Source organism: Jatropha curcas, chromosome 2 (genome assembly GCF_041381405.1).
Source record: "Jatropha curcas cultivar XTBG-Jc1 chromosome 2, XTBG_Jcur_1.0, whole genome shotgun sequence".
NCBI lineage: Eukaryota > Viridiplantae > Streptophyta > Magnoliopsida > Malpighiales > Euphorbiaceae > Jatropha > Jatropha curcas.
The window spans coordinates 21,369,240-21,441,328 of record NC_143152.1 but is presented as its reverse complement, the minus strand read 5'-3'; the positions used below and the strand labels follow the sequence as shown (position 1 = coordinate 21,441,328).

At 35.8% G+C, this 72,089-nt stretch overlaps 1 protein-coding gene and 1 pseudogene across 2 annotated transcripts; both read right to left on the bottom strand.

The window, feature by feature from the left end:
- Positions 1-20,144: 20,144 nt before the first annotated feature.
- Positions 20,145-22,973, bottom strand: LOC149498381 (putative protein phosphatase 2C 72; annotated as a pseudogene).
- A 30,357-nt stretch (positions 22,974-53,330) lies between these two features.
- LOC105634437 (uncharacterized) lies at positions 53,331-65,981 on the bottom strand. Of its 2 annotated transcripts, XM_089717916.1 has the most exons (18): positions 65,737-65,981; positions 65,059-65,131; positions 64,369-64,412; positions 62,407-62,449; positions 62,023-62,247; positions 61,791-61,907; positions 60,910-60,981; positions 59,479-59,523; positions 59,299-59,378; positions 59,091-59,155; positions 58,939-59,005; positions 58,705-58,818; positions 56,851-56,924; positions 55,125-55,222; positions 54,993-55,049; positions 54,807-54,875; positions 54,662-54,715; positions 53,331-53,746 (listed from the first exon to the last, which is right to left on the bottom strand). In XM_089717916.1, exons 1-18 carry the CDS (start codon positions 65,838-65,840, stop codon positions 53,678-53,680), a joined length of 1,470 nt encoding a protein of 489 aa, XP_089574042.1. In that variant the 5' UTR covers positions 65,841-65,981; the 3' UTR covers positions 53,331-53,677. The 2 variants fall into 2 exon arrangements, with proteins under 2 accessions (XP_089574042.1, XP_089574043.1); XM_089717917.1 differs by lacking the exons at positions 62,407-62,449; positions 65,737-65,981.
- Positions 65,982-72,089: the final 6,108 nt, after the last annotated feature.

The following is a 72,089-nucleotide window of genomic DNA, read 5'->3' as shown; positions in this document are numbered from 1 at the left end:
CACTTGATTCACATACGTCAGTGAAGCGCTCTTAGAATAGATATAATGTACAATGATCTTGTACAACCATTTCATGCTCTCTGTCAAGTTGGAGCATTCTATTGAACCTTGTTTGTCTGCAGACACCTTTTTCATTATCTTTTTCACAAAGTCTTCCTTCTTGTAATCACTAACCCTAGATACGTCTTTGATTTTGGTTACTCTGGACCCAGCATTAGGTACATTAAAAATTCTCCCAAAATCATTATACGAAATCTCCCTAGTCTCACCCTGAATTTTGACAGAAATCGATTTTGTCCCATTTACCTTCAACGAACCATAGAATTCCTTAACTAGGTTCTCATAACATAACACATTTAAAGACAGAAACTTCATCCAGTCTTGGAACTCAAAAAGTTCCTTAAAGTTAAACTCATCACCACCAAAAAATTTCCAGTCAATCATATAGGAGCGCATAAGAGGGTAAGTTGAGAGAACCGACTTACCTTTGTCAAGAATTTTCGCCCCCTGTTTCTGTGAAGTACCTGTTTCGACTTTTCTTTTCTTGGTTTTCTCTTCAGCCTTTTTCTCCTTCGACTCCTTCTGTTCGTATTTCTTTGAGAGCTTCTTCAGAAGTTGAAGCTCTTGCTCGGTAAGAGAGTCTGAAGATGAGTTTGAACTTGATTCGGCCATTGTTGTAGTTTTCGAAACTCAAAAGCAACTTAGGGTTTTAGTTTTGCAAAGAGAAGATAAAGAGTATGCTAAGCAGTTAACACAAAATAGAGATGCTTAAGTGGCGGAAGAAAGAATTAAAGAACAGTTTTTAAATGGAATTCAAAACGGCAAATAAGACAAAAGAAACAAAATAAATAAAGGAAATAAAACAAAACAAAATAAATAAAAATAAAACCCTAAAACCGCCAAAGTACTAAAGACAAAAACAAAATAAAACAAACACAATAAAATAACTGTTTTTGTCTAAAGTGAGATTCTGATAGTGACTTTAGAAAGTCATATCAGAGCAATGTGCGTTTTTAGACAAAAATCGATTTTTACACAGAATAAAAAATTAGAACATAGCAAATCTTCTAATCTTGAAATTAGAAAGCAGTTTAGAACATACTTACAGAGTTCTAAAGTTACGAGTTTAGAACTAACATACCAAGTTCTCTTCTAATTGCGCAGAATTGACTTTCATTCAAAGGTTTTGTAAAAATATCTGCCAATTGCTTTTCTGTGGGAATGAACTCAATCACGATATCACCTTTTTGTACATGATCACGTATGAAATGATGTCTGAGTTCTATATGCTTGGTTCTAGAGTGCTGAACTGGATTCTTGGATAAATTGATGGCGCTTATGTTATCACATTTGATAGGCACTGTTTCTAATTTCAGTCCATAGTCTGCCAACTGTTGTTTGATCCATAGAACTTGTGCAACACAACTTCCAGCAGCAACATATTCTGCTTCAGCAGTAGAAAGAGCAACTAATGTCTGTTTCTTGCTAAACCAAGATACAAGGGCGCTACCCAGAAATTGACAAGTTCTGGACGTGCTTTTTCTATCTATTCTGCTTCCTGCAAAATCAGAATCACTATACCCAACAAGATCAAATGTATCATCTTTAGAATACCACAGACCCAGATTAGAAGTTCCACAAAGATATCTTAGTATTCTCTTCACAGCCATTAAATGAGATTCTTTGGGACACGATTGAAATCTAGCACAAAGACAAACACTAAAGTGTATGTCTGGTCTGCTTGCCATTAGATATAGCAAAGAACCAATCATACTTCTAAACAGCTTGATATCCACGTCTTTGCCTTTTTCATCTTTTTCTAATTTTGACGATGGACTCATTGGAGTACTACATACCTTGGCATTTTCCATTTTGAATCGTTTCAACAACTCTTTAGTATATTTTGCTTGATTAATGAAAATTCCATTCTCACATTGTTTAATTTGAAGCCCTAGGAAGAAATTTAATTCTCCCATCATACTCATTTCGAACTCACCCTGCATAATCTTAGAAAATTCCTTACAAAGAAGGTCATTAGTAGAACCAAAGATTATGTCATCAACATATATTTGTACAACTAGAATATCATGTGCTTTGTTTTTAATAAATAGTGTTGTATCAACCTTTCCTCTTGAAAAACCATTTTCTAATAGAAACTTACTCAATCTTTCATACCAAGCTCTAGGAGCTTCTTTTAAACCATAAAGAGATTTAGTAAGTTTGTAAACATGATTAGGTTTATCAAAAATTTCAAAGCCCGGAGGTTGTTCTACATACACCTCTTCATTTAGAAAACCGTTTAGAAAAGCACTTTTCACATCCATTTGATACAACATGAAGTTTTTAAAACATGCAAATGCACAAAGCATTCTTATGGCCTCAAGTCTAGCAACCGGAGCAAAGGTTTCATCAAAATCGATGCCTTCTTCTTGGTTGTACCCTTGAGCCACTAATCTTGCTTTATTTCTCACAACATTACCTTGTTCATCAAGCTTATTTCTAAACACCCATTTTGTTCCAATAACAGAATGGTTTTTAGGTCTAGAAACAAGTTTCCAAACTTGGTTTATCTCAAATTGATTCAGCTCTTCTTGCATAGCAAGAATCCAACTTTCATCATTTTGAGCATCTTCTAAGTTTTTAGGTTCTAATTGAGAAACGAAAGCAACATTACCGAAATATCTTCTATGTTGAGCTCTAGTCATCATCCTTTCTGAGGGATTATCCATTATGTCTTCTTGGGGATGATACTTGTGAAATCGCCATTCTTTTGGTAATTGAGAATCTTCATTTTCTGTTTCTGGCGTTTGGCTTTCAACTGTGTTCTGATCTTCATGTTCTAATTCTGGTTCAGCCTGATTATTGATGTTCTGATCGCTTTCTGGCTGTTCTAGTTGTTTTGATTGCTCATTCTGCTTCTCAGGATTAAAATCTACAACATCATCATTTTCTAATGTTCTAGAAGTAGAGTCAGTTTCATCAAACACAACATGTATTGATTCTTCTACAACTAGAGTTCTTTTATTAAAAACTCTATATGCTTTACTATTATTAGAATATCCCAGAAAAATCCCTTCATAAGATTTTGCATCAAATTTAGCAAGATGATTTTTCTTGTTATCTAGAATAAAGCATTTGCACCCGAAAATATGAAAATAACCAATATTTGGTTTTCTTCCTTTGTATAGCTCATATGGAGTCTTTTTAAGTTTAGATCTTACCAAAGCCCTATTTAGAATACAACAGGCAGTGTTGACTGCTTCTGCCCAGAAATACTTTGGTAGTTTAGAATCACTTAGCATGGTTCTGGCCATCTCTTGAAGTGTTCTATTCTTGCGTTCTACCACTCCATTTTGTTGTGGTGTTCTAGGTGCTGAGAAGTTATGGAAGATTCCTGTTTTGTTGCAAAAAGCATTGAATTTCTGATTTTCAAATTCTCCTCTATGATCACTTCTAATTGCCGTGATGTTGTATCCTTTCTCATTTTGTATTCTCTTGCACAGATGAACAAACATGTCATATGACTCATCCTTATTTCTAAGAAAGAGTGTCCAGGTGAATCTTGAGTAATCATCTACAATAACAAATGCATAGAATTTTCCTCCAAGACTAGAAGGAGTAATTGGACCAAATAAATCAAGGAGCAGCAATTCTAAAGGTCTAGAAGTAGAAACCATGCCCTTAGATTTAAAAGAAGTTCTGGTTTGTTTGCCCATTTGACAAGCATCACAAATGTGATCTTTTTCAAATTTCAACTTTGGCAAACCACGAACCAAATCTTTCTTAGACAATTTAAAAATAAGGTGCATGCTTGCATGTCCAAGTCTTCTATGCCATAACCAACTAGAATTATCAATAGAAACTAAACATATATCCTGGTTATGCATATCGGAGAGATCTACTAGGTATATATTTCCAAACCTTTTTCCAGTGAATAAGGTCGTATTATCATGCATGTTCTGAACTTCACAATGAGAAGGTTCAAAGATCACTCTTCTATTTTTATCACAAATCTGACTCACACTTAACAAGTTATAATGTAATCCTTCTACTAAGGATACATCTTCTATTGAAGGATTAGAACCTACCACACCAATACCAACGATCTTACCTTTTGCTTTGTCTCCAAAGCTTACCGTACCTCCCTTTTTCTTTTCTAATCTGGTGAATCTCTTTTTGTCACCAGTCATATGCCTAGAGCAAGCGCTGTCCATGTACCACATCTTTGTTTTTAGCTCGCTCCTTAGGCACACCTGAAAAGATCAAGCAAATTTAGGTACCCAACTCATATTGGGTCCTGGAGGGTTTGTGGTAACAGGTGCACTATGATTCTTCTTTTTGAAACTTTGATGTTCTAAAGTCACAACATTAGAAACAACATTTTTCTGATTAGAAACACGATTCAGTTTAGAAATGCTATTAGAACTTGTTTTCTCTTTAGAAAATGATTCTGAAATTGACTTTAGAATTCTAATCTCAGCTTTCAAGGATTCATTTTCAGAATTCAGATTTTTGCATTTTTCTTCAAGATGTGTCAGATTTTCAGAAAATCGATTATTACAACTTTTAAGATCTTTGATTTCTATAATAAGATCTTTGCATGTAACTTCTTGATAAAAAGCATCTTTTAAATGGTTACTTTCAGATTTTAATTTTCTGAAATCTTTCTTTAGAACTTTATGCTTTCTAACAAGTTTTTCAAACTCATTGCAAAGATTATTGTAAGTATTTAGAAGATCACTTTCTGATTCTGGTTCAGAAATACTTACAGTGCTTTCATCATTCTCATGGATTGTTGCATTTGTCTCGTTGATTCCAGCTTTCTGTGTTGAAGTCAGAGTGCTAATTTCTTTAGATTCAGAGTCGATAGTAGCCATCAGACAAATATTAGCAATTTCTTCCTGATCATCGTGGCTTTCAGGATTAGAATCATCTGAATCACTCCAAGCAGCTACGAGAGCCTGCTTCAGCTTCTCTTTCGTTGATTTCTTTTTCAATTTAGGACAGTTTGGCTTAATATGTCCAAGTTTGTTGCATTCATAACAAACCACTTCAGAAGGTTCTTTCTTGGGCAAGTTATTATTTTTACATGGAAAGTTCTTTTTATTGAACTTTTCTGTGGCCTTCCACCTTTTCGATAAAAATGTTTAAATCTCTTAGCAACAAGTGCTAAATCATCACTGTTAAGATCAGAAGAACTTTCTTCACTAGAGTCTACCCTCAAAGCTAGTCCTTTCTTTTTCTTATCTTTCGTTGTTAAGGAAGATTTCATTTCTTCTGAGATAAGAGCTCCTATTAGATAATCATACGTGACGGGAGTCTCTTTGTAATTCATAACAGTTCCTATAGAATCCCATTTTCTAGGTAGAATTCTAAGGATTTTCTTAACAAGCTCATCTTCTGAAATTTCCTTTCCGAGAGTTCTCAAAGGATTAACTATATTAGTAAATCTAGAATTTAGTTCTGCAATAGTTTCTCCTTCTTTCATACTAAACATTTCATATTCTCTCCAAAGGATATTTATTCTGGATTCTTTTACCCTGTCTGTACCCTCATAGGTTACTTTAAGTTTTTCCCATACCTCTGTTGCAGATTTGCATCCAGACACTTTGTTATACTCAGTTGCATCTAGAGCACAATGAAGAATATTAATTGCCTTTGCATTTATAGCAATATCATTCCAGTCACCATCGGTATATTCTTCTTCAGTTTTTCTAACTAGCTCATCTCCTACAGTTTTCATGGGAATGCGAGGACCAGTTATAACATTTCTCCAACAATTTATATCAACTGATTTCATAAAATTCTCCATTCTAGTTTTCTAGTAAGAGTAATTAGAGCCATTGAACAAAGGAGGTCTAGAAACAGATTGTCCTTCTAGAGTAGAAAGAGGAAGTGGGGTTGCCATGGGATCTTATCTCTTAAGCGATTAAGCTTCGGTAAGTCAAGAGCCAAGGCTCTGATACCAGATTGTGGGTCCCGAGTGTGTATGGCACAACCCAAGAGGGGGGGTGAATTGGGTTTTCAAAAAAAAAAACTGAAATAAATTTTAGAAATTCTAAACAAGAATTAGAATTCTAAGTGCAGCGGAAAAACACACAGAACTTTGTGAGAGTAGAATATGGATTAGAATCTCCTCACAATGTTCTAATTTCAGATATAGAAAGTCTGTGCAAAGTGCAGCTATTGATTAGAACAGCTTCACACTGACTTGTACAATATCAGAGCTTCTTTATGAAGGAAAGTTATTGAACTCAGAACTTCCTCATAAAGTTTGCAAAACCATATAACTGTAACATCCCTTCCCGGTCCACCCGTAAACCCGAATGAACCGAACCAAAACGTTACAAACTGGTTGACTTTATGTCTTGTCATGCTGAAGTCATAATGTATATTGAATATAATAGCATGCTGATGTTGTATACAAAAATAATGTAATTTATATTTACAAGACATGATACTAGTGTCAAAATGAAATGGGCCCAACTGTGTGCCCTGTACATGCCATGAAAAGGATAGACAAAAGATACACATTAAAATGAGTAGCTACCCTGAAGACTGAGTCTTCTACAGATGAACTGCAGCAGTTGTAAGCTGACTCTCTACGGTCCAAACTCAGAGCCTGCGAGTTAAACAGGTAACTCGCTGAGCAAATAAAGCTCAGTGGATATCTCAATAGATAAAGAAACAATTAAACACATACATGTATAGAAAGAACCATGTAAACACATATGGCACATATAAGCACACACATCATGATACTTTCATGATACCTTGATTATCTTTTGTACTGTTTATAATACTGTATAATTCATGAAATGTTATGTCAAGATATCTGTATGGCTCCATAAGGTTATAGTGAAACCGAAGTGATAAGAAAAACTGTATGAAACTGGATGAATACTGTATGCTTGGCTGCTATGGCCCATATATAATCATATCCAATCAACGGCCTGTAGCCGGAGTATCAAACTGTATGAGGTGCAGATCTGCTATCCTATGTCGCGACATAGCCTTATCTACATGGTTTCTACCTAACCTCAATGGAGCATAATGTTGGTATTGTAAATAATATAACACAACATCATATTAATAGTTCATAACTTCATAATTCATAATGTTTATTTGATTTCACATCATTGCATGCTTGCATGTTGTTTTGATACATGTTCTAATGTTGTATTTTGGTGTTAAAATGATTGGAGGCATATAAGTGAAGCAAAGGAATACAATTGCATTGAAAAAGAAGTCCAAAAGTGCATGAAAACACAAGTCGCGAGCGCGTACTTGAAAGTCACGAGCGCGTAAAGCACCAAATGAGAGACAGTGAGTTCCCAGGCCAAATTTGCGAGTGCGCGATGAAGGTCGCGAGCGCTTACAGGCCAAGGGCCAAGTCGCGAGCGCGAGAAGTGCCAAATGAGAGTCAGAGAGTTTGCGAGCACAAGTCGCGAGCGCGCACTTGAAAGTCGCGAGCGCGAGATGTGCCAAATAAGAGTCAGAGAGTTTTAGGTGAAAGTCACGAGCGCGCATTTGAAAATCGCGAGCGCGAGAAGGCAACGCGAGCTCGTCATGCGATTCGCGTTTTCCAGCCTGCACAGTCTGTACTCTTTTGGTCATATCTCTCAATATACAACTTCGATTTGGATGATTCAAAAACCCATGTAAAGCTAACACATAGAGGAACAAATAACCCTTCTATGACACTTCCTAATTCCATCATTAAATGGGGTCAAAAGCAAGATGAAGTTACTGGTAAAATTTCTAGCAAGCCCTGTTTCAGCATAAACTCACTATTTACTTCATTTATTCAATACCTCCCCTGTTCTCCCCTGTTTCTCACCATTACCAGACCTCCCACTCAACATGAAGCAATATTGTCTCATTAACAACACACCACACAAATTCTCATGCAAAGAAAATGGTAAATGAAAAGAGATATCAAACCTTTACTCCAAAAAGCTTGAGCTCTTCTTTAACTTCTTTTTTCTACACTCTTTGAACTCCCTTCACCTATAAATAAGAATTCTTATGAATTCTAAAATAATAGCACCAAATGATTCAATTATGAACTTCAAGAAGGTTTACTTACTTGGATAGAAGAAAAATTGAAGTTAAGGCTTATCTACCATCAAAATTGAAAGGAAGGTGGAAGAGGAAAGGAAGAAAATGAAGAAGATGAAGATAAAGATGAAAAATGGGAAAGTGAAGTGATAATCACGGGTAGGCCATCAAAAATCAAAGGAGTTTATGTAAAACTTCCTAACTGGTACCTCAATTGTTAACAGGTTACTACTTAAGACCCAAGCTTGATCTTTTAATGCAAATAAATCCTCACCCATATGCTTTGATCTTTTTCTCTCAATCAAGTAAGTCCACTTAAAATCCCATTCTACCCCAACCGGGTTTGGTTCAACTCGACTTAACTCGACTACTCAACTCTATGCTAAGACTCGACTCGGTAGGATGTCACAATTCTCCCCTCCTAAATAAAAACTTCGTCCTGAAGTTTACCTGTTGTGAACAACTGCGGATACTGTTGTCGCATGGTGTCTTCAGATTCCCAAGTTGCTTCTTCTGTCTTATGATTCCTCCAAAGAACTTTTACCAATGCTATTTTCTTGTTCCGCAATTCCTTAATTTCTCTGGCTAAGATCTGAACTGGTTCTTCTTCATAGGTGAGATCCGGCTGAATTTCAATCTCTTCTGCTGATAACACGTGTGATGGGTCTGATCGATACCTCCTTAACATTGATACGTGAAAGACATTATGAATTCGATATAAGGTTGAAGGTAACGCTAGGCGATAGGCTAATGGTCCTACACGTTCAACAATCTCGTATGGACCAATGAACCTAGGGCTAAGCTTACCCTTTCGTCCAAACCTTAGGATCTTTTTCCATGGTGAAACTTTCAGAAATACCTTATCATCGACCGAGTACTCCATATCCTTTCTCTTTAAATCAGCATAAGACTTCTGTCGATCACTTGCTTCTTTCAGCTGTTTTCTGATGATTTCCACTTTCTCTTCTGTTTCTCTAACCAAATCTAGAGCCAAAATCTTCTTCTCACTCAGTTCTGTCCAACACACAGGTGTCCTACATGGTCGACCATACAATGCTTCATATGGTGCCATTTTAATGCTTGATTGGTAGCTGTTGTTGTAGGCAAACTCCATGAGAGGTACATATCTGTCCCAACTGCCTTCAAATTCTATAACACATGATCTCATCATGTCTTCTAGAATTTGAATGACTCTCTCTGATTGGCCATCTGTTTGAGGATGAAATGCAGTGCTGAAATGCAATTTCGTTCCTAATGCTTCCTGCAGTTTACCCTAAAATTTCGATGTAAACCTTGGATCACGATCAAATATAATGGATGATGGAACTCCATATAGTCGAACTATTTCGCTAACATAAATGTCTGCTAACTTGTCCAGAGAATAGTCCATCCGAACTGGTAGAAAGTGTGCGGACTTAGTTAATCTGTCCATGATCACCCATACTGCATCGTGCTTCCGCTGCGTCTGAGGTAATTCAGTAATAAAATCCATCGTGATCTGATCCCACTTCCATGTTGGCACTGTTATTGGATGAAGTAACCCAGCTGGCAGTTGATGTTCTGCTTTTACTTGTTGACATGTTAAACATCTTGTTACAACATTTCCGATATCTTTCTTCATGCCCGGACACCAATAGCCTTTCTTCAAATCTTGATACATCTTGGTACTACCTGGATGCATTGTATATGGACTGTTATGAGCTTCATGCAGAATCTTTTGTCTAAGCTCCCCTATCTGTGGTACAACAACTCTGTCTTCATAGAATAAGATTCCACTGTTATCCAATCTGAATTTCCCACCATGATCTTCCTGTACTTGTTTCACCCATAGTGCTGTTTGTGCATCTTTCTTCTGTGCCTCTGCAACTTCCTAAACCCAAGATGGCTGTACTTGCATCTGTGCTAGAATAACTCCCTGCTGTTGCAACTCCATGCTAATTCTCATTGCTCTCAAAGCAAACAATGATTTGCGGCTAAGGGCATCAGCTACCACATTAGCTTTGCCCGGATGGTAATTAATGACATAATCATAATTAGCCAAAATCTACATCCACTTCCGTTGTCTTGAATTCAAGTCCTTTTGTGTCGGTAAATACTTTAAACTCTGATGATCTGTGTAAATGTAACACTTTTCACCATACAGATAATGCCGCCATACTTTGAATGCTAGAACAATGGCTGCCAATTCTAAATCATGGGTTGGATAATTCAATTCATGTGGCTTCAACTGTCTGGAGACATAAGCTACCACTTTTCTGTCTTGCATGAGTACACACCCTAACCCAATATGAGAGGCATCACTGTAAATCTCAAAGTCTTTACCTGACACTGGCTGAGTCAACACTGGTGCTTCAGTCAACTTTTTCTTCAAAGTGTTAAAACTCTGCTGACATCTATTATCCCATTGGAATACAACTGCTTTCTTCAATAATCTTGTTAAAGGTGATGCAATGATGGAGAATCCCTTTACGAACCTTCTGTAATAGCCAGCTAAACCCAGAAAACTTTGAACTTCTGTGACATTTCTGGGTGGTCTCCAATCAACAATAGCTTCAATCTTATGAGGATCCACTCTGATACCCTCCGATGACACCACATGTCCTAAGAAAGAAACTTCTTCCAGCCAAAACTCACACTTACTGAGCTTGGCATACAGCTGTTTATCCCTCAGTGTCTGAAGTACAATCCGCAAATGTTTATCATGTTCGACCTTATCTTTGGAGTAGATCAAAATGTCATCTATAAACACCACCACAAACTGATCCAGATATGAATGAAACACGCGGTTCATGAGATCCATGAAAACCGCTGGTGCATTTGTGAGACCGAATGGCATGACTAAAAATTCATAGTGACCATATCGGGTCCTGAATGCAGTCTTAGCGATATCTTCTTCCTTTATCCGCAACTGATGGTATCCCGACCTAAGGTCGATCTTAGAAAACATACCTGCACCTTTTAGCTGATCAAACAAATCATCGATTCGAGGCAATGGATACTTATTCTTGATTGTCAGTTTGTTCAGTTGTCTGTAGTCAATGCACAATCTGAATGATCCATCTTTCTTCTTTACAAATAATACCGGTGCTCCCCAAGGTGATGCACTGGGTCTGATAAAGCCTTTACTCAATAACTCCTGTAGCTGAATCTTTAACTCTTTTAGCTCTGCTGGTGCCATTCTGTAAGGTGCAATTGATACTGGTGCTGCTCCAGGATAGACATCTATGGTAAACTCCACTTCCCTCCTTGGTGGTAACCCTGGTAACTCTTCTGGAAATACATCTGGATAATCACACACTGTTGGTATGTCTTGCACTTCTGACTGTTCTTTCTCTGCTTGTAATGCACATACCAAGTATGCTTCACAACCCTTCTGAATTAATCTCTTTGCTGCCATGGCTGATATCACATTACCCAGAAAATCTCGCCGTTTCCCGACTACTGTAATCTCTTCCCCTGCTGTTGTATATAATGTCACCCTTTTCTTTGCACAATCAACTATAGCCTGATGTCTGGATAGCCAATCCATACCCAGAATAACATCAAATTCTCTAAATGGCAACTCCATAAATCTCCTGGAAACTCTTTTCCATGAATAACAATTGGACATCCTTCGACCACTGTATGAGTTTTTACTACATCTCCTAATGGATTTGTAACCAACATACCCTGACTCACATATGCAACTTCTAAAACTTTAACCCAAGGTTTAGGTACACTAATGTATGAATGAGATGAGCCAGGATCAATTAAAGCATAAACTGTATGATCACATAAGGAAAACTCACCAACTATTACATCTGGAGCTTCCTCATCTTCTCCGCATCGCATAGACCCTGGCTGGACCTCTAGTATCAGGTCTGTCCACAGTCTCTGACTGCTGTCTCTGCCCTCCGGAGCTCTCACCTCTACCTCTGCCTGCTATGAACTGTATAGGAACTTTTGCCCTCTTCGGACAATCCTTCTTCTGATGGTCTGATGCTCCGCATATCCAACATTTACCAGTCACCAACCAACAATCTCCACCATGCCGTCTGCCACAATGCTCACAAGGTGGAAAAATATAACCGGCTGACTCTGCACCTCTACTGGTGCCTCTACCAATTCCTCTGCCTGAACCTCGACTACCTCCAGCAGAACTAGCCACAACTGATACCGCTGGCGCGTTAGCACCCCTAGCTGAGCCTTGGCTAAAGGAAGGTCTAGAACCAGCTGAACTACTAGCACCTCTGAATCTCTTGCTTTCTGACTGATATGCACTGGGTGCACTCTGAGTTTGGTCTCTCCTCTGCTGAGACCGCTGGCGTCTGGTACGCTGACTGGCCTGAATTCGCTCTATCTCCTGAGCTGCCTCTACCAAAGCTGAGAACTCTCTGAATCTGGAAGCTACCACTCCCATTTGAATCTCATCGTTCAGGCCTTCCTGAAACGTTTTACACCTTCCGGCCTCTATAGTCACTATCCCCTTACCATACCTGCTGAGCCTAGTGAATTCTCGCTCATATTCGGCAAATGACATTCTGTTCTGCCTCAAGTATAAGAATTCTTTCCTTCTCGCATCTAAGTAAGCCTCTGTGATGAACTTTTTCTTGAATTCATCCAAGAAGAATTGCCATGTAAATTGGGTTTTCAAAAAAAAAAAAAACTGAAATAAATTTTAGAAATTCTAAACAAGAATTAGAATTCTAAGTGCAGCGAAAAAACACACAGAACTTTGTGAGAGTAGAATATGGATTAGAATCTCCTCACAATGTTCTAATTTCAGATATAGAAAGTCTGTGCAAAGTGCAGCTATTGATTAGAACAGCTTCACACTGACTTGTACAATATTAGAGCTTCTTTATGAAGGAAAGTTATTGAACTCAGAACTTCCTCATAAAGTTTGCAAAACCATATAACTGTAACATCCCTTCCCGGTCCACCCGTAAACCCGAATGAACCGAACCGAGACGTTACAAACTGGTTGACTTTATGTCTTGTCATGCTGAAGTCATAATGTATATTGAATATAATAGCATGCTGATGTTGTATACAAAAATAATGTAATTTATATTTACAAGACATGATACTAGTGTCAAAATGAAATGGGCCCAACTGTGTGCCCTGTACATGCCATGAAAAGGATAGACAAAAGATACACATTAAAATGAGTAGCTACCCTGAAGACTGAGTCTTCTACAGATGAACTGCAGCAGTTGTAAGCTGACTCTCTACGGTCCAAACTCAGAGCCTGCGAGTTAAACAGGTAACTCGCTGAGCAAATAAAGCTCAGTGGATATCTCAACAGATAAAGAACAATTAAACACATACATGTATAGAAAGAACCATGTAAACACATATGGCACATATAAGCACACACATCATGATACTTTCATGATACCTTGATTATCTTTTGTACTGTTTATAATACTATATAATTCATGAAATGTTATGTCAAGATATCTGTATGGCTCCATAAGGTTATAGTGAAACCGAAGTGATAAGAAAAACTGTATGAAACTGGATGAATACTGTATGCTTGGCTGCTATGGCCCATATATAATCATATCCAATCAACGGCCTGTAGCCGGAGTATCAAACTGTATGAGGTGCAGATCTGCTATCCTATGTCGCGACATAGCCTTATCTACATGGTTTCTACCTAACCTCAATGGAGCATAATGTTGGTATTGTAAATAATATAACACAACATCATATTAATAGTTCATAACTTCATAATTCATAATGTTTATTTGATTTCACATCATTGCATGCTTGCATGTTGTTTTGATACATGTTCTAATGTTGTATTTTGGTGTTAAAATGATTGGAGGCATATAAGTGAAGCAAAGGAATACAATTGCATTGAAAAAGAAGTCCAAAAGTGCATGAAAACACAAGTCGCGAGCGCGTACTTGAAAGTCGCGAGCGCGTAAAGCACCAAATGAGAGACAGTGAGTTCCCAGGCCAAATTTGCGAGTGCGCGATGAAGGTCGCGAGCGCTTACAGGCCAAGGGCCAAGTCGCGAGCGCGTACTTGAAAGTCGCGAGCGCGAGAAGTGCCAAATGAGAGTCAGAGAGTTTGCGAGCACAAGTCGCGAGCGCGCACTTGAAAGTCGCGAGCGCGAGATGTGCCAAATAAGAGTCAGAGAGTTTTAGGTGAAAGTCGCGAGCGCGCATTTGAAAATCGCGAGCGCGAGAAGGCAATGCGAGCTCGTCATGCGATTCGCGTTTTCTAGCCTGCACAGTCTGTACTCTTTTGGTCATATCTCTCAATATACAACTCCGATTTGGATGATTCAAAAACCCATGTAAAGATAACACATAGAGGAACAAATAACTCTTCTATGACACTTCCTAATTCCATCATTAAATGGGGTCAAAATCAAGATGAAGTTACTGGTAAAATTTCTAGCAAGCCCTGTTTCAGCATAAACTCACTATTTACTTCATTTATTCAATACCTCCCCTGTTCTCCCCTGTTTCTCACCATTACCAGACCTCCCACTCAACATGAAGCAATATTGTCTCATTAACAACACACCACACAAATTCTCATGCAAAGAAAATGGTAAATGAAAAGAGATATCAAACCTTTACTCCAAAAAGCTTGAGCTCTTCTTTAACTTCTTTTTTCTACACTCTTTGAACTCCCTTCACCTATAAATAAGAATTCTTATGAATTCTAAAATAATAGCACCAAATGATTCAATTATGAACTTCAAGAAGGTTTACTTACTTGGATAGAAGAAAAATTGAAGTTAAGGCTTAACTACCATCAAAATTGAAAGGAAGGTGGAAGAGGAAAGGAAGAAAATGAAGAAGATGAAGATAAAGATGAAAAATGGGAAAGTGAAGTGATAATCACGGGTAGGCCATCAAAAATCAAAGGAGTTTATGTAAAACTTCCTAACTGGTACCTCAATTGTCAACAGGTTACTACTTAAGACCCAAGCTTGATCTTTTAATGCAAATAAATCCTCACCCATATGCTTTGATCTTTTTCTCTCAATCAAGTAAGTCCACTTAAAATCCCATTCTACCCCAACCGGATTTGGTTCAACTCGACTCAACTCGACTACTCAACTCTATGCTAAGACTCGACTCGGTAGGATGTCACAATAACACTATGTGAAAGATAGTTATTAGAACTTCTTCACAGAGTCTTAATCAAATGTTAAAGTAACTTTATGATGAAGAGTTATCAGGATTAGAACATCCTCATAAAGTTTAGAAAACAAAATAGAAACCCAAACAGTGAATTATACTGGAAATAGAACAACAGTTAGAACATTGTATATTCACTATATTAGAATACCAGAGTTCTAACGTTTAGAATAGATGAAACTTATTGTCGTTTTAGAACATCTGAATATTAACAATTTCAGCGTTTCTAAAAATTAAACAAGAGTGTGAAAGAGACAGTATCAACCAAACTTCAGAAATAAAGAGATCAACACCGAGAGTTATAGTGGTTCAGCACTAACTTGCCTACATCCACTCCCCAAGACGCATCTTGAGATCCTCCACTAAGTTATCTCTTTTAAAGGGTAAGAGACAAACCAACAGTACAAGGCAAATAGATCAACAACCTAGATCTACCCTTTTTGTCCCACTAGATTTTCCAAAGGTTCTAGTTAACCTCAACCCTTTCTGTTTTTGGTAGAGTACAGAAAACTCAATTCAAGACATTGCTATCCCACACATGGAGAAGGTCGCTTGATAACCTCTATCTCAATAGCTTCTAACCTAAGCTATTACACTCAAAAGTTTAACAAATAAAGAGCCTGTCTACTGTAGAATACAGATTCTAAATAGACATAAAGAAACGCCTATATAAGCACAGGAAAAACAATTTTATCAGATTAGAAAATCGATTAGAACACAGAATTGTTTTTCAAAAAGAAATTGTAAAAATTCTTTTCACTTTAAATATTGAAAACGTTAAGTGTAGAGATGAAAAGAAAATGGGGGTAGAGTAAGTTTTGAGAGAAAAAGATTCGTTCAATGAGAGAGAGTGCTCTTAAAACAATTACTCTTACTTCACCAAATGTTTAAGGCGTGAATGTTCCTTTATATATAGGAAACAAGGAAGCTGTCACTTTTGGAAAGAGATTGAAAATAGAATATCTTCTTTCCTTATTTTTAGAAGATGTGAAAATCTTTGTTACCAAAAATTATTTCATCCTTTTTGGTAAGAGAATAAAACCCGATTTTCACTTTCCTTTAGAAAAGATTTTTAACAGCATTTATTTTGGAAAGAATTATTTGCGGATAGATGCATTTACCAAAACCGAAAAAGATTTTCCTTTATTTTTAAGGTAAGAGAATAATTTTAAAATACTTTAGATCTTTCAAAGAAAATATTTTCGAAAAAGTGAATGATTTTATTACCAAAAACTTTAGAGAAGAAATCTCTTTAGTTTTAGGAAAATAAATCTTTTCGATTTAAAGGAATAATTTTTGAAAATTAAAATAAAGGAATTTATTAAAAAAATAATTTCCGAAAATACTTTTGAGAGAGAAAAAGATCTTTGTGCTCATATATAACCTTTCTCTCTATCCTACAAAGTTTCCTAAATGCCTAGATTACTAGGATCTTCGAAATCTTCACTCTCAATGTAGGACTTGCCTTGTATGTTTTCTTTCCAAAGAAATTCTGCATAAAATAAAATTAGCACAAATAATATAATTTAAATTTATTTGTTTTGTATTAATCATCAAAATCCGAGATTTGACCCTTCAGCCAACAATGTCAAGACTGCTTTCTTACATGGAGAGCTCGAGGAGCAGATTTATATGCAACAACCAGAAGGACTTGTTGTTCCTGAAAAAGAAGACTACGTTTGTCACTTGAAGAAGTCTCTTTATGGACTAAAACAGTCTCCGAGACAATGGTACAAAAGGTTTGAGCATGGGTATTATCGTAGTCAATATGATAATTGTGTTTATCACAAGAAGTTTTCAGATGGATCTTTTGTCTACTTATTGTTATATGTTGATGACATGCTAATTGCTGCTCGTGATAAGTCACTAATCAAAGAATTGAAAGATCAGTTGAGCAGTGAATTTGAGATGAAAGATCTTGGTGCTGCAAAGAAAATTCTTGGTATGGAGATTCATAGAGACCGATCAGCTGGAAAATTGTATTTATCTCAAAGAAATTACATTGAGAAGGTTCTTGAGAGATTCAACATGAATAACTCAAAACCTGTGAGTACTCCTCTTGCAGCTCATTTTAAATTATCATCTGATTTTTGCCCTCAGTCCAATGAAGAGAAAGAGCAATTGTCACATGTGCCCTATTCTAGTGCAGTTGGTAGTCTTATGTATGCTATGGTATGCACTAGACCTGATCTTCATAGGCAGTCAGTGTTGTGAGCAAGTACATGAGTAATCCAGGTAAAGAACATTGGCAAGTAGTTAAATGGATATTCCGCTACTTGAAAGGTTCTTTGGATACTGGTTTGGTTTTTGATAGGAATAAGGTGCACCGAATATTGTTGTTGGATATGTTGACTCTGATTATGCAGGTGATCTTGATAAGAGAATGTCTTTGTCAGGTTATGTATTTACTTTATGCATTCTGCCATTAGCTGGAAAGCTAGCCTCCAGTCCATTGTGGCACTGTCAACTACGGAGGCAGAATATATTGCAATCACTGAAGGAGTCAAAGAAGCAATCTGGTTAAGATGTTTGGTTACTGATCTTGGTTTAACCCAAGATGTTGTTACTGTATTTTGTAATAGTCAAAGTGCTATTCATTTAACTAAAAATCAGATGTATCATGAAAGGACCAAGCACATTGATGTGAGGCAGTATTTTATTTGGGATGTTGTGGCAGATGGGAAGATCATCGTGAACAAAATTGTTACAACTCATAATCCTGCGGATATGCTCACGAAACCAGTTCCAAATCACAAGTTCAAGCATTGCTTGGACTTGATCGGTGTTCACCAATTCTCAAGGCCCTTTGGGGCATGGTGAGAAAGAAATATGCACATCATTTTGTAAGGAGATCATCTTAGAATTTAAGTCAAGGTGGAGATTGTTAAAATTGCCTTAAAATTCTAAGATTCACACTTCAAGTCTATATTGGTTGGCCACATGTTTTTCATAGGGTTATACTAGTCTTTTGGTGGCTAAGAAAATTCAATGTTGGTTGGCAATGTTGGTGAGCTAACTTGGACTAGGATGGCACATCTTCAATAATGAACGGAAGACTTGAAGTTTGTTCTCATTGTGATACACCTCTATATAAGGCAACCTTGCTTGAAGCAAATTCATTCCATCCAACCAAGAGAAATTCATCCAAGAGAGAAATCCTTCAAGAGCATTTCTCTAAACTATCCACTCTCTTCATATACCACCTTTTCATATATATCCACACTCTTGTCATATTCATTGAGTGTAGTAAGGTGTTATCTTGAGCGTATTTTTTGTGTGGGTGTAAAATCATTTGTATCTCCATATTTTTCATAGTGCATTTGCTCCTCTCTCGCCCCGTGGTTTTTTTCCCTCTACATTGGAGGGTTTCCACGTAAATCTTGTGTCTCTTCTATTTATTATTTTACTTCTCATTTCATCATCAATTACCGAAACTAAATATTTATCCATTATCACGCTAAATTCCGCAACACTTCGAATAGAAGCTTCCCTGCAAATGTAATTCAAATTTAACCCAAAAGTGAAAATGCATAATTTAGCTTAACATACCCATATCACAGTTTTGTCAATCCAATCCTGCTTTGCATAACTCCTAAACAAACTGAGAAACTGAAAGTTTAGGTGATCAATCTAGAGCAAATTTAGTATGAAAAGAGGAATTGAATTATTTCTATCTCGTATGTTAGAAACAAAAAAGGCAAAAGAGAAGAGAAACACTAAAAATTATCAAATGTAATTTAACTGGTTTTGTGCGTATCCAAAATTGCTCAAAATGAAGTGTAGTAAAAGAAATATTGTAAAAGCAAGAATAACAAAGATAAAATTCAAATAAAACCAAACTCAAACAAAAGCCTACTCATGTTCCTTCCACTTGGCGTTACTTAAGTCAAAAAAATAAATCAATTTTTCAAGAAATACATTAGAAAAAAAAAATCTATAAAAACAGAGAGCAATATTTTCCTTACCAATCTTTTTCCTCAGAATGGAGAAGCTTCTAGCTCGAGTATAAAACACCTTATTCTTTTCAATGTTTTCTCCTTTAAACCTTGGATGATTATTCTGAAATAAGACAATGTAAGTAATTAGTTACCTAGTATGTTTACTCAAATGTCAACAAATAATGTAGGTTACATTCAAAAATTCATAAAACAGAAGCAATAAATCAAAGACCCATCACCATAAAACAACAAATAAAAATGAAAAATGAAAAAAAAAATCAAAGAACAAACCATTAAAAAAGGATGATGCTAATGTATTTCTACACAAAATGAACCAACATAAATGAAGGTTGAAACAAAATAAATAAAGACTTATCTACTATAAAAGCAATACCCAAGAAAAATAAACAACCAAAATTTGGCCTTAAAAGGACCTACTTCGAGCTTAAAGTGCTAATAATTTCAAGTCTCTATTTTCATTTAGACAACCACCATTAGAAATTTTAGACTAAGAACTAAAACTAAATATTAGAATATTTTCAGTGAAATTTACAAATCGGTATACCTAAAGCTCAACGGAAGGGTAATTATAACCAAATGCATTCTAATTAGATTTGCAGTATCATATTTTAGAAGCAGAAACTCTTTTTGCTTTTGAGTTGGACTTGAAATCGTACTTTTGAGTTCCTCCTACAATGCAATACCTAAAGAAAATCCAAAAAAAGCATAGTAGACCCAAAATAGAACACAAATATTGCAGTTCATCTAATAAAGTTCCCACTAAACTTAATAAACATCGTGCTACTATTCTACTCTCAAGACCTTATAATTATTAGCACACTTTGTGTTATTAGCTAAAGTTCCCAGTTCATCCAAGTATATTTAGCATAAATCTATAAATATTCTCAGCCACATTAGTTCATTAAATTTATGTAGGACTTTGGAGTTGGAGGTGTTAAATTAGTTTTCAACTTTGCTAGAAACCAGTAATCTCTTCTAATTAATTAGAGAGACATTTCTTATTTGGTACATTGGGCTTCAAATCTGAGATTAATTGAACAGGCATGATTTTATTCTTATTCATTGTACCCAACACTGCTCTCAAGTCTCTACGATTAGCTATGATAAGATTCTTCACCCTGTTAAAAAAAATTAAAAACCAACAAAGAAAAGATAGAAATGACATAAACATAAGTTTAACATAAATTGCACAAATTTTTTTTCCAAATCTTGATGATTACCTGTCTCATAACAACTGCTGTGGTTCCACTACAAAGAGCGGACGTAAGTTCTCTTAAAGCTTGACTTCCTCGTCCATAACCTTGAAAGCAATAATACAAGCCTCTTTCCAGATATAAAAATTTTTGCTTGGTATTAAATCATCTTCAACTTTCTCATTTTTGGCATCTTCAATTGTCTGTCTTAGCCAAGACATTCTTTTGATTTAGTAATAGTGATGACAATTTGTTTCTTACAATCATGCTCACTATATGACCATTCTTTCCATGACCATCACAAACTCCACGCAACGCTTCATCTTCTACTTCATAATCCTTTTTTTAAAAGAATAAAAGAAAAAGACAAAGAAGTTTCAATTAGTAAAACTTCAAGAAGAGAAAGATAAGACAACATGTTAAGTACTAACTAACCTGATGAAGAAAAGCATAATCTTGGTTTAACCCTTTGCTTCCTTTGTTAGCCTCCTTTGTTGAAAACAAAAAGAAAAAAAAAATATAAAATTTAGTTTTACTCAATCCCACATCGGGGAGAAGAGCATGTGAGGGTGGTGGATTGGCTATAAAAAGAAGCCAAGGTTTAGGTTTCTAAACACACAAAAAACACTTGAATGTGTTTTATATTAGGGATTTAAAGCAAGTCTTTTGGAGTCTCTTAGAGTATAAAATATTTGGTGTGTTTTGAGGGTGTCGAGTAGAAAAATATTTTGTAATTGTGGTTGTAACAATTTGCCGCATAGTGAATATTTTTCTTGGTTGTCGTTTGGCAACAGCCGTGGTTTTTCTCCACTTGGGGAGTTTTCCACATTAAATTATCGTGTTATTTATTCTCTTTAATTTCTCAGTCATTATTTTCTCATTTGTTCCTGCTTGAAGTCGATCTGAAGGGCGGGAAAATAGCGATTTTCCCAACAAGTGGTATCAGAGCCTAGTTGTTAGGCGGAGCTTTTAGTGTTAAAATAATTTCTTGTAATTTAAATTATAAGTATGCACTGTGGTTGCAGCTTAGTCTGATCTTCCACATCAGAAATACTATTGTTAGAAATTATTTTATTTTAAAAGCAGGTGGAGTTTTGGAAGTCTTGAAGCGGGTGGAGCTTTGCTTTGGTGTGCTTGTACCTGTGGTGAAGGTCCTGACGATAATTATTGAAGTTATTCTGTTAAGGAAGTTCTGATAATATACCGTGCACGTAACTTCTGTCTCGAAGGCCGGATTTTAAGTGGGACCGCTTGTGACCCCTCCGCCCAACTGAGATTTTACGTGGAATGGTAATACTGTCTAGGAGATCATTGTGGTCTTTCCTTTGTATTACCGAATCGGTTTACTTCACTAATTATTGGGTTCACTGTCATAAGAACAAGTAAGCATGTCGGCTATGAGATGTGAGATTGAGAAATTTCACGGGAGAATGAATTTTGCACTGTGGCAAGTGCAATTCAAAGACGTGTTGATTCAGTCTGGACTGCATAAGGTTTTGCAGGGTAAACCAGTCAAAGGAAAGAATTCAGGAAAAGACAGTGGCAGTAGAGACTCAGAAAGGATTGCCCGAACGGTGGAGCTGATTCAGCTAGAAGCTCTAACGTTGTTGCTGCCAATTTGATCTCCTGTGGCGAAGGAGATGATGTGTTCTCTCTGTAATTGAGAGATATGTGTCCTTATGGCATGATTGCTACCCGTTGAAATGCCATGAAAGAGGACGGATTATTGGTAGCTGGTCCACGGAAATGCGCACGGCATTGGTTGACAGTTGATGCAAAGTGTGTGGTGGAAAAAAATATGTCGATGGCTAATGAACTCTCGGAAAAGTCAACAGGAGGGTTGCACCATAAACTATTAGCGGGATCCGATATGGCCGATGGAAAATTCTTGGAGTCGGTAAAGTGGTTCCAAATGGCGATACCCTTTTATGGTGGAGTATGATAATTCTTGACGATAACAATTATAATTGTCGGTAGCAGACAATGTTGTGTTTTTTTAAAATTTTATTTTCAAGGTGGAGATTGTTAGCCTCCTTTGTTGAAAACAAAAAGAAAAAAAAAATATAAAATTTAGTTTTGCTCAATCCCACATCGGGGAGAAGAGCATGTGAGGGTGGTGGATTGACTATAAAAAGAAGCCAAGGTTTAGGTTTCTAAACACACCAAAAACACTTGAATGTGTTTTATATTAGGGATTTAAAGCAAGTCTTTTGGAGTCCCTTGGAGTATAAAATATTTAGGGTGTTTTGAGGGTGTCGAGTAGAAAAATATTTTGTAATTGTGGTTGTAACAATTTGCCGCATAGTGAATATTTTTCTTGGTTGTCGTTTGGCAACAGCCGTGGTTTTTCTCGATTTGGGAAGTTTTCCACGTTAAATTATCGTGTTATTTATTTTCTTTAATTTCTCAGTCATTATTTTCTCATTTGTTCTTGCTTGAAGCCAGTCCGAAGGGCGGGAAAATAGCGATTTTCCCAACATCCTTCTTTAGAGTAAAGAGAACCAAGTCCTTAAATCATTACAAGCAATATTTTCTTCTATGCATAGAGTAACCCTTTCAAGGCTATCTTCTGCGTGGTGTATCTCTGAAGATGCAAAGGATATGTAGATTCTCATCTCAACATTACAAGTTTCCTTATTTCTCAACCAACTTATGAACTCTAATGACCAATGAATTAGTCTTCTTAATCTCGAATTTAAGGACCCCCAAATCATCAGGCTTTGCAACAAATACTGCCAGAAACTGCTCAAACTCGCCGGAATTCATGGCTGCCATGGTAACCATGAAACATGACCTTAGGTGTGATAAATGAATAGCCAGGATAAATTCCTATATGTAAAAGGGTGTCTTGATGCATAAGGTTTTGGGCATTCTGAAACCAAAATGGGGAAAAAAAATAGCAGAATTTAACAATAATGCCCTTTTTATTTTTTATAAATCATAATGACATTTTTATTTTTTATAAATCATAATGACATTTACATGACAAAGGAGTGATTCATACCTTTGGAAGTGCATCCAAGAAAGATTTAGGGACTTCTATATTAGCTAAAGCAATGCTATTGACAGTCATTGCAACTTTTAATATTTTGTTTGTGTGATCGCGTTTATGCTGTAATTGTTTTCTTGAATTTTCACAGAGGCCATAAGAAGGGACCCGAGACACTGGTAGCCATCACTACTCTTCTTGGCTGAAAGGTTCTTCTAAAAGATGAGAACCCATTAGCATTTGGGGCTAGGATTTCGTGGTCAACATACCGAGACTTTGTATTATCAAAGCTATCTAATATATCCTATAAAAAATTGTTGCGTTAGGAACTACTTTATGGTAATATTAGCATTTGTTGGACTTGAGCAGTATCGGCAAAACCTACAAAAAGCATATTATCTAATTTGCACAGAGCTGCGAGATTTATGTAGAGATCTTACCATGGTCTGGATGTATGACTAGTAAAAATAAGGATAAATGATAAATTTAGTGTCTCAACTTTTGAATTTTTGTCAATTTAAAAATCTTCATAACTAGCAATATACCTGTGCTATGCACGATTTAGAAAAAGTAAAATAACGTAAAATTGAGAGAATATATATTATATATATATATATATATATATAATTTATAGATTCTTGAATGAAATTTCTTTTATTATGCTATTAAAAAAATATTATAAAGATATATCAATAGTAAAAAAAAAATATAGCGTGATTTTTTTATTATTAAAGTAAAAGTTAGTAGATAGACATGCATTCAAGAATATAGATTAAAAATATTAAAATTTATAGAGATAAATAAAAAAAAGTAAAATGAAAGGTGGTAAAATTCATTAATTTATTTTATTTTAAATTAATGTAAATAATAATTAACTCGTTATTCATTAAAATTCATGAATAAATAATTTATTTTAAATAATTAAGAGTCGTATAAATCTTCAACTTATCATATTATTAATATTATAATTAATCAATTATATTTAACATAATTTAATACGAAAATTTTTAATTTTTAATATAAAATAATAACTGCCCATATCATTAAAATTGATAAATTATGTAATTTATTTATTTCATTAAAAGTTATGTAAATTGTTACTTAACACACTATTAATTCTCTAACGTTATACTATTAATCAATTACATTTAAAACGGTTTAATTCAATCATAAATTAATTTATTTTTAGATAAATATAAAAACAAACAATTAAGTCATACACATATCATTAATTTGGAATCCTACGTGGCAATATCAAGGAAAATTCTACCTACTTACCTCTATTTTTTTTTTTCGTATTTAATAAGCTCCTATCCTAGTCAAATGAACTTCGTGCAAGTCAAATTCCCTTCCCTGGCAAAAATGTAATGACATGTCAGAGAGAGAGAAATCCATCATATGCCACATCAGATTAGATAGTTTCTTTCCCTCCAATGTAGACTTTCAATTTTTTTTTTTTTTGTTTTTATCTGCAACTAATGCATTAACACAGAAGGAATCTTGGAAAAAACAAATCCCTAAACTAAATCAGTTGTGAAGAGCGAAAGAAAGAGAGATATATGTTTTTGTAGCCATTATGAGAGAAGCTACTAAATAGCAACTGGACCTATTGCATTTGGTGTGAAACGGCTCAAGGTGAAGGACAATCAATGCTCTTCTTTACAATCCATAAAGGTGCAATATTGGGTTAGATTAAGTGTTTGAGCTTTGGCTTTTAGGAGTTTTGCATGATTTGCATAGAATTATTGATATTTGAAAATGTTTTGCATTTGAATAATGGGCAACATCACAGTTTGGTTTTGTTGAAATTGATTAAAAGAGTTAGGATTTTTAAGGGCTTTTACATGCAATAGATATTTCTAAATTGGCATTTTTTAAAATAATGAAATTCTTACTTAAAATGTGTGTGCCTTGTATTTGGGCGATTTGCTAGAAAGCATTTGAGTTAAATGTTCCATTTTTGCGCACTGTAATTCAGGATGGCTGAGAAGAAGATAAATATTTTATGGGTTCATGAGGGGCATTTTGAACATATACCCCAAACAATATACATTGGTGGTATCAGAATCGTAGAAACATCTATTGACCTTGACAGATGCTCTTACATTGAGAGTTGTGCTAAAGCTCTTGAGCTAGGGTATAGTAATATGATAAGGTTCTACCATAGATGGCTAGTGGCAAATGAGACTGAGGTATTGGAGATTGATAAAGACCTACTATTGGCATTGGATTTCATCTCAGATGGAGGATATTGGAGATTTATTTTGAGCATACAATTGATGTTGTTGAAGTTATAAAGGAAGGTACAGCTTTATTAGAGGATATTAATGAAGGGAGTGAAAATGGGGAGTGCGTGAAAGGAGTGAAAATAAGGCAGGGGATAACATGTAAAATGCTTTTAATGAAAGTGTCAACCTGTCAGGGGGTAATGTGCAAGCCAGTAAGGGGTGGGGTAAATGTAGAAGATTTAAGTAGGGATGGGGCAAATGTGGAAGAGTGTACTTTTAGGTGGTGGTGGGACCAATGTGCTAGGGTTGGAGGTACCACAAACTAATATTATAGGGACAATAATGAGAAGTCTTCTGTAGCATCTAAAGAAGGGGATACTTCTACAAGACATGATATTAGCTCCAATGGGGAAAGTGAGGAGGAAAATAACATTGGTGAGAGTGAGGAAGATTCTTCTGCTAATGAGGATTATGAGGGTGATGACAGAGATGGAAGTGATGTGAATTACGAGTTTATATCCACAAGAGGAAGAGTTAGAAGTTTTAAAAGGGGATCCAAGGCTCCAGGGGGTGATGAGGTTGAAGATGTGCCTCTTGATGAGGCTGGAGATGATTTTGGCTTTAGAGGTGAAGACCATTTAAATGACAGATATAAGAGGAAGACATGGGGTGATGAGCCTTACTATGATAGCTTAGATCCAAACAATAGGGAAGTTAGTGATGATGATGAAACTGAGGAGGGTATAGAAGGTACCTCAGGTAAGAAGAAAACAAGAAACTTACACTATGATCCCAACACTGATGTGCCTTATTTTGAATTAGGTCTGATAGTTGATAGTGTAGTAGAATTTAGAAGGGCATTAAGTAAATATGCAGTGGCTAGAGTTATATTACTATGAGACATAATTATAGGACTAGAATGAGAGTGAAATGTAGAAAGGGTTGTCCATGGCTATTATTTGCTAGCATTGAGTCTGAGACAAATAATTTTATTGTAGAGACTTACAAACCTCATCATAGGTGTTATAGAACCAATAAGATCAAGCAGTCAGTTCAAGTTTATTGCTAGGAGATTTCAAAAAAGGATTTTGTCTCAACCTGGAATTAAAGTTAGAGACATTCAAGACCTGTGTAAGGATTAATTGGGCATTTATATAGGTAAGATAGTAGCTAGAAGGGCCAAGAATAAGGTATTAATGACTATCATAGGGATTATAGGGTTGAAATTGCAAAATTGCATGACTATGCATATGAGATTAAAAGAACCAATCCTGGTTCAAATTGTTTTGCGAGATGCAAAACGAGAGATGATGCAATGCAAGATTTTAAAAGATTTTGTATGTTCTTAAATACTTGTAAGCAAGGGTGTTTAAATGGTTGTAAGCAAATTTTGAGGTTTGGTGGGTGTTTTTTGAAGGGTCCAATAGGTGTGCAACAACTTGTTTATGCATTTAAAGATGGGAAAAAACCAAATGTTCCCCACTGCTTGGGCTATCGTGGACATTGAGAATACTAAGAATTGGACTTAGTTCAAATCAACCCTAAAGCAGAATCTAGGCATTTCTATTGGACTAGGCTGGAAGGTAGTGACTAATATGCAAAAAGTAAGGCCCTAACTTGTTTTTGTTTTTTTATTCATTATAACATTGACTGACTTGTTTTTGAATATAAATTGAATGTAGGGTTTGGATAAGGCAATCATTCAAGAATTGCCTAGAGTGGAGCATAGGATGTGTGCAAGACACGTATGGACTAATTGAGCAAAAAAATGGAGAGGAGAGGAAAAGAGGAAGAAATTCTTTGAGATTGCTAGGTCACCCTTTGAGGTAATGTGTAAGGATAAACGTAAGAGATGAACACATTAGGTAAGGGAATTATGGATGACTTGCTTTACTATAATCATGAAACATGGTGTAGGGCATTTTTTAATACCAACACAAAGTGTGATGTTGTAGAAAATAACATGTGTGAAACCTTTAATGGTTGGATATTGAGTGCTAAGTTAAAATCTATTATCACAATGTTGGAAGAAATAGCGTGCAAAGTAATATAGAGGATTAAGAATATGAGGATTTTTTTCAAAACTTGGATTTGTGATATTTCTCCAAAGGCAATGGAGAAGCTTTGCACAAAATCTTAGCAATGAAGTGCACTCCTAAATGGAATGGTGAATCTGGATATTAGATAATTGAGGGAGAGTAGCAACATATAATGGATTTAAGGTTATTAACTTGTACTTGTAAAAGTTAGGATTTGAAAGGAATACCTTGCAAATATGCTATTTGTGCAATGTATCATAAGAAGATGAACCCTGAGGATTATGTGAGTCATTGGTACAGAATCGACACTTATAATAAATCCTATGAACACTGTATCCAACCAGTGAGAAGGATGAAACTATGGTCTGAGTCTCAGAATCCAATCATTTTATCACTTGGACCTAAACAAAGCAAGCTTGGAAGAAAGAAAATAGCTAGGAGGAGAGATAAGGATGAGCCAAAGAAGATAAAAGTAGGAAAGTTATCAAGAAAGGGTATCCAAATTACATATTAAATGTGCAAAGGGGCAGTTCATAATAAGAGGGGATGTCTATAGAAGAGAAATGATGGAGTTCAGATACCGAGACAAATTCTGCAGTACAAGTTGGATCACCTTTCACTCCAACTCCTGCTTCAAGATCAACTATTAGCATAACACAAACTCAACATGAGGGTAAAAATTTAATAATGAGGTTTTTTCAATGTAATGTGATATATATATATATATATATATATATATATATATATATATATATATATATTAGGTTGTTTTGAATTGTTTATGTGATAAATGATGGAGTATTGTATTAAGACACAATTGGAAAGGGTACACATACTATTTCTGGTGTTACTGCAACTATTGGTGGAAGGGGTAGGGGTCAAGGTTCTGGTGGAAGTGATAAAGGTCAAAGTAATGATGTTAACGTGGGATCCGCTGGAAGAGGTAGGGGGTGAAGGTTCTGCTACAAATGTATCTACTGCTGGAAGAGATATAGGTCAAGGTTTTGCTACAAATGTAGTAAGCTACTAGAAAGGGTAAGGGTGCATTTTCTACTATTGGAAGGGGGTAGAGGTGCTGCAAATAAGCACCCATTGAAGAGGAGTTATGCCAGTCCTATATTTGCTTCACAAGCAAAGTGACACGTGGGTCCTCAGGGCATGGGAGTGTTCATTAATGAAAGGACAGAGGAGAGTACATATCAGGTAATCTTAAAAAAATTAAGTTCAAACTTTGATTTTTCATTAGGGCATTCTCTAAATCCTCTAATCTTGGTCCAATTTGGGCAATATTTTATATAGCAATCTTTGAATTTGCCATCAAGAATAGCCAAGTAATATCAAATCCTCAGTTGTGGTAACAGGAGGCATTGGTTTCAAGCCACCAGGTCTTAAATGGAAAAGCAAAAATGCAACAACAGCAAGGCAATTAACTCAAAAAAGGGTAACCACACAATTCATGATGCAACAATCAAGAGAGGCATCAATATTTGCTGGGTATACAAGTCAGAGTAGTCAAGCATCACAAACCAGCAATACTCCCACACAAGGCAATGGAAATGCATAAAAAAATTAATCTGCTTTTAATCACATTTTCTTAATTTAGGATATTATGAATGTTGCTGATAATGATAATACAATTGTAACCAATTACCTTTTTTGTTGTGTTCTATTTTGTAGCACTTGGAAATGTTTTTTGTTAAGTTGAGATTTACTTCTTTTCTCAGCATATTAGGACCAAAGTATGTAATAAACTTTTAGGTCCAAATGAATCTCAAATTCTTATTGTTGCATATTGTCTCAATTTCTTATTATCAATGTCTAAATCTAATTCAATTATGCAAATATTAATATACTGAGAATCAAATAACAGGAAACATGGACCAAATTTTCATTCCACTAAATCACCAAGTTACAAAAGATAAATGTTTCTGAAACCTATTCACCTCCAGCACCTACATTACAATTTGCAATCACTTAATATAATTTGCAATCACCTACATTACAGTTGTGACTATTGTAACTAACTGATAAGCCCTAAACCATTCCCCAATCATCCTAAATAAAAAAAAATCCTCCTTATAGAGTACTGAGGACGCGATATTTTTTCCATAAAAATGAAGAAAGAATCGAACGGAACGGACTTAGTTGATTTTATTTAATAAATCGGTTTTATTTAACCCATTTGTTAATCCTCAGGAAAAAGTTCTCTTACTTTGTAAGAGTTTTATTTCAGGAGTCGCCACCCTTTTTAGGAAAAATTCTTAAATTAATTGATTCTTTGAAATCGACTAACTTGGTTTTAAACCAGAGATAGGATCTAGGAGTTAGGTACGATATGAAAAGGTACTAGGTGCCCATATCGCCTGTTAAACCCGCCTCCTCATTGTCCATTAGTTCACAATTACCCAATAATACCATTAACTAAAACAATGAGATGTAAATGCATTTTTATGCAATTTTAAAAAACATGTCAATCATACAAATTAAAGACACATACAACGTAAAATCAAACATCCAAAGAAGGGGGGTGAGGAGAAAAGAATACAAATCAAACCTAAAATACATTCTACCCTTTACCCTCCAAATTTTCCAAATCCCATTAATTAATTACAAACAAGCAATAAATGAGACCCATTAAGGTCTCTTACATTTTGCCATTACATAACATTAAAGCAAAGCAAAATAAAAACATTCATACCATACAAACACAATATAAACATCATTCACAGAATCAATATCATACATCCACAAACATTACACATTCATTCATACACTAAATGATTAAATGATGCATGTTCATAATACAAGATTAATGAATAAAGGGTCAGTGCAATAATAATCATAATACATTAAATTAAAAACGCATAAATTTAAAGGATAGAATAATAAAAGTGCTTAAAATTAAAGAACATAAATTAAAAGAAAACAATTTAAAGGTTTAGCAAGGTTAGAATTCATGGCGATGACCTTGATGTTCATTATGAATGATGAATAAATACACCAATCACTATTCTCAACCTTGTTTATTGATTTTATTTGATCCATTTGTGGATAAGAACGCATCCCAGACCACTTAAGGTTGGATCTTTGCCGCTGGATATTCAAATCGGGGCCATTTTATTGATTATTGATGTTCTAAACCTCTAAATTGAAGGGCCTAGCGCCACATGAGTCGGGCGTGCGCCACACGTAGTGGCACCAAGCCCTTCCCTGACCAGGAAGGTTACAGATCAAGAACAGAGTCAAATAGAGGCATTCTGGGATGAAGTGGCGCAAGCCATTGGCTTGTGGCACACGCCACACGTAGTGGCTTACGCCATTACCATTGGTCGTGCGCCATAGAGGCAGAGAGACCCTCTCTTGGTTGATCCCGGATTTTCCTCATAACCAGACTCAAAGAATGTGCTTAAACACCAAAAAGAAAAGGAAAAAGATGAAGAAACGAAGTAAGGCTCTCAGGTATTACCTTTTTTATATTTTCTCAAAGTTTTGTGCAAGAATGGATAAAGAGACCCAAAGGTTTGAGTTCTAGATCCAATAATTTGAGATTGAGATTTAATATATGTGTTTCTAGGATTTCTAATGGATCCTTTATGGTTTTTGTGATTGAAAATCAATGAATCGCAACTTAGAACAAAGAGAAACACTAGTTTTCTTTAATTTCTAAGTTGAGTTTTCAAATGGCAAGAGTTTGCCTAAGTGTTTAAAAAATCCTCCACTTGCACACTCTCAAATGTCCTATTTATAGGCAAATGGGAGTGTGTGGCCCTATTTTAGGGCTGACGTGGCAAAATTCCACTGGTGGACTCCAAAATAGGGGCGGGCCCATTTTTAGTAAATCGAACCGGGTGACACGCAAAATGAGGTGGTGCATCAAAAAGTGTATCGGGTAGGCTCGGCGCACTTCTTAGGCTCGATTTCATCGCGAAACGCCCGGTGATCCAAAAAGTAAAAATGATTAAACATAGGTATTATCTCGACCATAGACCATTGGTCCGAATACCAGGACGATCGAAAATCCCGATCCAAACTTATGTAAAAAATGGTTTATCATCACTCAGCCTTTAGGGGCAAAATTTGAGCGTCTATAAGTACCCTTAAACAAAACCATACAACCAATACAAACACATAAAACACAAATAGCCAGCATAAGCTTCTTCATTTTTTTCCTTTCACTTTTTACTATCTTCCTCATAGTCCTTAATCCTCTTCAACAATTTAAGAATTACATATTGTATATGCTCTGGAATTGGGGGACCTAGCCATTGAAAAAATTGCAAGCTCCCCTTTTCTGAAATTTACCGAAAAATGATAAAATAAAAAAAACCATCAATAACCCCATTCAAATAGTCGGTTGTAAATCATCAAAAAATTCCAAAAATAACTCAATAGTTGGAATATACCTGCCCCATACTGTCTACAATTGAAAAACCTCTTCCCTGGGTTCGCTTCAGTGAAAGAGACCTTCAACACCGGCATTAGACCACAGTAGCAACTTAGGATGATGAAATCAAGTGAGCTATCCATTTCAATTTCCTTCAAATCGCATAAATCCTAATTTTTTATAAACCTTAAAATGGAGAGCTGAGAGGAAACAACCAAACAACATTTTTATTAAAGGAGTGAGAAGGAGTGGGAGGACTATCCAGACTTTAATGACATCAAACGGAACTACATCACTCTTTTCTACGTGCCAACTTGACAATTAAAAAAGCTTTTACTCTCTTCACACTCGCGTGGATACTCACACGAGTGAGAAGGAGTGGGAGGACTTCCAACGTGGCAACTCACGCACCACTTCCAGCGTAGCAAGGTACCTATTAAATATGAAAAATATAAATAGAGATACCTTATAGGACCCCAGCAAAGTACAAGGGGTCACAGGATTTTTTTTTGAAAAAGTATAGGGTCCAAAATATGCACTTAGCCTATTATATTTGCAAGCCAAATCAATCAAAACAAGTATCCAAACAATATTTAAATGACAGATATCATAATTTCGTACTGGACTAAAATAATTATGCAATTATAATTAAAATTATAACTATATATATATATATATATATGAAAGATGAAACAAAGAGAAAGAATTAAGGTTCTTTTTTGTTTAGCATTCTATGTCTCTTTTTTCAGAAACTTTTAAAACTTTTTTTTATTTCTCTACATTGTTATTTGACAACTTATATATTTTAATTTATATTTTACTTATAGATTATCCATATTGAATTATTTAAATTATTAAACACTATCTATATATAACAATCTATCATAAAACACAGTATTTGAATTGTTTAAATTATACGCTACTAAAAATTTAGCCACCATAACTTGAATTTTTAAATCAAAACACAAATTATAGTTTCTATATAATAACTATACACCTTCCAATGGTTATCCTTGGTAGCGATTAACGCTAATTCGATACTTCAACATTTTTTATTTCTTCTCCGTTATATACATATGAAAGATAAAACAAAGAGAAATAATTAAAGCTCTTCTTTGTTCAGCATTCTATTTCTCTTTTTTCAGAAACTTTTGAAACTTTTTTTTATTTCTCTATATTGTGATTGGACAACTTATATATTTTAATTTATATTTTACTTATGGATTATCCATATTGAATTATTTAAATTATTAAACACTATCTATGTATAACTATCTATCATAAAACACAGTATTTGAATTGTTTAAATTATACACTACCAAAAATTTAGCCACCATAATTTGAAGTCTTAAATCAAAACACAAATTATAGTTTCTATATAATAACTATACACCTTCCAATGGTTATCCTTAGAAGTGGTTCACGCTACTTCGATACTGCGACATTTTTTATTTCTTCTCCGTTCAAAGCTGCTCCAGAAAGGTTCTCGCCACACTCTTAATCACTTGATCCTTTTTTTTAATTTACCATTGTTAATACACAAATTTTGCTTTCCGTTTCCTATAGGTACTGTGGTATCGTTCTCTTCTTCGAACAAAGCTTCTCCAAAGACTTAAGAAAAAGTGTGAATCTACTAGCTTCCCTACAGTATCTGCTTTTAACGAGTCTTTATGAAAAACTATTGGTCAGGTAATTAGTTGTTGTTTGTAGTACTAATAATAACACTCAGTTTTTGCTCTTACTGTTTAGCTATTAAACTAAATATTTAATTAATGCAGGATGTTTCAACTAATATTTCCAGAAGCAATTTATGTAATCTAAGTGTATGGTAATAGCACCATACATCTTTACTAAAGTGTGCAGAATACCTTCTCTCCTTAATTTCTGCGGAGAGATATCTAAAAGCTGAAATTATCATAAATTAATTGATTTCACTAATGCTTTTTGTAGAAATTTTGTGGGCACTGCAGCAATGTTGGTTAAAATATTTTTCTGCAATTTCTTTTTCAACCTCCATTAGAGAACATATCAAATATAATGCTTTTATAGATAGTAAACTATTTTTATAATACATGGGTTTAAGGCTGTAGATGACAATGATTTTTCGCAAGTGTACAAAATCGTGACAAGCAATATAGAATGAGTAGAGTATCGTTCCCACGAAGATTGTATACCAAGTACCAAAATTATGTTAACCTACTATTATTTAAATGGCAATAAGGGGAATTATCTTAAGAAATTAACTTCAGTAAATAAGAAATCAAGCAAGGCAATTTTTGATAAGAAGAAATCAAGGATTAAAAGCTACTAGAGATTTTGACTTCATTTAATTCTATCCAATTTATTTTATTAGTTTGATAATCAATTTTAATTGTTCAAGTAGGGAAAACAACCCTAAAATCACTAAAAAAAGCTCTCCGATGTATTGTTAGCTATTTTAACCCGATCTAATTACTTATCTTCCAATAGTGAAATCAAATATGAATTAAATCATTAAGTTTTATGGTTTGTTTTGTGAATTTATAACCTAAGGTCATTAACTTAAGAACCCTCCATGAGTCAAACCATATAGCTTCCACATCAAGTTATTATTCTCATGTAATTTATTATCTTTTTCATATCAAAAACTCTTCTCCTGATAGTGATTAATGAAATAAATCAATTCAAGGGAGAAACTCTGCCTGGAAGCATTAAGTTCAATAATGAATTATACTTTGAACAAAGAAAAGCAAATCTAATATTATAAATTGGAAAAGAAATTAAGCTACATCAAATCCTTAGTATGAGAATTTAGTTCGACATAGTAATTAAATAAAACTCAATTAAACTTGAAAATAATTTCATAATGAATGTGAATAATGAAAAGTAAAAACAAGATTAAGAGTTTAGATATAGAACTAGTCAACAAATAATGTGGACGGCTTCCTTGTGTTTTCGCCCTAATTGGAGATCCCCAAACCCCGGAAGGGACCTCGGAAAACTTCTTTTTGGATTTTTTTGGTTTGTTTATTACTATTGGAAAATGGTGATAAAACCTTTTGGGAATGCGACGCCGATAAATCGGTCTTATAAAATATTTGAGTCGCCACCCATTATTTTGGCAATGGGACCGTTTCCAATTTTATTTTATAAAAGTGACTTCATTTAACCCAATTTTTATTTAAGGCCAATTATTTGAAAAACTGGTCAGGCGCACCGTGTACGGTTCTAGGTAAGGGAATTGGGTACGTCGGCCCGTTGGAAGCCGACGCTAGGAAAATCGGCCTCTTTTACCTACAATTTCTAATTTATTTTTATTTTAGAAAAGCTAATTTACTTAATTAAACCCAACCCGAATAAATCGAACTGAGTTCCTATGTGGAAAATTAATTAATCGTCCCAAATAGGTTCATTCATTGCATTCATAGCCATTCGTAATCACATCCATCATCCACCCATAGCAAAAATAATTAAAAGACCCGCTTTTACCTTATGGTTAAAGGTGGGCCACAACCGGATTTTAAAATACAACTTGAACAATATAAATTCAATAAATCCTAAAATCTCAAAATCATAGTAAATTAGCTTGTTTGATTTGATTAGAACACAATCTGCCCATTATTGGTCATTTCTTGAATTAAAATTAAATATTTATTTAATGACACGAAATTAAAATAAAATAAAATAAAATTTATTCTGAAACCCTAGAACAGTTGCGTCACGCAGCTGATCTATGAAGAACAGTTGCATGACGAAACTCCTAGTTGCTTGACGCATCTGTTTGTGACCTTATCAAAATTTCCAGATTCATCAATCACTTATTTAAAACATAATATTAAATAAAAAAACATAAAAACGAAATAAAAATTACGCACACGAACAGTTCCGTCACGCAGGTGGTCCAAGCAAAGTCAACTTCTTTTGGACATGAACAGTTGCGTCACGCAGGTAGTAGCTGCGTGACGCAACTGCTCTGGTCCGTAACTACCTTTCAAACTACCCTTTTTACGTATTCTTTTTTATTAACAGATGTTTAATATTACATAGAATTGTCCAATGACGGGCAGAATATTACTTAATCAATTCCAAACTAACAAAATACTAATAAAACGAGATGCTTAATAGATTAAACAACTAAAAATGAAGAGGAGGGTTTAGATGGTTACCTAACCCTTAGATTAGAGGATTGCATACGGTTTAAATGATTTAGGAATAGAACTTCACGATCCCAGAAGTGTTTGTTACCAAGTTTTAACAATGAAAACTTTCTTTTCTTTTCTTTTCTTTTTTTTTTTTGTGACTTTTTGTTTTGTATTTCAATCTATTATCTCTAATGGCTTGATCTTCTTCAAAGTAACTCACTGGAGTTCCTGGAGAAAACCCTAGCCGCACTAAGCTCTTAAAATTTCTCTAAGTCCAAAATGCAAAAGTCCCGTTTAAAACACAAAAATGTTGTATTTATATGGGTAGGGCAACAGAACAGAGCTACATCACGCAACTAACAGCTGCGTGATGCAGCTCACTTTTTGTACAGTTGCCGCGTATCCACACAAGCAGTGCAAATCGTTACACGGGCCTGTCCAAGTGATGTCATCCTGGTTAGAGTTGCGTGACGCAACTACTAGTGCCGTCACGCAACTTGTAGCTGCGTGACGCAACCCTAGCGCAGGTCAGACTCCTTGAACCGGTTTAAATCAATTCTTGGTTAAAAACGCTTCTAGTTGACCCTGATTCCCTATTCCGCATCCTTATATCCTCATTGGGTTAGGCGGGGGCATAAAAACACGTGTCAACAGTTTGCCCCCCCACTTTATCATTAATTGTATAAACGATTAATGTTAAAGTGGTCCATTGACGCGCCTTCCATCTGGCAATCATCCTCAAAGCTCGGTTTGATCTGCTCAAAAGATGTTGGGTCGATTTGATCATCTGGCCACCTCCTTGCTCGGTTTGATCGGCTTTCGTTAGCTCCAGTCGGATCAGTAATGATATCCAAACTTTGGTCTGATGAAGATACCTCCGAGGCTCAGTTTGATCGGCTCGAAAGATTTTGGGTGCCCTGGTCAACTTCGCAATACACCATCATTGACCGGGATTTGAGTCAACTTCAAAACACACCATCATTGACTTGATTAAGGATTCCAAAGCTCAGTTTGATCGGCTTTGTTGTCCACCTCCTCAGCTCGGTTTGATCAGCTTTAGAGGATTTGGTATAGGAATTGTCTTGATCAGCTTCGCAATACACCATCACTAATCAGGATTTGAGTCAACTTCGAAATACACCATCATTGACTTGATTTAGGATTCCAAAGCTTAGTTTGATCGGCTTTGTTGTCCACCTCCTCAGCTCGGTTTGATCGGCTTTAGAGGATTTGGTATAGGAATTGTCTTGATCAGCTTCGCAATACACCATCACTAATCAGGATTTGAGTCAACTTCGAAATACACCATCACTAACTTGATTTAGGATTCCAAAGCTCAGTTTGATCGACTTTGTTGTCCACCTCCTCAGCTCGGTTTGATCGGCTTTAGAGGATTTGGTATAGGAATTGTCTTGGTCAGCTTCACAATACACCATCACTAATCAGGATTTGAGTCAACTTCGAAATACACCATCATTAACTTGATTTAGGATTCCAAAGCTCAGTTTGATCGGCTTTGTTGTCCACCTCCTCAGCTCGGTTTGATCGGCTTTGTTGTCCACCTCCTCAGCTCGGTTTGATCGGCTTTAGAGGATTTAGTATAAGAATTGTCTTTATCAGCTTCGCAATACACCATCACTAATCAGTAAGAGAATTGACTCGATCAGCTTCGCAATACACCATCACTAATCGAGAAAATGATCTGAACAGCTTCGCAATACACCATCACTGCTCAGTAAGACCTATTGGCTTCGAAAAACCATCACCGGTTGGCCTGAAAAATTGTTCACAGGAAAAAGAGCAATATCTGTGTACAAACAGACCTTGCGTTTTGTTAGAAAAAAGTTGGGACATCACCTGCCCCCATGCATTAATCATAAACAAAAAGATTTGCATTAGGGCAGAAGATCATACTTTTGCCCCCAATCCGGAATTCCATCCTAGGACCAAAAATATTAGCTTTTTAGGTATACTTTTCAATATTTATTGTCAAAATTTGGTTTAATAATTTTGCAAAAATTTAGCAAAAATTTAGGCATGAAAAATTTTAAGCCTGAATTTTCAAGTATACCTTTCCTGATGCAATGATTAAAAGAAAACTTACCTGAGGGTAATCTAGGTAATTTGATGCTCCTGCCCCCTGTGCGGTGAGTAGACAAAATTGCTGAAGTATACGAGCCGTATACCGACATCAAATTGCTTAAGCGGGCCATTATGGGCTTTAAATGGGCCGTGCGGGCTTGAAGAGTTTGATGGGCCCCTCCTTTGGGCTTGGAGGAGTGGGCTTGGGCTTGGAGAAGTGGGCTTGAGCCCAATTGTTTACTATAAGTAAGTTTCTTTATCGATTCATTTTCACTTATCTGAAACCCTAAGCTATTTGAGAATTCTCTGAACTCCAATTTGAAAACAATGTCTCAACTTCCCGAGATTCCTTCCTCCGCCTACACACAGGAGATGAACACATTGGGAGCGATTTCGGATATCCCGACCTTCGAGGGCAAGCCGGTGCCGGTCAGTCGGAATCCGCTGACTTCAGGGACGCGACCACTGCAGCTTCTTCCGATGCCGAGCACCGAATTCTCGGTTTGGTACGAGACTAGCCGGATGCGCGGCTTTCAGACTAAGGTAAGTGATTTTTTCCTCGAAATTTCTTATTTTTGATTCGCAATGTGAGTAATTTTATTGAATTTGCTGTCTGTCTGTGCGTCGGCAGTTGCGCCACGCAGGAAGGAGTTGCGTGACGCAACTGTTCCGACGTGAACAGTTGCATGACGCAACTGTTCGAGGCGCCAGAGAACCCTAACTTTCTGAACTTAGGATTTCACCCCTCTGCATGTGTTTAATACTTGATTTGTTGATGAATACTTGATGCTATCTCCATGCGACATAATTTTGCCCTAAAAAATGTATAGAAATAACACAATAGGTAAAGAAATTGAACATAGGTTTAGTTCCTGCGTACCTTCGACAGTTGCGTCACGCAATTGTTCTGTGGAAGAACAGTTCTGTGACGCGACTGTTCATCAACGAGGCAAGGCCTTGGACAGTTGCGTGGCACAGCTGTGGAGATGCGTGGTGCTACTGTGGAGATGTGTGGCGCATCTGTTCTTAGGACTCAAGATTTTGAACAGTTGCTTGGCGCAGCTGTTGAGGTGCGTGACGCACCTACTGAGGTGCGCGACGCAGCTGTTTTTCAGGGTGTACAACTTGGGCAAGCTGCGTGACGCAGCTGCGTAGACGCGTGACGCGGCTGTGTAGATGCGTGACGCAGCTATGGTGTAACAGCCCAGCCCTAGTGTGATATTATCCGCTTTGGGTGCCAAACCTGGCCTGAACCCGCACGGTTTTGTTTCTGGGCCAGGGAAACCTCCGCTCTGCCAGCCCAAAATGCGTCTCACTAGTTCAAGGTTGCCACCCTTTATGTATAGGACTTCCACCTTGTGCGTAGCCGATGTGAGATTCGCCTAAGGTGTTGTGCCCCAAACCTGGGATGTCACATACACCCCCCCTTAGGGACTCAGCGTCCTCGCTGAGGTTTGCCCCACCACCGGCCAGAGGGACAAGGCTTGGCTTTGATACCAAATTGTAATAGCCTAGCCCTAGTGTGATATTGTCCGCTTTGGGTGCCAAACCTGGCCTGAACCCGCACAGTTTTGTTTCTGGGCCAGGGAAACCTCTGCTCTGCCAGCCCAAAACGCGTCACACTAGTTCAAGGTTGCCACCCTTTATGTATAGGACTTCCACCTTGTGTGTAGCCGATGTGGGATTCGCCTAAGGTGTTGTGCCCCAAACCTGGGATGTCACATATGGTTTGGCCCGAGGCTTGAATTTTAATTTTTCCTGCCATGGAACAAAAATAAATAATTGTCAGTCTAGTGCTTATTTAAATTAAAATTTTTCTTACACTGGTTGATCTGGGCAAGGCCCACACCGGTGGATCTTCCACTGATGCTTCGGCGTTCTGGGATCTGCTGGACCCTCCTATGCGCGCTCAGGTCGTCGCTGCCGGCTTCGGCGACTATGCTGCGGGGCTCCGCCACACACAGCCTCGTTTTCCACCTGCTATGCGCTACGCGCTGATGGAGCAGTGGAACGACTGTACCCACACGTTTGTCTTCGGATTCGGGGAGATGACGCTTACTCCGGTCGACTACGCTGCTATCACGGGGCTCAGATTTGCTAGTCCAGTCGCTCCCCTGGACGCTCAGTATCAGACCGCTACATTAGGAGCTCAACTGGTTCACTTTCTACTCGGTGTGACCACCCAGACCCGGTACACCGCGCAGGGATGCGTCTCATACGAGGTCATCTATCATTTCTGGGCCAAGCGGATCAGGACGAGACTGGCCGCATGGAGAGAGTTGCCAGTGGAGGCTCTGCCTGTTATTCCGGCCTATACCCGAGAGGAGAGGGATCAGGCCGCCCGATCCTTTCTCTTCTACATCATTTCCTCTCAGCTACTATGCACCTCACAGAATAAGGGAGATCCGGTGGTGCTAGTATGCCTGAGGGACTTGAGTTGGGTCGGCTCCTTTGACTGGGTCACTCTTGCTTTGGCTCATCTCTACCACAGTCTTGATGTATGGACCTGTGGTAGCGATGAGTCAAACTGGCAGTTCATTCGGCCACTGGAGGTAAAACTCTTATTCTCTTCACCTTCTTCCTTTATCATCTTATTTTTTAACTGTTCAACCGTATACTGAATTGCTTATGATCTGTACTGCAGGTGTGGGCCTATGAGTACCGCATCTACCTAGGCGGTCCGAGTGGCGACACTCCGGTGGACTCCCGGCGGATCCCTCGGTACCTGGCGCACTGCCATCATACCTTCGCCAGTACCGAAGATCCCGAGTACTAAAGGAGTTTTCTGAACGATAGGGCGCTGTCTGATGTGAGTACAAAAACCTTCTGAATAACATAGCTTTCTTTCCCTTCTCTTTTTTTTGTATAATTACTGATTCTTCTGTTTTGCAGCTGCTTCTGACTCCCTTGGAGGGAGAGGCCTGGAGGACCTATCCCGGTCGCGCGGTAGCAGAGCTCTATACCCGGTCGAGGCTTCTGCTGCGGGGGTACTGGGTTGACCGGTACTACCTAGGGGAGAGAGTCCATGACATCTAGGTGGCTCCGGCACAGCGGCGAGTGCCCCATGCTCCTCCTCGCCATATGTGCTTATTGGAGGGTATGACTGCAGAGGACCGGGAGGAGGAGTATGAGGGCTTTGCTGCTGATAGCTTCCTGTCGGCTGGCGACTATGCTACCTACTTCTCCACCCGTATGCAGGCTCGACTGCCAGAGGTTCTGGAGTACACCCAGGTGACCCTGTTATTTTCAATCTTGTCCATTTTTCTTCAACTGTTTAAACCAGGTGACTAAGTATCTTCCTCTGTGACTCGTTGCAGGAGAGGAAGAAGCACAAGACAGCGGCCCACTACAGAGCGGAGGCTACGGCTGAGGCAGAGGTGGCGACGACTCCGGCTGGACCAGCGGGGGTTGTACTGGGTGATGTCCCGTTCCCTCCGGGCATGGAGGTGGTGCTGGATCCTACTCTGGGTCTCGGGTCAGCTATCATCATTCCGGCTGACCTCAGACAGGCTCCTCCACCACCGCAGCTGGATCCTGAGCACGCCACACACGTAAGTAGTAAACGAATTCACTAAGTAGAGAAATACTTTACTTGGGTAATTCTTTAATGAATGTTTTTTCTGTGCTTGCAGGTGCCGGCTCAAAGATATCAGGAGTTGTGCCAGAGGTTTGGATTTGCTCGGTCTTTCATCTCCCAGCTCTATTCCGAGCGCCATAAGAGGGTATGAATCTCGCAAACTTTCTGCTTCTTTCCTGCTTACCTCTCTTACATTTTTCTGCTTTTTACAGGATTTGGAGATTAGGAGGCTGTTGAGGCACCAGTCTCGCCAGTCCGGTGCTATGGCCCGACTCCAGATGGAGGTGGATCAGCTTCGGACGAGGCTAGAGGTGGAGGGGATTCCGCTGGACTTCTCCGAGGAGGACGATGATGGCTCCTCATCCGATGATGCACCACCATCTCCACCCGCTCAGGCAGCTGCTGGTCCGAGCCGGAGGCGCCGGTAGCCCTGCTTCTATGCTTCAGCCATTTTTGAACATTTTGTAGTTTGTAGGATGATTGTACAGTTTTATTAATTTTACAAAATTATTTACATTTTTTTTTACAGTATTTTGCTTTTATTACAATATTATTCATATGTTTGTTTCTTTCAATTTGTGACTGATTCCTGCATAAACAAAATACAAACACAAAAAAAATAAAATAGCGGTGTCCCACTTATTCACAAGGGTGGTCCCACTTTATTGGTAGTCAATGAATCAATTTATTATTAAAGAATAAATGAAATGAAATAAAACAAAAACAACATAAGTGACTTAAAATGAAACACGACAAAAATCCATCAAAAACAAAAGTGGGTCATAGTACTTACCTGACAGGGCGGTCCATTTGGTTAATGCGGACTTAATGGCTCAACCACCCTTATACGAACTGTCCTTCTTATTAGCGTAGGCATAAATGTCCACCTACTAGAGCTATCTATACATAAATGCTCATCCAACCACCATGGGCAGTAAACATCAGGTCAAATAATGATGGTGCTTCGTTCATTAGACCCTTTGCACGTCTATAGATGGAGGGTTCCTTTTACGTCTTCTTCACTTCCAGCACCCAAAACAAATCCGTTTCTTAGATAATCCTTTTCCATGGCTTTCAGAAACTAAGTTTCATCCTTCATCCAATCCATTCCTGACGACCTATGGCAGATTCCCCCTATGGACCAACTCGCCTGGTTGAAATATTTCAAAGACTTGAAACCTGACCATGGCTTCTTGTCTTGGCTTGTCGCACACTTCAATGCTAACACCATGGTTTTCCGGTTTGAAGACTCTAAAGTAACTCCGACCTATGAGAAAATGTGTGCCGTGATGGGTCATCACCCTAAACAAGATGAAACTCCGACTTTGCCCCCAGGTCCTAGGTATGATCTAGCCGAGATTATGGCCCTGTGTCTAGTTTACCTCCCTGACGGCATAAACACGGATCAAGGTCTTCCTTTAGAGCCTTTTCTGAATAGGGTTCTATCCATGGATATAGATCCCTCTTGGATTCGAGCTTGTTGTTTCTTGCTGTTGAATGTGTATGCCATGAAGAACCGCCAACCTGGAATTAGAGATTTCCGGCTTCTGACAATTGTTCGTGACACGCAAATGTATCATCGCACCGTCTTCATGATGATCATGGGGGAGACGATGTGTTGGGTTAGGGATATTGCCCTTCATATCACCAACTTCAATATTCACCATCGAGGTTGTCAGATGTTGTTGCAAGCCTGGGCTCTAGACAAATTAAGCCTAATTCTTCCGGTCCCAGCTCGTTTAATTCCAACCTATGGCCCCGCCAACTTTCGGTCTCGGTCTCGAGGACATTTTGATTTTGGGGATAACCCGACAATTCGATGGACTTGTCTTTGGTGGAGGATCAGACTGGTCACTACTGGAAGCATGAACCTCAATTACGTGTTATACGCCAGTCTAGACCGTTCCATGGCCTATTTCCCAGACAGGATCAGCCGTCAATACAGAATGATACAGCGCGTTCCCAGAATCCACAACTTTGAAAGTGGTCTCATGACGCCGCATCTGTTGACCAATTTGGCTGACCATTGGCGAAATCGAAACACCAAGTACCTAGATGAAGGAGTGATGCAGGACATTGTGACACCCGCATATGTCAACTGGTTTTACACCCCATGATGACACTAGGTTCTGCAAAGGTTGGCGCCTGACGATAGCCCCCACTAGAATAAAATGTTGTTTGTTGCTTTCCCTATCTTTTTTTATTCTCAGGCCACAAGCTCCTAATTAATGTATCTGCTTTCTTTCCATTAATGACTCCGGTAGTTCTGTCTTTATTAATTCCTGCTTCCTGCATACATGGACAACAAAAGACAACAAATCTTTTCCTTCGAAATTATTTGTTGTGTTAGTTATTTGGGCCTCCTGCCCCTAGGTCGATAAATAAAAGCTCATAAAAATGAATTGTTATGTAAAGACAGAAGCTTACATTTGAAAACAAAAAGAGGGGGTGACTATTTTATTACCTACAAAGATCAAACAAAAACAACATATGTAACTTCTTTATGTATGCATGAACCTATATGAGTACTAAGGTTTTATCCATGGTTTTTATTGATCTTTCCAAGGAAATCACTGAGAAAATGGTGTTCGTTCTTTTGATCGCCGTCTAAGAGAATCCAATACCCGGGCAGGACCAATAGTCAAAAATCTTTAGAACAAACGAGCAAATGCTGACCATATAGGCAGAGAGGAAGATCTTGTAATCAACAATCATGCTTCAGAAACAAAAGGGAGGAAGAATTTGAGAACCGAGCTCTTTATTGCTCTTACTTCTTTCAACATCATATAGAAGTAAAGAGAAACTACTTTAATACAATGGTCATTCATTTTAACTACTCATTCGCCCATTATCCTTCTAGTCAAATTGATCGCATTGAGCAACCAGTCGCAAGTATGTCACGAATGCATGGCATAGATTTCGCATTTAAACTAAGCACCACGCGTTAATCCCGACAATTGTATTTTTATTGTATTTTTTATCATTTATTATTATTATTATTATTATTATTATTTTATTATGCTCTAACTTTTTACCTAGGCCGCCCTTTCGGGTTTTCAACCTAGCGAGCTCATTTCTTGCCTAGGTCGCCCTTTTTTTTTATATATAATCGAAATCATCATTTCAGATATAGAACTTTTTCATCTGGTCTTGACTAACGACCCGATTAGAAGGTTTTCCTTCTGAAGTGGCCATTTCAGCGGCACCTTTGTCCAACAGTTTTTGAATTCTGAATGGTTCATGCCAGTCGAGTCTGAGTTTCTCTCCAGGGTGACTCTGGGATTCGTGGACTAACAATCTGATCAACACTAAATCTCCATTTTTCAAAGCCTTTGGATGCACCCGCTTATTGTAGAAACAAGTAATCATTCTCTTTTCTTTTTATTATCATCATTTTTCATTCATTTCATCTTTTTTTTTTTTTTTTGGACTAACATGCCATTCCTACAGTACTGTTGCTCAGGTCACCCATAGGTGGAAGAGGGAAGTCATCTTTGGGCGAGGCTGTAGTCGACACAGGTTGTTAGTCTCCCCTTTTCTTGAGCATAGGGACTACGTTCGCTGACCACTCAGGGTAATGCCTTACCTTCCCAGAAACCTGCATCTAGCTCTTTCTGAACCACAGCCTTCATTTTGTTTTGATCCGTCTTCTTTTCCGCTGCATTGGTTTGATATTCGGATCAGTAGAGATGACATGCTCTGCAATTGGCTTATTGACCCCCGGTATATCAGCATAACTCCAGGCAAAAACTCCTGAATTCTTTTTGAAACATTCTTGGAGATTGTTTTTGAGCTCAAGCTTAAAGTTTGATCTGATTTCGATTATTTTGAGATCTTCGACGGTGCTTAGGTTAAATGCAAAATGATGCCATGTATTTATGCTAAACATGCGTGTGGTATAATCAATGCCATGAACATAACAATCAGGAGAAATAAGGAAATAAGTAATTAAAATTCATTCCCATTGATTGAAATAGTAAACGAAATCCATCCATATTGTTCTTAAAGCAACCATTCAGAAAAATAAGAGGAAAAAAAGCTTGTTCAATTCACACGTCACGGCTAACTATTAATGGTTTCCGGGCATCGACGTACTGCACTCCAAAGACTTAGTGATCTTCCCACTATCTATCAAATCTTGTATGTCATGCTGGAGCCTGAAACAACTATCCCTTTACACTGATGATATTCACAGCTCTGATTAACAAATCTACCTCGAATAGGCCTAGCTGGATTAATTGGCAACTTTGACAATACGCCATTCTCGATCCAGGACCTCATGACTGTGCTTAGAGATCTGCCCAGATTAGTGAATTCCCTTCTCACTTTCTTGTCAATGGCCCCAACTGTATTGCTATTCCCTAACTGGTTTGTAGTCGCATGACCAATATTTCTGTTACGATCTCTGTGGGAAGACCGGTAATTACCGAACCCTCGACTTTTCTTCCTCTCTTCATTGTACAGTCCTTCCAAATTCAATTCAGCCCTTTGTATTCCCAGATCCAAACTGTCGTATCTTTTCCTATAGTTCTTGTACGATGTCTGAGGAGATGCTCGCAATATATCCTCTTCGCCATATTGGTTCATCTGAGCAGCGTGGATGAACTCCGACAAATGGGACCTCGGGTCGTCATCCCCTGCAAATAAGGTATGCTTCAAAGACATAGAACTTATGGGCTTCAGGACATACTCGTTCACATGAAAATTGATGACTGGATCTTTGTCTTTCAAAACAGATATCCTCTCCACCTTGTCTTTCAGTTCTGCTATCTGCTTAATCAGCTCTCTCTCAGTTTGGGACTAGCATTATCAGCTGATGCTTGATGACCCGAGGTGGGTTCTGGATAATCTCTTCCCTCCACTATAGGCTGATTACTTGAAGTAGGCGGCACTTGATTCTGGGCTCTATCTTGAGCAAGGGCAGCAGCTATCATTTCAGAAGTGGTCCTTATCTAGGCTGGAGAGAAACTCGTTTCATTCACAGTGTTATCAGCCATCTCCACCAAATCTGAATCAGAAACTGAATTCGAAGAACTTGAATGAATCACAGGACTAACCGGAGCAGGCTCGAGGATTGGGGATACTCTGACCAAACATTGAACAGGGAGTCGGTGCCAAGCTCTCGAGGTGATTTCCCGGGAAGGATCAATTCTGACTGATAGATAGAAATGCTCGAGTTAAAGTAGGTCCTGCATGTATGCATGAGAAATAACAGCACATAGAATGAGAAATGCAGTTCTAATGTGCTAATGACCGGTATGGAAATAAGATCTCGATTTCAACGACTGGACCCAAAATTCGGTGTGAATAATATGGCAATAACTTATTTTGTATTCAAACATTTCTGGCATTATCTGTCGTCGACCGTCCATTTTTGGAATTTACAGTCGGCTATTTTCTCTCAAGTCCCTAACTTTTGTCTTGGAACGAAAGAATTTCCGAGCGGGATATTTTCTTATTATTATTATTTTTGTATTTTTACTTTTTGCCTTGGAACATAAGGTCCCAAGCAGGATCTCATTTTTATTTTATTACAAATTTTATAATCTCTCACTTACTTTCAGATAATGCGAGAAATGTGAAGATACAAAGGAATCGCAACCCCCTTATGTCTCCCTTTTTTTTCGGGTATTAATTCACTATAAACAATTGCATTATATTATTCAAAACGAATTTGAGGTCCAGTCTCAAAATCAAAGTCAAACGTCCATACCAGAAATTAGCTCTTATTAATGCATGGCTAAAAAGGAAAAATGTTACATGGTGCATGAATGTCACAACATATGTACAGTTTATAAAATACAGGGGAACGGGAGTTGGGAAATGCATGCCTTCCAACCTTATTTCTCCCACACACGGATTCCATTGGTATAAATTTCGACATCTGTTTCCTAGGAATTGGTCTAATCTCGATAACCAACAGGGGGTTTTGAGATTGACGATATTAACTCACGGAAATGAATGCGGCATAATAACAGCAAACAGAATCAGGTGTTCCTTATGGGAAGTAACTATGGTTTTTTGACTATATGCATTGGCTTTAGTCTTATTAGGCTTACAACGTCTGGGTTCCGCAAACAGGATTCGGGCTTTATTGGGCCTACTCCTTTTGACGCACCTTTAAGGTACTAGGCTTGCGGTTGGTAGTATTGTTAATTCTCGGATGGATGTACCTAAAACACGAGGTTTAGGCTAGATCCACTGTCAAAGTTAACAACAGTACCGAAGGGTGATATGGGTAGAAAGTGGTGAGAAGAGAGAAATGTGGCATGAATGCAAAAAAAATCTTAAAAAGAGAAAATAAAGCAATTAAGCACATACGGACGATTAAAGAACTTTCCATCGGCTTTTCTAATCAATTTTATTTAGAAAAAGTAGGCTTTTAGAGTCAATTCCTAATTGCAACCACTTAATTATTAAAAATAATCGGGGATTAGTGGATGCAGAATCCCCAATGAAGTCGCCAATCTGTTTTCGCCCTAATTGGAGATCCCCAAACCCCGAAAGGGACCTTGGAAAACTTCTTTTTGGATTTTTTTTGTTTGTTTATTACTATTGGAAAATGGTGATAAAACCTTTTGGGAATGCGATGCCGATAAATCGGTCTTATAAAATATTTGAGTCGCCACCCATTATTTCGGCAATGGGACCGTTTTCACTTTTATTTCATAAAAGTGACTTCATTTAACCCAATTTTTATTTAAGGCCAATTATTTGAAAAACTGGTCAGGCGCACCGTGTGCGGTTCTAGGGAAGGGAATTGGGTACGTCGGCCCGTTAGAAGCCGACGCCATGAAAATCGGCCTCTTTTTACCTACAATTTCTAATTTATTTTTATTTTAGAAAAGTCAATTTATTTAATTAAACCCAACCCGAAAAAATCGAACCGAGTTCCTATATGGAAAATTAATCAATCGTCCCAAATAGGTTCATTCATTGCATTCATAGCCATTCATAATCACATCCATCATCCACCCATAGCAAAAATAATTAAAAGACCCCCTCTTGCCTTATGGTTAAAGGCGGGCCACAAACCAGATTTTAAAATACAACTTGAACAATATAAATTCAATAAATCCTAAAATCTCAAAATCATAGTAAATTAACTTGTTTGATTTGATTAGAACACAATCTGCCCATTATTGGTCATTTCTTGAATTAAAATTAAATATTTATTTAATGACACGAAATTAAAATAAAATAAAATAAAAAATTATTCTGATACCCTAGAACAGTTGCACATGCAGCTGTTCTATGAAGAACAGTTGCGTGACGGAACTCCTAGTTGCGTGACGCATCTGTTCGTGACCTTATCAAAATTTCCAGATTCATCAATCACTTATTTAAAACATAATATTAAATAAAAAACATAAAAACGAAATAAAAATTACGCACACGAACAGTTCCGTCACGCAGGTGGTCCAGGCAAAGTCAACTTCTTTTGGACATGAACAGTTGCGTCACGCAGGTAGTAGTTGCGTGACGCAGCTGCTCTGGTCCGTAACTACCTTTCAAACTACCCTTTTTACGTGTTCTTTTTTATTAACAGATGTTTAATATTACTTAGAAATGTCCAATGACGGGCAGAATATTACTTAATCAATACCAAACTAACAAAATACTAATAAAACGAGATATTTAATAGGTTAAACAACTAAAAATGAAGAGGAGGGTTTAGATGGTTACCTAACCCTCAGATTAGAGGATTGCATGCGGCTTAAATGATTTAGGAATAGAACTTCACGATCCCAGAAGTGTTTGTTACAAAGTTTTAATAATGAAAACTTTCTTTTCTTTTCTTTTCTCTTTTTTTCTCTTTTTTGTGACTTTTTGTTTTGTATTTCAATCTATTATCTCTAATGGCTTGATCTTCTTCAAAGTAACTCACTGGAGTTCCTGGAGAAAACCCTAGCCGCACTAAGCTCTTAAAATTTCTCTAAGTCCAAAATGCAAAAGTCTCGTTTAAAACACAAAAATGTTGTATTTATATGGGTAGGGCAACAGAACAGAGCTGCGTCACGCAACTAACAGCTGCGTGACGGACCCGAGAGCTACGTGACGCAGCTCACTTTTCGTACAGTTGCCGCGTATCCACACAAACAGTGCAAACCGTTACACGGGCCTGTCCAAGTGATGTCATCCTGGTTAGAGTTGCGTGACGCAACTACTAGTGCCGTCACGCAACTTGTAGCTGTGTGACGCAACCCTAGCGCAGGTCAGACTCCTTGAACCGGTTTAAATCAATTCTTGTTAAAAACGCTTCTGGTTGACCCTGATTCCCTATTCCGCATCCTTATATCCTCATTGGGTTAGGCGGGGGCATAAAAACACGCGTCAACACCTTGAATCTTGACATAAATCTTGATCACTTAAGTCTTGGAGAGAGAGAAAAACAATAGAACAAAAGATGGTATAACAAGGGATGCCTCTACACTGAATGAGTTCTCTCTTTATATAGACTTCTTAGGGAAAACTCCAACTTCGTTTAGGAAATAGAGTCTTTATTCAGTAGGAAATCTCTTGGAGATAAGAGACCGTTTAGGATTTTGATTTCTTCTCAATTAGGACTCTCCCATGCGTCTAAATAGGATTTAAACTTGATTGGCACGTTAGGAAAGTATCTCATGTGGGCCCATACAAGTGGTAGGGAATGTACTGACGTTTTCGGCTCAAAACATAACTTGATTTTCAACATGGGCGTGCCATTGGACACGGGCTGGGCCTGCTGGAGCATGAGTTCTAAGGTGATCGCAGCACGGGCCGTGCTCAGGTGAGCACGCTCTAAGATAAATTTATGGCACGGGCGTGCTGGACCGCACGGTTAGGGCCTGCTAGGCTCTGAGTTACCAGGATGGATGCAGCACGGGCTGTGCTTAGGTGAGCACGCCTTTGAATCAATATCATTATGTGGCACGAGCGTGCCATATAGCATGGCTAGGGCGTGCTGGGTTGCACGGCCAGGGCGTGCCAGCCTCTGAGAGTTTTGCCTACTTTGCTCTTTTCTGTATCAAAATCCTACAAATTTTTCAAGATCAAGTGAGTTATGTTTCAAGAAAGCTTTGAATAAAAACATAATTAAAACTGAATAAAAACTAACTAAAGTGATTAAAACTACTAAAAATCCTAACAAAAACTATATTAAAAATGTTATAAAAATAACACCTATCAGTAGACTCAGCCTTTTTTTCACTTTTAAGAAGTTTAATAATTAGTAAATATTTTATCTTTTATTTTTTAATGCAAGGCTTTGTGTATGAATCTGTTTTTTTCACTTTTAAAAAGTTTAATAATTAGTAAATATTTTATCTTTTATTTTTTAATGCAAGGCTTTGTGTATGAATCTGTACAGAACTTCATCCCTACAAAGTATAAGCCACCTTGAACCCAATCACCGTTACTCTTGGCCAGATCACACTGCTCTTCAACTTGTGCAAGGTTGTATAACGCTGTCAATGAAGTATTAAGTTTTGATGTCTACAGAAATGGTTTTTTGTTCAAGAATTCACTTTATGTACATTAGAAGTTGCAAACAAGTACATTTTTACAAGAATTTATATATATTAGAAGTTGCAAACAAGTACATTTTTACAAGAAATACCAATATCTTAATGAAAGTAAAAGAGTTTAATTAGATGAGTTTTTAATTTATTTTGGTTACCATTTTATTTTTTATTAAGGTTATATATGTGTTTGGTACAATTAAAAATATATTTGGTTATATTATATTAGTTTTTCGAAAGTATAGATTTTAAATTTTAGTATTTTATTTATTTTAACGGACAAAAACAAATGACATCGGATTAAACAATTGAAACATATGAATAATATTATTTTAGTATTTTTATTTTATGATTTAATTTTTATTTGAATAAAATTAAATGGTATGTTTTTACAAAAAAATTATTATTTTCTCAATTTTTAACTTTGAAATAAAAATAATAATTGTAAGCAACTACTATATTTTTTATCAAAAAATGGTACAAGATTATTATAAATTCATCACTGCTCTTTTCAAAAATAAAGTAAGAAACATTATAAAAAAATATGCTAGAGGAATACTTTTTTTACATTGTCTCATATTTCATTACATTATTAACATTACCTCAAATACATTTTTTTTATATCTTGCTTTATTTTTCTAAATTAAGTGTTAGAAATATTAAATCTATTTTGCATTATTACAACTCTATTTAGTTTGTTTGTATAGTTTGTTTCTATAGGTAACATGCGATGAGGTGATCGCTAACCTGCTTTTGTCTTTCTACTTATCTATTATAGACATAAAGTACAGTCTATCAATTTGATAAAACAATATATATGGAAATAGACCGATTTAAAATTTAATGTTCAAAACAAGTCAGTGCACCATAATTCCAAATCCTACTATGAACATATTACATATATTTTCGGTTTAATTCCAATTCTACCATGAACATATATTTACAGTTTATTTCCATACCAATCAATAAGAGAGAATAATTTAATTAGTCATGATATTACATGATATATTTTTAAATAAATAGATATATAAATATGTAGATAATCGGGACTTTAATTTGAATTTTTAAATTTAATATGTTAATTTCAAAATTATGCAAAATATTATTAAGAAAAGAAGGTTATATCAGCCAGAATAAAAACATCTAAGAATGAAGGAACTTCCTCCATAAGCATGAGCTCCTCAAGCATGAGCTTCTCCATACTGGAAGAGAGAGCTTCCTTAGTTGAAAAATCTTTTTTTTTCTCTCTCTTTTCGAAATATCATTCTTTTTTTCTTTTATAAAGTGTATGAATTAAAAAGGAAAAAGACATATTATATGGTTAAATTCTAAAAGGAAAATACATGTTTATTTAATAATATTATTTAATATCTTCACAATAATATTATTTAATATTTTCACACGCGCTAAGCGCGGTTTTACAACTAATAATATAATAATTGTAAAAAGGCCAAACACAGTGCATCATTTCATTTGCAAATAAAACCACCGGACTTGCGCTTTGTTCAGGGAAAATTATGGTTTTATATTTATATTTTACCATAATATACATTGCCTAAGCATTTTTAGAAATACATATTTTTATCTCTATTTTTTTATCCCCTTACACTCTTATAATCTTCCATCAAACTCTTATACTTTTTTATCAATAAATTATTATTTTATCCTATATTTTGTCAAAATTAACTAATTTATCTCTATATTTATTAATTAGTCCCTGTATTTTGCTAAAAATTAACTAATTTGCTCATGTATTTAACGGAAAAATAAAAAAATTAACAGAAAGGTATAACAATGCAGACAAAAAAAAAAAGACAAAACTATATATTTCTAAAAATGCAAGGGGCAAAGTCATGCATTTTGACAAAATACAATGATAAAATAATAATAATTTTCCCACTCATGTAAAACCTTCATTTGAAGTTAACATAGAAAACACCCAGATAATAGATAAACTTTACAAGCAGGGTCTGCTTCAGATAGATTTTAGCACAAAAACTGGAAAACATCATAATCCTATTTATGTACCTTAAAAAAATAAAAAATAAAAAATAAAAAATAAAAAATTGAACATTTCATTGAAATGAAAACTTGTGACATTGACATATAATTAGTTCTAACTTTCCTCGGCTCATATAGTTCGTATAAAGTGCTCAGTCGCTTCTCAATACAAAATACATTGTTCATGGAAAAACAATAATGATATACTCAGAACTTGAAAGAAAACGCAATTAGTAGAACAAAGGTATCTGCACCTGCCGGCTGCTACTAATTTGATATATAAGCCAATTAGCACCCCACCAGCCAACCCTACACAGGCATATGATTATCCGGAACTAAACCTTAATAAATATGTTTGAGAAAAAACATTTGAATCCACATAATACAAGAGCAAGTGACTATGTAGTATGCTTCCCTGCTGCCACAGTAATCTTTCTCATAGTCCAAAATGCAGCAAAGTATCGGTTCTGCAAAAAGGATCAACATTACAGACTGCTGAAGCAAATATTAAAACCAAAGAAGCAAAAAGTTAATAGCTGGAACTAGAAAAATCAGATTAAGCCAGCCTAGGTTATTTAGGGCTCTAATTCGGCTAGCCTAATATAATGAGATCTAGTAGCTTAGGAGAACTGGAGATGAAGAGCATATTAATTGGGGCTGCAAATGAATCTAACCGAGTTTTGGCTAAATCAAGATCAGCTTGTTTATTAAGTAAGCTCTTAAATCAAGGCTCAGGCGTAGCCCATTAACTAAATGAGCCAAGCCGGGCCAAGTACAATCTGACTCTCACAAGCAAAATCAAGCTATTTTTTTGTTCAAAAATATTAAATAATAAATAAATCATTCATATAATTATTTTAAAAGCTGAAATATTTTAGCTTTAGAATCTCAAAACAATAATGATTTGTATGATAAAATGCAGAAATACTTAACATGATGTTGTGGATATAATTAAAATTGCATACGAGCTTGATCACAAACTTAAATGAGCCAAGCTTTGCATAGTTTAGCCCATTTATTAGATGAGCTTGAAAATCAAACTTCACCTCAAGCTTATTTTAACTCGACGAGTTTTTATTGAGTTGAGTCTTTAGCAACTAACAAGCGGCTTGACTTATTTACAGCCCTAACAATAAATGGCGGACTGTGTGATAACTTGTTTGCAGCAGTATAAACAAAAAGCTGCAAATTGACATAGGCCTTCCAGGTCTACTTGAACCATCTCTAATTGTGACATTGGAACACATAAAGATACAAATACAATATGCAGATGACATTTTCAAGGAGCCACTCAGAATTACTGTCAGTTTCTATTACAAATTCAACATGTTCAAGAAAACTCTAATGTGCAAATTCACTGTGCCACATTATGAGAGGCTTACTTGCATCATTGATCGAGGATTTGTAGTGTAAGTCGTCTCTATCGTGCTTTCCTTCTGCAGTAGTCCATTAATAAGTCAGTTTCACAACTTAAAGGTTCACGTGTCAAACATGCAAAGACGACAGAAAATATGGAATTGGGATTACCTCCAACTGAAACCCATAGTGTAGAGCAACCCTCTTTACATCTTCCAAACTCAATTCAATGGACATCTCCTAAATTTTTCCAAAAAAAAAAAATATAAGACAATCAAGAGGAACAAGCAATAAAAAATCAGTGCTAATATATAATGAGGAGAGGCCAAGTAAGAATATCAGAGAAATTAAGCTTACATCTTGCCCATACATATCTGCAAAATGATACAATAAGGGTCCCAGATTTATCCAAACCTGTCAATGGATTAAATTCATCGAGTTAATTCAAGAAAAAAAAATATATCAATACAAAGTGATACAAAAACTTACTCCACCATCTTTCAAAATCCTTGATATAATTTCTATATACTCGATAATGTTGTGTGCCGTATCAATAAAAAAACAAGTCACAACTGCATCCCAAACTCCTGCATGCAACAAAAAGTACCTCCATAAGATTTTCATTACAATGTATGCAGCCAAGCTGAGACTCAAGAACAGCTCCACATAAAAGAATGTTTTAGGCACAGAACTGATGCATTGAAAAAATGCTTGTATATCTTAAACCAGCAATTATATAACATATTTTTTCAGATCAGCACTGATTTCAAAATACAAGTGCCACTTAAAATAGGAGTATACAGATGATAAACTGCCCAGATGAACCATTATTCAGAGGTGTAACAACCATTACAGGATGCACATGCTGAAGAGGAAAAAGAGATAGGATGCAGGTGGAAGGCAGATAGCTATGTGCCACAGTTTTCATGTTCTTTTAAAACTCTAATACCTACAGCCTTCTTATAAAATTAAACTTGGGCTGTCAACCAACATAAAAAAAAAAGGCTGTACCTCCTCCAAGTTTGTATTCAAGTCCCTTATCTGATATTTTTTTCATATCTATAATTTTCAACACTCACGCACGCGTATAGAACAAACCATATACATCAAATAATGAACTTTACACAGAATTATTAAAATTAATATCAATTTTTTAGCTTAAATATACTCTTAATGGTGTCTGATCATCTAGATAATCTAATAATAAAAGTGTGCCTACTTCAAGCATATTTATTGCAAGATAATGTGTCAAATAGTCCAGATAACTTTATGTATAAATTACATAATTGTGTATTATTCCCAAAATTCTAACTATTTCAAATAAGTAATGCATCTAGATTTCAAATAAGTCATGCATTTATTTAAACCAATACTTCTTTTTGGTGTTAATGGTATCAATATATTGTCTATTTAATTAAATTCTTGTTTAGATATTGATTTGAGGCCTTTTGCTGTTTCTTCTTTTAATTTTCTTTTTTAAGAGAAAGTTCAAAGTAGCATTCGCCAGTACTCTATACTGCTATTTAAAACCAAGGGGAGGACTAATTTCAAATTCTTCTCAGAATCCCATTTCATTTAGGTAGCATTCCATAGAATGAAGAACTGTGCCTGACAAAAGATGTAGATACACTAAACAAGGCACAATATGCCTTGAAGTGCACCAAATTTTCACTGAAAGCTATTTGGTGAGAATAGCCTAATTAACATTAAACTAACAGGGAAATGGAGAAAATAACAAAAAGATTCCTAACTCCAAGAAACCTATAGATTTATCCAGTGAAACAACACAAGCTCGTTTTAAGTGAAACAAATAACAACAAAAGAAGCAGCTGAACTTCTTTTCATCGGATGATTTACTACCATCATTCAACATTTAACTCCTTAGATTATCTATCCAATATCAACACGTACTGTGTTTACAAAGCCATGCACACCATGAACATTTAAGTAGCAATAATCTATATAATAAATAAACAGTGGAAAAGGATTATATTATCCATCAAATTTTGTTGTGATACTTAAGTATTATGGAGTTCAAAAGTCACTCCTCCCCAAATCCATAATTCAAACATATTAGAAGCTAGAACAGCCATGTCTTCAAGAGCATGCTGAATTTTAAAATCACATTATCTCCAACTGCCTCAAGTTTTGACATTTATTAGTAGCATATTTATTAAGAAACAAAATTAAAATGCAATCATTTTAATTCCCCTACCTAATTGACTCGGATCACTGTACACTTCAACAAAGTCACCACCACACATTGAAAAACCTTCAGTTATCCCTGCACTGCTTGCAAGAAAATTCAACAATCATTTAAAAATAACAATAAACAAATAGCAGTTCTCGAAATACAAAGCAAATGCATCAGTTAAATATCTTTCCATTAGCTAAACCTTGTTGTCATTCTTCAATTAGGTAGCAGGCATAAAGATTCTTGAATATCAATTATATTGTACAAAAGAAAACAAATGTGTGTCTGAACCCAACACATTTCTTTGCCTAATAAAATTTCTGAGGGTGAAAATTTGAAAGAAAATTGACACAGTGGTCCCATATCATCCTATAATCATAGATTATATGAGAGACAATAGAGAGAAGAAAGCTTCTTGACTAGCACAAGGATAACTAAAAAACAATGGTTATCACATTCTTGTTTTAAGATCAGACAGAACATCAGCATTTTGAAGGTTCAGAATTTAATATGAAATATATTAAACCAATTCAAATGTGATAGATGTCCAAACAGGCCTAGCAACAATGGAACATTGGAATAGGAGGGGAGAAAAAAGGGAAATTCCAACATGCAATGAGACTATCATAGTTTAGCAGGAAGAAATCCTAGGACTCCAGAAATTAGATCCTTTTCATGAAACGTGACAGACCTAAATTCACGATTTGTTCACAGCCTCAACAATCTAAATTTTCTTTTCTCTCACTCTAGAAAGCTCCAATTCAAAAAAAAAAAAAAATCCTTAAAGACCATAAAATTCATGAATCACTTAAGATTTGCCTACCATAAAAGTACTCGTAAAAATGGATTTCTGAACCTGTTCTACATCAGTTTGTGTGTGTTTGCAAGTTACACATTTGTTACGTGATTTATAACTTTTTGTAGAATCCATTTTCCATAAATTTGACTATGTGATTAATAACTTATCTATGTAGATTATATGTCAAATTTTGAATCAATCAAATATGTCCATATAGATAAGTATTCCACTATAATACAACATCTTATTCATAGGCATCTTTAATCAGAAGTTCAATTTCAAAAGTTTTTTAAGGAAAAGCCTAGAAAAAATCAAATGGACTTCAAATTAGCGTGCACAATCTACCTAACTGAACAATAAATCCAACAATCCATTTTTGAAATAGTGAATCATAAAACATAAGTGATAGGACTATAAAAATCATTTGCACATCCTTAAGTTGATCCTTTCCCACACTCTGAGAAGCAAATTTATTTCTTGTTCCTCTCTTTCTACTTCCAAATGCATTGAGAAGGGCAATAAGAAAAGATGTACAATATTTCAAGCATACTTGATACCACACACTTCCATAACTTAGGAAAGGCAAACTTAAGTTTTCACAAACCCAATCTTCCCCTGCAAGTAGTACTCCACCATGAATGCAGAAATTGAACCTCTGTTTAAAAGGCAAATCTTTAACATTACAAATACCTTTCCAGAAAATAATCAGAAACAATAATGCTTGTTCTTGTTATAGACCAACCACAAAATAAAAACTTCTGTGATGAATGATTAAGAACAACCCATAGAGATCTCTTCCATTTCAGATAACCACTCAGCCTCAAGGCAAAGGGGTAAAATTCATAATAACATGAGAATTGGAATGAGGCACTCAGACTAGCCAATCTTTCAAAAGTTTGAAAGATTTCTAGCTAAATTTACATAGCAAAGTGTCATCGAGTATCCTTGTCCAACATTGGATCTGTATCAGGTACTCGAGAGTAAAGCGAGTAAAGTAAAGCATTGTTGTAACTTGTAATTATGACCTGCAAAGCTTCCACTGAAAAAGAAAGAAACGTGAACAACAATATGAATACCTTGCTGGATGAATATCAGGTATTGAAACAGGACGAAGTTGGTCACTTTCTGAAAGTGAATTGCAATTGCTATGAATCCATGGATATATAGCCCACTCTCCAGCTGTCTGAGTGCTAATAACATTAAACCACCCAATATAGAAGCAATGTTAACTCTTTTACAGATTAACTCATTTATTGCTAAAAAACACATAAGCAAGCATGATTAGAAAACAATTGTCAAAATGTTCTTACTGATTAAGAATAAAACTGGAGCATATCATCATGTAGTAGGAAAATTCATTTCCCTGGCTTACAAAACCTGTTAAATGACATAAGAAAAGCTAAGAGCAAAATGAAGTGGTGGAAAAGTAAAAAATTTTGACAACTCAGCATCTAATACATACCCAAACATGAAATCTCCAAGGCCAGCCGCCCAAGACCAGCACCAGGAACTAAACATGTAGGAGGACTGTTTCAATAGAACTATGGTTATAGCCATAATAGATCAAATTACAATTTCCATGAGAAAATGAAACAGAATTCTTAACGGTAATTACAGTCATCAAAAGAACTATCCTAAAACAAGAAACACAATTGAGGAAGATCACACACCTGTCCTTGCTGCGGTTAGGAAATAAAGAATCAAGCTCATTAAGAATAGGTTTGTAGCACTGGTTGCGTTCATTTTGTCCCTGGATCAAGATTCAAAACAATGGCAACACATTAATGTCAGCTGAATCTCTAGATATCAGAGACAAGAAATTAGACAGCTAAAATCAATGAAGTCATAACCTCTTCTGCCCAGTCTCTTACTATATTCCTTATTATACATCGGACCTGTCAAAAAGGCCAAAAAGGAAAAATTAACTCATAATCATACACGTTAAGGAGAATCTATCCAATTGCATATTTCTGGAGAGAGAAGAAGAAGAAGGTTACAGTCATTATCCAACCAGTTAAATTTGAAAATTTAGATTAATCATACGTGCTAGAATCTATCTAATGGCATATTCTGTCCATTGTCCTGGCACGTGGAATAGGAACATGGTCCATTGATTGATGCCTTCACATAAATCTTAACAAGGGCATGGTTTAGGTGTATTCATATTACAACAGGCTGGCTGATGACTGGATGGCTTTCCACTTCCTTTCGTTTCCACATAATGGATTCTAGTTCCTTCGAGGGTCAAGTCAGGAATTATTGAATGAGTTGGTTACCAACACAAAATGCCTAACGTTAAAATTGATTGCTGCTACCAAATGATTGGGATTAAGGGTTAGTTGACCTAAGTTGCTACCACCAAATGCTAGTGTACTTAGATTTTAGTACTCAAATATCTTCCAGTAATACGATTCCAGTTCATAGCTAACTTTTAAACATCACTGGTCTTTATGAAATAAGTTATGATTGCTAAAAAATTTAAATACATCAGCGAAAGAATCTCATGATGATTGGAATTCAAACAATATAATAATTGTGCCTTCCTCAGTAAGATAAAATCTACATTCCACATTTGGAAACAAAAATTACTTGTCCATAATCCATTTTAATCAACTTTCACTAACAAACCACATCTTTCCCATCAAGATTATACAGTTTCACCTTCTTCCATTAAGAAACCCAAAGATATACCAATTATAGGAGCTAACGGGTTGACCTCACATGCATACCTAGAGAATTTGTAATCATTGGGGAAAATGCCAAGTACCACCACTCAAAATGCTGCTAGAAAATAACCAACTTACAAGGAAAGATAAGCTTTAAACAAGTTACAACAGGGTAAACTTTTGTCAATGGCTAACTCCAACACCTTGCAATAGTATCTGGAGTATAGAAACTCCAGCCCCTAATAAATTCTTTTTTCATCCCAACACATAATAACTTGCAAATACATTTATGCATTCCAATTTGATATATGAACCAATATCCCAACTATATACGACACATAAATAATAGCAATAGTAACGTATTATTAGCTAAACATCCTCATTAGTCATGTGTCCATCTTAATTCTCCCCAATTATCTTTTATTCTCAACATTTATTCAGAACCCAAATTTGCACGTATGACATCAAAACAGCAGAATATAAAATAAGATAAACTTAGGAAGTACAAGAAATTTGAATTAAAGCAAAAAGTTCTAATAATTTGTTCATAATTGCACCAATGAACAAATATAGAGGCTTTTAAAATTAGTTTCAGAGACAAGATAAACAACATACCTTATCAACATCAACCAATGGAACATTCAACCGAAGTGATGGATCCAGCCAATCATGGTGTGACAAGGAAACCTAAATGATGGCATATGAGAGTATACTTTTTAGTATATAATCTATAAGGTGTTAAAACAACAATGTCATGCTTGATGCTGAAAAAAATCTTGAAATTGAAGAAAACTACTAATCATGATAAAAAAAACAAAGAATACAAATTAGGGGCATTTCTGCATTGTCAACTCTTTACCAACAGGGTCCACATCCTGATTCGGAATTCCCAACAATTGATTGAAAAAGCTAACCTGTTTGCCAGGCGACACAGTTGCTTAAGCCACCTTTCTTTTATTCTTTTGAATCATTTTCCATTTATAATTACAGCAGGAAAAATATTCAAGTGACCTAGGAATTGATGCATATGTATTGTATTCATAGAAAATTTGCAACAATGTAAATAGCTCCTCCGCTTGCAAAAGGCAAATACGTAAAGGTTCAGGTCTGAAATTAGGCAAGAGAAATATGAGATATGTAGTTAAGCTGTCAATGATGACAAGTATATTCATGATATCTAATCAATCCATGCCAAGAATGTCTAGAGCATCTTTAGCTTCTCTCATTTCCCTTCCCATAGCAGACAGATCCATTGCAAGGTTGATTTTAGGTTCTTAAATCCAACTGAGATAGGTGAGTGAGAGATGCATGGCGAATTTGAATTTGAAGTTCACAAATGCAGTGTCTAATCACTAATGGATCAATTATCAAACTTGTTAATATGCAGGGTCAAATGAATCAATTAATTTATAAACCATGCACTGAATTTCCACTTATGATGCTCAACAGACTCTTTTCAATGAAATAATAAGATGCAATAAACTAAATGACGTTACATTTCCATTGGAATCTGTGCAATCATTTTGAACACCTTCAACTGTCACTTTGTTGTTTTGCAAGCTTTCAGGATGGCTCTCTGTAGCAGGCTCACAGCAACCTTCAATTTGCACCTCCTGTTGTTATCTACAGAGGTCAAACTTCTAAATGAAAAGGACATAAATGGAACCAACCAGAAATTGCAATTTCAATAGTCATTTTTTCAAAATTCCACATTGCTGTCTCAGAGACCTCATTGTTAGTCGGCCTATCTGATGATCTGCATAATGTGTCACTTCGTTGTCCTGAAGAGTCTCCACCGGGTTCGGAACAGCTTATTCTTCCAGTGGCTATGGTAGACCGGCAGGAGCAGCAATTCTCCTCACCAGAGAAGAGATGATCATTTGATGCATGTTCAAAATGTGATTCCTCACAACCATCCATGTCTTGGCTCATATCCAAGGGAGGTTCAAACGCCTAAATGATGAATTATCAATTACAATTTCCAAAGTATAACTTATATGAAAATAACAATTAAAAAAGAAAACAATCCAGGGAAGGGAGGGGGAGGTAGAGGTGGAGGAGAAAAGAATAGAAGAGGCATTTGCCAGAGAAGAAAATGGAGCTCAAACTCACCTGAAGCATGTTATATATAAAGTAAGAGTTCATAGAAATACACCTGCAGGGTTAAAGCATAATTATTTATATTCTTTCATGTGGTCTAACCAGTAATGCATTTTCAAGCATGTTAAAAGGCTATGCTTCTAAGTTGCAATTGTATCAGAATCTCGTGTGTGCATATAAATTAGGATAAGCATGGTGTAGAAGCCTCTTAGGCAATCACATAGATCCAATGTAATCAAAGAGCAAGACACGAGAGAGGAGGAACAAAAATATCAGAGCAATGGACAAGTCACTGGAGCAGTGGAACCCCTGCTATTATTAATATACAACCACAGCATAAATCATTGAATCTACGTACAGAAGCACTATGCAAATTGGGGAAACATTTAGTTGCTAGTCAATCAACACACTTTCTTCCGCAACACTTTTAAAATATCCAAATCAATTCCTAAGTTTTGGAACTGATTTTCGTGATTTATGATTAATGCCACTCAAATAATCATGAAAATGACAAAATCAATACTAAACCCCACATCAACTTTCTTCTCACGTGTGGCCTAACAGAAAATGATATACCAATACTTCATTATCACCGTAAAACAATTCATTTCTGGAAATATTTTCCAAAGAACTCATTTTCTATTGCTTGGATGCAATATTGAAAATTAATTAGAATATTAAAAATTTTAGTTTATAAGACTAAAAATAATTTTAGAATTATAAAAACTTCATTTTTTCAGATTTATTATTAAATATGAGAAAGAATACATCAAACTGGTATATTATGATGCTCACCAGTGGCTGTTGGTTGATGGTGGCTGACAATGGCGACTATTGGTGGTCAATGAATTAATGACTATGCATTCATGTATTCTCTTTCATTATCATAACTTTGTCAAAGTTTGGAAAATGATTTCCTCTCTTGAGAAGGGAAGGTCATTTTCCTTGGTTTTCCCTTTGACTAGGAAAATATTTTCTGTTGACTAATTTTATTAAGTGTACCAAATATCAAAAAGAATCTGGAAAATGTTTCCCAGGAAAATATTGTCCAGACCCAATGTTGGTTTGTTTGGATTATAACTCCATAGATATCAAGTTTAGATAGAAAGTTTAAGCAGGACAACACTGGTTGGTTGGTATTGCTGCTAAAATAATCTGCAAAGTGAAAAATTCTTTTGTTGTTCAATTGTGGAAAAGCTTGGGCCGTTTTCTGAAAGGTTTCAAAACACACAGTTAACTAGAGTCCACCACTCATGGTTTCTGATTCAAATATGCATGAGCAGATTTTTTTTCCCCCTACCATGCTATCGCTCTGACAAGTTACAGGCACCATTCTGGCACAACAAGAACCACACCTCGGATGTGGCCATTTCCCCAATTTTGTGTATCTCATGCCATAACAAACTAAATTAAGTAACATATAGAGAATAAAGGCAAAAATGAATATGGAAAAGAAAATGGAAACATAAACAGAAAACTGCACACTGCAACTAGTCTCCTTGTATTCGTCAGCAACTTGTAAGACTTTTTTTTTTTTTTTTTTTTGAGTCAAACCTGAGTCCTCAAAAAAGAAGATTCAGTGCATAGGGTCAGCAGCACAAACTAAAATTAATAGAAGCAGTGATTAGTCCAAATTGAACCAAGCCAAATTTGGCTTGAGTAAAAATATCCCTCAATCGTACAAACTCAACTTTTCTTTTTGTACAAGATACTAGATTGGAATTAACCAACAAAATACAAACTTACATTCACTTCCTTCAAGCAAATCCAATTTGGATACGCTGTTTTCCTTTAAAAAATATTATGTAAGGTTTAGGACAGCTCTATTTGGAACATTTTCCAACTAATTTTGTTGGGTAAAAATTTTGACTTCTTAAGTATATCTACTTTACATAGGTTAAATAAATCATGCTAAGTTTTGCCAAGTCCAAAAGTCATGAGCATTCAACTATAAAACATTGAGAAGAAAATTACCTTCTTAGCTTTTGAAACTTCAAAGGATAGTGGGATACTAAAGCCTGAAAAACACGGTAAATGGAGTAAATGCAAAATATTACACAAAGGGGAAAGAAAACCTTAAAGAAGAGATAGTAAATAATTTTTTTTAAAAAAAATTGTCCTTATTTCCAAGCATAGAATGTTGTTAAAGCAGCCAGTAGCATATTGTTATGCATGGTGATAGTAGACATCACAAACACTAGGCACAGTTACAAAAGTGAAATACTTCAGACATAAATGATATGCATATTGCTCAAAACAACAACAACAACTAAAGCTTGGTTCCAAAATAGCTGAGGTCAGCTATATGATTTCTTTATTTTCAATATTTGCTGATCAAATTAATATCAATGCAAAACAAAGTATAAATCAGAAAAAAATTTTGAAGTACTTTTGGTGGAAAAAAATTTTTGAAGCACCATACACCTCAGAAAATCAACCCAAAGATTACTATAGGTCAATTTTTTGCCAAATTAATCTAATGGCCAAAGAAAAATTTGTCTGAGGTCGATTTTCATACCATTTTAATAATACCTCAAGTTATCTATTGACCTGATAACATGAATCCATGATATATTGCGTTTTGATACATCGAGATATCATGATTCTAACATCTTTAGGTTTCCATTTGTAACATAAACGAGTTAGACAAGTAATGGATAATACCTTGTGGATAGGTGGAAGCTTTTTAAAAGATCTCTCATATCGTTTTACATCTTCTTCTGCAGCATCTGGATAGCTGCATCAAAAAAAAAAAAAAAAAAAAAAAAAAAAAAAAAAAAAATCCAATCGGAAGACATTATAAATATTTTTGACAGGCTCAGAAAAACAAGTGAAAATATCTTAGACCACTAACCAAAATACTAATGAAAATTTTGAAGGAAATGAAAATATCTTTGAAATAGCACTTTTAAACCCTCTGCTCCACATGATAACTTTTTAAGAAAATGTAGCATCTTCTTTAGCTTTGCAAATAGAATTAGTTAAAAATATAAATAAACAGAAAAATCTGCCATTGACATCGAAACCTCCAATTCAATTTTGAATTTACTTCAAACAAAGGATAAATTATTTTTCCTCCATTGACATTTCTCAAATGCCAAACAAAAGTCCAAACTACTAAAATACAGAAAAAAAAAAAAAAAAGAATTGAACTAAGTAAGTTGAATACCATATTCCAATGATTTTAATTTCAACAAAGGTGTCATAAATTCAAATGGAAAGAGAAGTACAAGAGTAGAACAGTGCAAGATTAACAGAATTGAACTCTCAATTAACAACTACGTTTGTTTGCCTAAAAAATAAATTGAATAACAAAACAGATAATAATGGCGAGGGAGATACTTGAGATAGGCGCTGATAATACGCCTGAGGGATTTGACTTCGAGAACCTCTTCCATCTTCCTCCGACGAAGTCGTTCTTCGTCTTCCTCTTCTACTGGATGCATCTCTCTGCAACAGATGTTTACAGCTGAACTAAACCCTGTACTTGCCTACTCGGTGTCCTATCTAAGAACTGAAATCTGGAGAAAGAGGCGAAGGGATGTTAAGGCTAAGGTTAAGGTTGCGTTTGAGGGTGAATTACATTGAAATAGATAAACTAAAATTTATATTTTCAAAAATTAATTTAATAGCTTTTTTTTTTTTTGAAATAATAGCTTTTTATTTTTAATTTCGGCTGTCCTCCATTGTAATTTTTTATTAATTAATTAAAAAAAGTAACAATTTATTCTTAAAATAATTTATATACTATTAAAATAATTATAAATTTAAAAAAAAATATCGCTAGAAGGTCAAGAGAACTAAAAAACCATTGAAAAGACGAAAGATCATACCTAATATTTTCATTACATAAAATTTTTGTCTTGTTTCTCTTTCTCTATGGGGTCCTTGTTAGGTACCTTTTAAAAAAAGGTCAAATAATTTACTTACTTTATATAATCTTTACCTATTATTTTGTAATCTACTAGTTTTATGAAAAAACAATCACTCTTAACAAAATATTTAGAAATATCATGGTTTTGAAAATTAGGACAGACAACTCCATTTGATAGTTTAACTAGAAACTGTACTATGGTCCGTATTCGGATAAAATAATAAAAACAGAGACTTCAAAAACTGTGAGATCTGACGAAAATTGATAAATTAGACTAGATTCGTTAATTATTACAGTTCTATTAAAAATTTGAATTTCTTCAAAATATGAGTTTCTTTAAATTTTGGTTTCATCAAAACCTTGGTTAGTGAATGTTTAACTTTTGGATCTCTTCATTTATAAGTCCAAAGTCCTATTTTATTAATCAAAATAACTAAGTTGTCAAATTTCAAAGCCAAATGTGAAAAAAATATATTTTTTATGGTAATTAATTGATTTTTTCATATTCAACTTCATATTTTTTTTTATTCTTTTTGTTTAATATTATTTATTGGTTCTTTTATTCTTTTATGTAAAAGTCAAATCTAGGCCCTTTTTTTAATATTAAACTTATTTTTTTAATCTAAATTTTCAAATGTATTACAAATATATTAAAAAAATAGTACACACAAAAGTCTGATTGAACCATATTAAATCCGGTTAAACCCTCTGGTTCAGTGAACCTCCTATCTTCACTGGTCCCTATGTTTTAAAACAGGAAAAATAATAAATTAATCTCTAATTTATAATCAAATTAACCATAGAAACTTCTATTTTCAAAAACTAACTATGAGATCACAAACTTATGATTTCGGAATAAATATAACTAGGCTACTAAATTATATGCAAATTAATACTTAAGTCCCTCTACGTTTGAGAAATAATTATGACATCTCTAATTTATGTTTTTATCTCATAATGAGTTCTTCCATCTAAAAGTGAGCTTTTTCATGCAAAAAAGAGCATATACCATCCAAAAAATGCGTTTAACAAACAGTGAAGAACTTACTTTTGGACGGAGGACTTAATAGTGGATGGAAGTATAAGTTACGGACGTCACAATTATTTTTTAAATATAGAAGGTTTAAGTGTTAATTTGAACATAAGTTAGAGACTTAGTTATATTTTACCCAATATGTTAGTCCTTCCATCCAACATAACATATTTTAATTATCAATTGACTAAAAAATTTCCTAAATTATAGTCAAACTAATTATAAGGTCCTTAATTTTATGATTGTTGTTAGCATTATAGTCATTCTTTTATGATTTCTATTTAATTTTATGATTTTTGTTAACATTATAGTCATTCTCTTATGATTTCTGTTAATACTTTAGTCGCTCTTTTTTGGACAAAAGGATTAAAGTGTTAATAAAATCATAATTTACGGACATCATGGTGAGTTTTTAGAAATAGAGGTCCTCATATTTTAATTTAACTATAACTCATGGAGCGATTTATTATTTTCCCTTATAAAATATTAATAAGAGTACAATTATTTTGTAAACCTACAATTTTTACAAAAAAAAAATTGCATTTTACAAAATATTACGAAATCTTACAAACTAATGGCAATCGGGATCTTCTATATCATCATTATCATCGTCATCATTATTTATCTATACTACATAAAAATATAGGAATAGGGGAGAATAATCTTAGTAATGACCAATTAGAAAATTATATTTTATTAATTGATTGGATATAATTTATTTAAATTATTTTTAAATAAATACATATAGATAATTAAGCATTTCAAAATTTTAATTTTATCTTTTTTAAATTTATTTTAAAAAATAAAAAATTATATTTTTTATAATATTCTTTTTTCTTTATGTTTGAATAATTTGATTGGATATAATTTTAAAAAATAAATTTTCAAAAAAATACATAATTAAGCCTTTTAAAATTTTAAAATTTTTACTTTTTATAATTTATTTTTAAATAAACTTTTTTAAATTTATTTTAAAAAACAAAAAGTATTTTTTTTATAATATTCTTTTTTTCTTTATGTTTGTATAATTTGATTGGATATATTTTCAAAAAATAAATTTTCAAATAGAATATATATAATTAAGCCTTTTAAAATTTTAAAATTTTGTCTTTAAGGCTAGTTTTATGGAAAAAATGAGTTCCTCTCCTCTAGAACCTCAGGGGTAGCTAGCTGATGATTCTAATCTGGTGGGTCAACCTCCTGGACGTTCTTTGTCGTCTCCTTCTTTGTCTTTCGTCATTATCCGTGTCCCAATCAATGAGGGTCCTAAATGTTTCTTCGCATTTCCAGAGTTCTGGTTTCTCTTTTGGAAATAATTGGGCTTTTAAAGTTCGTTTAAAGTATCAAAATGGTGATCCTTTAAAGCCAAAGGTGATGGTTGGTTAGAAGATGGTCTCTGAACTTAGTGAGCAATTGACAGATACCTTGATTGTTAAGGTCCATGAAAAATATTTTAGTTATTCTTTTTTGGTGAATTGTTTACAGTTGTTATGCAAACCTTCATCGGAATTAGACATTATTGATTTGGGTTATGGTTTTTATCTTGCTAAATTTGATGATAAGGAGGATATGCTACATATTATCTCGGGGGTCCTTATTTGGTGGGTGGTCAACCTTTGTATATTCAAAACTAGAAATTGGGTTTTTAGCCGTCTACAGTGAAATTCTATGGTCACTTGGGTTCGCATGCTTGAATTTTCTATGGAATTTTACTATGATGAAATTATTTTTGCATCGGCTAGTGTTGTGGGCACTCCTATTAAAATTGATTGGCAAACTGCTTTGGCCTCTCGAGGTTGATTTTGCTCGTGTTTGTGTTGAGTTGAATTTAGACCAGCCATTAATTCCTAAGGTTTTTATTGCTGGTGTGTGGTGTATTATGGAATATGAGAGAATTATTGGGCTATGTTTGTCCTGTTGCCAAGTGGGTCACCGTACTAAGGATTGCCAAAATTCTGTTTCAAAGCAAGTTGCTTTTGGTTCAGACTCTTCTAGGGTTATGGATAATGTCATGCATGATGTTCAACAAGATTCACGAGAGGAGGGTAGTTTGTTCATCCTTGGATTATTGCACAGTTGTGAATACCCAAATTTTGAGGCTCAAAGAGCCAGTTTTCCCGGACTGCAAACAGTCCGGCCGGACCGGAAGCCATTCGGAAAGTTCACCGGAAATATGCCAATATGGTACTTGAAATGTCCGGAAAATTATGGGGATCACAGAACTGGTCCCGGAATATTTTTTGGAGGTCCAGAACTCCCGAAAAAACTCCCGAAGTGTTAAAGTAGCAAAACCACCAGGCACGGCGGTCCAGCCGCTGGCTTCCGGTGGCCCGAGCAGCCGAGCACCGGCGGTCCAGCCGCCGGCCACCAGCGGCCCAGCCGCCGGACGCCGGCTAGCCGCCGATCACAGGCGGCCCAGCCGCAGAGTCCCGGCGGCCGGTCGCCGGCCGCCGAAACAGTTTTTTTTATTATAAATAGTGGCCCCAGGCCTTCTGTTTTCGACACTGAGTCTGTGTTGACGGACGCTCTTTCTCCCCTACGCTCTTTGCGATTCTTTACTGCTTTCTTGCATTTTAATTTAGTTTTATCACTTTCTTACTTTGTTAAGTGGTCACTAAAATTAAATTAATTAAAATTTCCTTAACGAGGAGCTTAACCTGGAGTTAAGAAGCGGTCGACGATTAAATCAGATACGTAAGTTAAACTCTGCCTATTTAATTTTAGCACTTCATGCATTCTTCTTTTCTACTCCTAATAATTCTACAATTGCATAAAAGCATTCACGTCAATCATTAGGCAAATAAACTGCCTCAAATAAATAAGTTTAGGCTAAACGCTCGGTTAATCAATAATCGTGGTGTTAAGTTTAAATCCGACAATATTGGCTAAAAAGCCTAGTTAACCAATAACTATGGTGAAATTGCCTTTATTTCGAACAAATTCGGCTTAAGTCCAATTAATCAATAATTGTGGCCAAATAGCCTTCATTAAACACATTTTTTCTTGGCAATCAAATTGCCTACATTGCAATTCAGTTGATCACTTTCGGCAAACAAATTGCCTATAAGTAAGGTTAACCACTTTTAGCGACAAATCGCTCAAATCAAAACTTTGGCAAAACGCCTTAAATTAATCAAACTTTTTGGCTAAAAGCCTTAAATCAACTTTTGGCAACAAATGCCTAAAAATCAATCAATTTTTTGGCAAAATGCCTAAACAAAATGCACAAAGCATACACACACTCATGCATTAAGCATACCCATTCAAAGCCCTTTTAAAAAGGCCCATCGAACTACGTGGACTTTGATCTTCCTTTCAAATGGAAGTACGTAGGCACGTTTGGGATTTAACCCCGAGCGGCAAGTCAAAATCACTTAAACATTTCATTGGTCCAATTACATTAATCACCCTGCAAAGCATTCATTCTTTGGTTAGTTCATCAACATGACATGGTCTCGGGATCCACCTCGGGTTCGCAAACCAGGCCTTAGACATTGGGATAATTAATCTAGTAATTAGGTTAATTAAAATTGGAGTCAACTTAGGGTTTTTCCTAGTTTACCCGAAAATAATTAAACAAGGTGGCGACTCACACATTCACGTGCATTTCTGCCCTTAGTCACATGCATTTCTGCCCTTAGTCACATGCATGCGTATGATGTTTTGGGGAGGGGTTCACAACAGTGTAGGAATCAAAAAAATTTTTTTTAAAAAATAAGGTGGCTGCTCTTGATAGGAACAGTTGGCCAAATCTTCGAGCAATAAATTCTCGTTGTTAATGGAGAATTTTGGTTTTGAGTGGGAGTTGGATGAAGTGGCTGACGGTGGATCGGATGCCAAACACAAGCAATTGGACAAAGGTAAAAGAAAAGGGGGCTTGTTTTGTCGAGTTCTATTTTGAAGCCCAATACTCAGGCCCAAGTTGGACCTTGGGTAGCCCATTTTCTTATTTATCGGATGTACATTTAGACGGGCAGGCATTTGGGCTTGCTTTGGAGGATGCTACTGACTTGCGGGCTTTAAGTGGGTCGATTGGAGTGGGTGTAATGGGTCCGAGATTGGTGATGGTTTGGGTATGACTATTGGGGTCCCCTTCTCTACGGGTCATTGTTTGGATGTTGCTTCAATTGACCCAGAACTCATCTCCATTGGTCATGCAGTCCTTTCCTCGCGACTTGTACATGCTGACCCTACCATGCTTGCATCTACTGTGCTAATGTCGATCGAATCTCAGGCCGCTGATCATAGCAATGGTGAGCGATGCTGAAGTAGAAGTCCTGGTCGACCGATACAAGCTTACTTTGCACTTTCTTAGGCTCAGTTTGCTTTTGTTAATATTATTATTTATGGATTTTAAAATAATAATGTGAAATTGTTGTGGAGCTCTTAAACGAAGTTTTTGTACTCTGTTAAGGAGATGTAATGTGGTTATAATCCTAATATTTTAATTATTATGGAGCCTTGGATTGATGGTACTGAGGCTTCTACAATTGCTCAAAATTTGAATTTTTCTGATTTTTGTCTTTCTCATCCCTTGGGTTTTGTGGTTGGTGGCTGGGTTTTCTAGCAGAATATTATTGGTAATATTCAAGTTTTAAGAATGGACATTCAGTTTATTCATTATAGTTCTTCTCTATTTGGGGTTCAAGCTTGGTTTTTGACAGCAATTTACTCTAGCCCCATTAGAACTTGGAAACATATTTTTTGGAATCACATGTATGATATTGCTATTGATATGGTTTCTCCTTGGCTTTTATTTGGTGATTTTAATGAGCTTGCCTCTCCTTT

Excerpts from the sequence above, each read along its gene's own strand:
- LOC105634437 (XM_089717916.1), bottom strand. The coding sequence starts at position 65,840 with ATGCATCCAGTAGAAGAGGAAGACGAAGAACGACTTCGTCGGAGGAAG. Across the intron at positions 59,524-60,909 it reads CATTGGTTGATGTTGATAAG|GTCCGATGTATAATAAGGAA; the intron begins GTATGTTGTTTA and ends CCTTTTTGACAG. Across the intron at positions 54,876-54,992 it reads CAGATATGTATGGGCAAGAT|GAGATGTCCATTGAATTGAG; the intron begins GTAAGCTTAATT and ends GGAAAAATTTAG.